The sequence below is a fragment of the Mesoplodon mirus genome (genome assembly GCF_964341445.2).
Source record: "Mesoplodon mirus genome assembly, contig: SUPER_7_unloc_1, whole genome shotgun sequence".
Classification (NCBI taxonomy): Eukaryota; Metazoa; Chordata; class Mammalia; order Artiodactyla; family Ziphiidae; genus Mesoplodon; species Mesoplodon mirus.
Window position 1 is genome coordinate 6,522,446 of NW_028295815.1, and position 72,089 is coordinate 6,594,534.

The following is a 72,089-nucleotide window of genomic DNA, read 5'->3' on the forward strand; positions in this document are numbered from 1 at the left end:
TACTCCTGGCCTGTACGCTGGCACTGAGCCGTGCGTCAGCACTTAGCCAGTACCTCCCACGTTTCCATACCCTCACCTGTGCCCTAAGCCTTGCCGTTCCCTAACCCTAACCCTAACCCGGAACGGAAAACCACCACCATCCCTAAACATTTCCCTACTGGGTAGCCTACTCCTCGCCCGTACACTCGCACTGACCCGTGCGTCAGCATGGAGTTTGACCCTCCCACGTTTCCGTACCCTCACCTGGGCCCTAAGCCTTGCCATTCCCTAACACTAACCCTAGCCCGGAACGGAAACCCACCACCAGCCCTACACCTTACCCTATGCCGTAGCCTACACCTGTCCCATACGCGGGCACTGACCTGTGCTTCAGCACGTAGCCTGACCCTCCCACGTTTGCGGACCCTCACCTGTGCCCTAAGCCTTGCCGTTCCCTAACCCTAACCCTAGCCCGGAACGGAAACCCACCACCAGCCCTACACATTTCCCAACGCCGTAGCCTATTCCTGGCTCGTACGCAGGCACTCACCGTTTCATCAGCACGTAGCCTGACCCTCCCACGTTTCTGTACCCTCACCTGTGCCCTAAGCCTTGCCGTTCACTAACCCTAACCCTAGCCCTGAACGGAAACACACCACCAGCCCTACACCTTACGCCAAAGCCGTAGCCTACTCCTGGCCGGTACGCTGGCACTGACACGTGCGTCAGCACGTAGCCTGACCCTCACACGTTTCCGTACACTCACCTGTGCCCTAATCCTTGCCGTTTCCTAACCCTAACCCTAGCCGGGAACAGAAACCCACCACCAGCCCTACACTCTACCCTACGCCATAGCCAATGCCTGACCCGTACGCTGGCACTTAGCCATGCGTCAGCACGTAGCCTGACCTTCCCACGTTTCCGTACCATCACCTGTGCCCTAAGACTTGCCGTTCCCTCACCCTAACCCTAGCCCGGAACAGAAAACCATCAGCAGCCCTACACCTTACCCTACGCCGTAGCCTACTCCTGGCATGTACGCTGGCACTGACATGTGCGTCAGCACGTAGCCTGATCCTCACACGTTTCCGTACCCTCACCTGTGCCCTAAGCCTTGCCGTTCCCTAACCCTAACCCTAGTCCGGAACGGAAACCCACCACAAGCCCTACAGCTTACCCCCAAGCCATAGCCTATTCCTGGCCCGTACGCTGGCACTGACCCGTGCGTCAGCATGTAGCCTGACCCTCCCACGTTTCCGTACCCTCACCTGTGCCCTAAGCTTTGCCATTCCCTAACCCTAACCCTAGCCCGGAACGGAAACCCACCACCAGCCCTAAACGTAACCCCCAAGCCGTAGCTTACTCCTGGCCAGTACGCTGGCACTGACCCGTGCATCATCACGTAGCCTGACCCTCCCACGTTTCCGTACCCTCACCTGTGCCCTAAGCCTTGCCGTTCCCTAACCCTAACCGTAGACCGGAAGGGAAACCCACCACCAGCCCTACACCTTACCCTATGCTGTAGCCTACACCTGGCCCATATGCGGGCACTGACGCGTGCGTCAGCACGTAGCCTGACCCTCCCACGTTTCCGTACCCTCACCTGTGCCCTAAGCATTGCCGTTCTCTAACCCTAACCCTAACCCGGAACGGAAACCCACCACCATCCCTAAACCTTTCCCTACTGGGTAGCCTACTCCTCGCCCGTACGCTAGCACTGACCCGTGCGTCAGAATGGAGTTTGACCCTCCCACGTTTCCGTACCCTCACCTGGGCCCTAAGACATGCCATTCCCTAACACTAACCCTAGCCCGGAACGGAAACCCACCACCAGCCCTACACCTTACCCTATGCCGTAGCCTACACCTGGCCCATACGCGGGCACTGACCTGTGCTTCAGCACGTAGCCAGACCCTCCCACGTTTGCAGACCCTCACCTGTGCCCTAAGACTTGCCGTTCCCTAACCCTAACCCTAGCCCGGAACGGAAACCCACCACCAGCCCTACCCCTTTCCCAACGCCGTAGCCTATTCCTGGCTCGTACGCCGGCACTCACCATTTCATCAGCACGTAGCATGACCCTCCCACGTTTCTGTACCCTCACCTGTGCCCTAAGCTTTGCCGTACACTAACCCTAACCCTAGCCCGGAGCGGAAACCCACCACCAGCCCTACACCATACGCTACACCGTAGCGTACTCCTGGCCCGTACGCTGGCACTGAGCCGTGCGTCAGCAGGTAGCCAGACCCTCTCTCGTTTCTGTACCCTCACATGTGCCCTAAGCCTTGACGTTCCCTATCCCTAAACCCAGCCCGGAACGCAAACCCACCACCAGCCCTACACCTTTCCCTATGCCGTAGCCTACTCCTGGCCCGTACGCTGGCACTGACCCATGCGTCATCACGTAGCCTGACCCTCCCACTTTTCCGTACCATCACCTGTGCCCTAAGCCTTGCCGTTCCCTTACCCTAACCCTAGCTCGGAACGGAAACCCACCTCCAGCCCTACACCTTTCCCTACGCCGTAACGTATTCTTGGCTCATACGCAGGCACTGACCCTTTCATCAGCAAGTAGACTGACCCTCCCACGTTTCCGTACCCTCACCTGTGCCCTAAGCCTTGCCGTTCACTAACCCTAACACTAGCCCGGAACGGAAACCCACCACCAGCCCTACACCTTACTCTATGCCGTAGCCTACACCTGGCCCGTACGCGGGCACTGACCTGTGCTTCAGCACGTAGCCTGACCCTCCCATGTTACCGTATGCTCACCGGTGCCCTAAGCCTTGCCGTTCCCTAACCCTAACCCTAGCCCGGCACGGAATCCCACCACCAGCCCTACACCTTATCGTATGCCGTAGCCTAGTCCTGGCCCGTACGCTGGCACTGACCCGTGTGTCAGCATGTAGCCTGACCCTCCCACGTTTCCGTAACCTCACCTGTGCCCTAATCCTTGCCGTTCCCTAACCCGAAACCTAGCCCGGAACAGAAACCCACCACCAGCCCTACACCTTACCCCAAGCCGTAGCCTATTCCTGGCCCGTACGCAGGCACTGACCCTTTCATCAGCACGTAGCCTGACCCTCCCACGTTTCCGTACCCTCATCTGTGCCCTAAGCCTTGCCGTTCCCTAACCCTAACCCTAGCCCGGAACGGAAACCCACCACCAGCCCTAAACCTTAACCTCCGCCGTAGCCTACTCCTGGCCTGTACGTTGGCACTGACCCTTGCGTCAGCATGTAGCCTGACCCTCCCACGTTTCCGTACCCTCCTCTGTGCCCTAAGCCTTGCCGTTCCGTAACCCTAACCCTAGCCCGGAACGGAAACCCACCAGCAGCCCTACACCTTACCCCCAAGCCGTAGCCTAATCCTGGCACGTTCGGTGGCACTAACCCTAGCATCAGCAAGTAGCCTGACCCTCCCAAGTTTCTGTACCCTCACCCGTGCCCTAAGCCTTGCCGTTCCGTAACACTAACCCTAGCCCAGAACGGAAACCCACCACCAGCCCTACACCTTACCACCAAGCCGTAGCCTACTCCTGGCCCGTACGCTGGCACTGACCCGTGCGTCAGCACGTAGCCATACCCTCCCAAGTTTCCGTACCCTCACATATGCCCAAAGCCTTGCCGTTCCCTAACCCTAACTGTAGCCCGGAACGAAAACCCACCACCAGCCCTACACCTTACACTACGCCATAGCCTAAACCTGGCCCGTACGCTGGCACTGACCCGTGCGTCAGCACGTAGCCTGACCCTCCCACGTTTCCGTACCATCACCTGTGCGCTAAGCCTTGCCGTTCCCTTACCCTAACCCTAACCCGGTATGGAAACCCACCACCATCCCTAAACCTTTCCCTAATGGGTAGCCTACTCCTTGCCCGTACGCTCGCACTGACCCGTGCGTCAGCATGTAGTTTGACACTCCCACGTTTCCGTACCCTCACCTGGGCCCTAAACCTTGCCATTCCCTAATACTAACCTTACCCCGGAATGGAAACCCATCACCAGCCCTACACCTTACCCTATGCCGTAGCCTACACCTGGCCCATACGCGGGCACTGACCTGTGCTTCAGCACGTAGCCTGACCCTCCCACGTTTGCGGACCCTCACCTGTTCCCTAAGACTTGCAGTTCCCTAACCCTAACCCTAGCCCGGAACGGAAACCCACCACCAGCCGTACACCTTTCCCTACGCCGTAGCCTATTCCTGGCTCGTACGCAGGCACTGACACTTTCATCAGCACTTAGCCTGACCCTCCCACGTTTCTGTACCTTCACCTGTGCCCTAAGCCTTGCCGTTCACTAACCCTAACCCTAGCCCGGAACGGAAACACACCACCAGCCCTACAACTTACCCCCAAGCCGTAGCCTACTCCTGGCCGGTACGCTGGCACTGACACGTGCGTCAGCACGTAGCCTGACCCTCACACTTTTCCGTACCCTCACCTGTGCCCTAAGCCTTGCCGTGTCCTAACCCTAACCCTAGCCCGGAACAGAAACCCACCACCAGCCCTACACTCTACCCTACGCCATAGCTTATTGCTGGCCCGTACGCTGGCACTGAGCCGTGCGTCAGCAAGTAGCCTGACCCTCCCACGTTTCCGTACCCTCACCTGTGCCCTAAGCCTTGACGTTCCCTAACCCTAACCCTAGCCCGAAACAGAAAACCACCACAAGCCCTAGAAATTACCACCACGCCGTAGCCTACTCCTGGCCCATAGGCTGGCACTGACCCGTGCGTCAGCACGTAGCCTGTCCCTCCCACGTTTCCGTAACCTCACCTGTGCCCTAAGCCTTGCCGTTTCCTAACCTTAACCCTAGCCCGGAAAGAAAACCCACCACCAGCCCTACACCTTACCCTATGCCGTAGCCTACACCTGGCCCATACACGGGCACTGACCTGTGCTTCAGCACGTAGCCTGACCCTCCCATGTTACCTTAACCTCACCTGTGCCCTAAGCCTTGCCGTTCCCTAACCCTAACCCTAGCCAGGAAATGAAACCCACCACCAGCCCTAAAACGTACCCACAAGCCGTAGCCTACTCCTGGCCCGTACGCTGGCAGTGACCCATGCGTCAGCACGTAGCCTGACCTTCCCACTTTTCTGTACCATCACCTGTGCCCTAAGCCTTGCCGTTCCCTCACCCTCACCCTAGCCCGGAACGGAAACCCACCACCAGCCCTACACCTTAACCTACGCCGTAGCCTAGTCCTGGCCTGTACGGTGGCACTGACATGTGCGTCAGCATGTAGCCTGACCCTCACACGTTTCCGTACCCTCACCTGTGCCCTAAGCCTTGCCGTTCCCTAACCCTAACCCTAGTCCAGAACGGAAACCCACAACAAGCCCTACAGCTTACCCCCAAGCCATAGCCTATTCCTGGCCCGTACGCTGGCACTGACCCGTGCGTCAGCATGTAGCCTGACCCTCCCACGTTTCCGTACCCTCACCTGTGCCCTAAGCTTTGCCGTTCCCTAACCCTAACCCTAGCCCGGAACGGAAACCCACCACCAGCCCTAAACGTAACCCCCAAGCCGTAGCTTACTCCTGGCCAGTACGCTGGCACTGACCCGTGCATCATCACGTAGCCTGACCCTCCCACGTTTCCGTACCCTCACCTGTGCCCTAAGCCTTGCCGTTCCCTAACCCTAACTGTAGACCGGAAGGGAAACCCACCACCAGCCCTACAACTTACCCCCAAGTCGTAGCCTCCTTCTGGCCCGTACGCTGGCAAAGACCCGTGCGTCAGCACGAAGCCTGACCCTCCCCCGTTTGTGGACCCTCACCTGTGCCCTAAGCCTTGCCGTTCCCTAACCCTAACCCTAGCCCGGAACGGAAACCCACCTCCAGCCCTACACCTTTCCCTACGCCGTAACGTATTCTTGGCTCATACGCAGGCACTGACCTTTTCATCAGCAAGTAGACTGACCCTCCCACGTTTCCGTACCCTCACCTGTGCCCTAAGCCTTGCCGTTCACTAACCCTAACACTAGCCCGGAACGGAAACCCACCACCAGCCCTACACCTTACTCTATGCCGTAGCCTACACCTGGCCCGTACGCGGGCACTGACCTGTGCTTCAGCACGTAGCCTGACCCTCCCATGTTACCGTATGCTCACCTGTGCCCTAAGCCTTGCCGTTCCCTAACCCTAACCCTAGCCCGGCACGGAATCCCACCACCAGCCCTACACCTTATCGTATGCCGTAGCCTAGTCCTGGCCCGTACGCTGGCACTGACCCGTGTGTCAGCATGTACCCAGACCCTCCCACGTTTCCGTAACCTCACCTGTGCCCTAATCCTTGCCGTTCCCTAACCCGAAACCTAGCCCGGAACAGAAACCCACCACCAGCCCTACACCTTACCCCAAGCCGTAGCCTATTCCTGGCCCGTACGCAGGCACTGACCCTTTCATCAGCACGTAGCCTGACCCTCCCACGTTTCCGTACCCTCATCTGTGCCCTAAGCCTTGCCGTTCCCTAACCCTAACCCTAGCCCGGAACGGAAACCCACCACCAGCCCTAAACCTTAACCTCCGCCGTAGCCTACTCCTGGCCTGTACGTTGGCACTGACCCTTGCGTCAGCATGTAGCCTGACCCTCCCACGTTTCCGTACCCTCCTCTGTGCCCTAAGCCTTGCCGTTCCGTAACCCTAACCCTAGCCCGGAACGGAAACCCACCACCAGCCCTACACCTTACCCCCAAGCCGTAGCCTAATCCTGGCACGTTCGGTGGCACTAACCCTAGCATCAGCAAGTAGCCTGACCCTCCCAAGTTTCTGTACCCTCACCCGTGCCCTAAGCCTTGCCGTTCCGTAACACTAACCCTAGCCCAGAACGGAAACCCACCACCAGCCCTACACCTTACCACCAAGCCGTAGCCTACTCCTGGCCCGTACGCTGGCACTGACCCGTGCGTCAGCACGTAGCCATACCCTCCCAAGTTTCCGTACCCTCACATGTGCCCAAAGCCTTGCCGTTCCCTATCCCTAACTGTAGCCCGGAACGAAAATCCACCACCAGCCCTACACCTTACACTACGCCATAGCCTAAACCTGGCCCGTACGCTGGCACTGACCCGTGCGTCAGCACGTAGCCTGACCCTCCCAGGTTTCCGTACCATCACCTGTGCGCTAAGCCTTGCCGTTCCCTAACCCTAACCCTAACCCGGTACGGAAACCCACCACCATCCCTAAACCTTTCCCTACTGGGTAGCCTACTCCTCGCCCGTACGCTCGCACTGACCCGTGCGTCAGCATGTAGTTTGACCCTCCCACGTTTCCGTACCCTCACCTGGGCCCTAATCCTTGCCATTCCCTAATACTAACCTTACCCCGGAACGGAAACCCATCACCAGCCCTACACCTTACCCTATGCCGTAGCCTACACCTTCCCCATACGCGGGCACTGACCTGTGCTTCAGCACGTAGCCTGACCCTCCCACGTTTGCGGACCCTCACCTGTTCCCTAAGACTTGCCGTTCCCTAACCCTAACCCTAGCCCGGAACGGAAACCCACCACCAGCCCTACACCTAACCCCCAACCCGTGGCCTACTACTGGCCGGTACGCTGGCACTGACCCGTGCGTCAGAACGTAGCCTGACCCTCCCACGTTTCCGTACCCTCACCTGTGCCCAAAGCCTTGCCGTTCCGTAACCTTAACCCTAGCCCGGAACGGAAACCCACCACAAGCCCTAGACCTTACCCTACGACATAGCCTACTCCTGGCCTGTACGCTGGCACTGGCCCATCCGTCAGCACGTAGCCTGACGCTCCCACGTTTCCGTACCATCACCTGTGCCCTAAGACTTGCCGTTCCCTAACCCTAACCCTAGCCCGGAACGGAAACCCACCACCAGCCCTACACCTAACCCCGAAGCCGTAGCCTACTCCTGGCCAGTACGCTGGCACTGACCCGTGCGTCAGCACGTAACCTGACCCTTGCACGTTTCTGTACCCTCACCTGTGCCCTAAGCCTTGCCGTTCCCTAACCCTAACCCTAGCCCGTAAAGGAAAGCCACCACCAGCCCTACACCTTACCCTACGCCGTAGCCTACTCCTGGGCTGTACGCTGGCACTGATCCTTGCGTCAGCACGTAGCGAGACCCTCCCACTTTTCCGTACCCTCACCTGAGGACTAAGCCTTGCCGTTCCGTAACCCTAACCCTAGCCCGGAACGGAAACCCACCACCAGCCCTACACTTTACCCTACGCTGTAGCCTACTCCTGGCCCGTACGCTGGCACTGACCCGTGTGTCAGCATGTAGCCTGACCTTCCCACATTTCCGTACCCACACCTGTGCCCTAAGCCTTGCCGTTCCCTAACCCTAACCCTAGTACGGAACGGAAACCCACCAGCAGCCCTACACCTAACCCCCAACCCGTGGCCTACTCCTGGCCGGTACGCTGGCACTGACCCGTGCGTCAGCACGTAGCCTGACCCTCCCACGTTTCCGTATCCTCACCTGTGCCCTAAGCCTTGCCTTTCACTAACCCTAACCATAGCCCGGAACGGAAACCCACCACCAACCCTACACCTTACCCTACGCCGTAGCCTATTCCTGGCCCGTACGCTGGCACTGACCCGTGTGTCAGCACGTAGCATGACCTTCCCACATTTCCGTACCCTCACCTGTGCCCTAAGCCTTGCCGTTCCCTAACCCTAACCCTAGTACGGAACGGAAACCCACCAGCAGCCCTACACCTAACACCCAAGCCATAGCCTAATGCTGGCCTGTACGCTGGCACTGACCCATGCGTCAGCACGTAGCCTGACCCTCCCACGTTTCCGTAACCTCACCTGTGCCCTAAGCCTTTCCGTTCCCTATCCCTAACCCTAGCCCAGAAAGGAAACCCACCACCAGCCATACACCTTTCTCTACGACGTAGCCTACTCCTGGCCCATACGCTAGCATTGACACGTGCATTAGCACGTAGCCTGAACCTCCAACTTTTCTGTACCCTCACCTGAGCCCTAAGCCTTGCCGTTCCCTAACACTAAGCCTAGCCCGGAACGGAAACCCACCACCAACCCTAGACCTTACCCTACCCCGTAGCCTACTCCTTGCCCGTATGCTGGCACTGACCCGTGCGTCAGCACGTAGCCTGACCCTCCCACATTTCCGTTCCCTCACCTATGCCCTAAGCCTTGCCGTTCCCTAACCCTAACCGTACCCCACAATGAAAACCCACCAACAGCCCTACACGTTACCCTACACCGTAGCCTACTCCTGGCCCGTACGCTGGCACTGACCCATGCATCAGTACGTAGACTGACCCTCCCACGTTTCCGTACCCTCACCTGTGCCCTAAGCCTTGACGTTCCCTAACCCTAACCCTAGCCCGGAACGGAAACCCACCACCATCCCTAGACATTACCCTATGCCGTAGCCTACTCCTGGCCTGTACGTTGGCACTGACCCGTGCGTCAACACGTAGCCAGACCCTCCCACGTTTCCCTAACCTCACCTGTGCCCTAAGCCTTGCCGTTCCCTCACCCTAACCCTATTCCGAAAAGGAAACACACCACCAGCCCTAAACATAACGCCCAAACCATAGCCTACTCCTGGCCCGTACGCTGGCACTGACCCGTGCGTCAGCACGTAGCCTGACCCTCCCACGTTTGCGGACCCTCACCTGTGCCCTAAGCCTTGCCATTACCTAACCCTAACCCTAGCCCGGAAAGGAAACCCACCACAAGCCCTACACCGTTCCCTACGCTGTAGCCTATTCCTGGCTCGTACGCAGGCACTGACACTTTCATCAGCACGTAGCCTGACCCTCCCACGTTTCCGTACCCTCACCTGTGCCCTAAGCCTTGCCGTTCCCTAACCCTAACCCTAGCCCGGAACAGAAACCCACCACGAGCCCTAAACCTTACCCACAAGCCGTAGCCTACTCCTGGCCCATACACTGGCACTGACCCGTGCGTCAGCACGTAGCCTGACCCTCCCACTTTTATGTACCCTTACCTGAGCCCTAAGCCTTGCCGTTCCCTAACCCTAACCCTAACCCGGAACGGAATCCCACCACCAGCCCTACACCTTACCATATGCCGTAGCCTACTCCTGCCCGGTACGCTGCCACTGAGCGGTGCATCAGCACGTAGCCTGACCCTCCCACGTTTCCGTACCCTCAGCTGTGCCCTACGCCTTGCCGTTCCCTAACCCTATCCCTAGCCCGGAACGGAAACCCACCACCAGCCCTACTCCTTAGCCTATGCCGTAGCCTTCTCCTTGCCTGTACCCTGGCACTGACCCGTGCGTCAGCACGTAGCCAGACCCTCCCACGTTTCCGTACCATCACCTGTGCCCTAAGCCTTGCCGTTCCCTAACCCTAACCATAGCCCGGAACGAAAACCCACCACCAGGCCTACACCTTTCCCTACGCTGTAGCCTACTCCTGGCCTGTACGCTGGCACTGAGCCGTGCGTCAGCACGTAGCCAGAACCTCCCACGTTTCCATACCCTCACCTGTGCCCTAAGCCTTGCCGTTCCCTAACCCTAACCCTAACCCGGAACGGAAAACCACCACCATCCCTAAACCTTTCCCTACTGGGTAGCCTACTCCTCGCCCGTACGCTCGCACTGACCCGTGCGTCAGCATGGAATTTGACCCTCCCACGTTTCCGTACCCTCACCTGTGCCCTAAGCCTTGCCATTCCCTAACACTAACCCTAGCCCGGAACGGAAACCCACCACCAGCCCTACACCTTACCCTATGCCGTAGCCTACACCTGGCCCATACGCGGGCACTGACCTGTGCTTCAGCACGTAGCCTGACCCTCCCACGTTTGCTGACCCTCACCTGTGCCCTAAGCCTTGCCGTTCCCTAACCCTAACCCTAGCCCGGAACGGAAACCCACCACCAGCCCTACACATTTCACAACGCCGTAGCCTATTCCTGGCTCATACGCAGGCACTCACCGTTTCATCAGCACGTAGCCTGACCCTCCCACGTTTCTGTACCCTCACCTGTGCCCTAAGCCTTGCCGTTCACTAACCCTAACCCTAGCCCTGAACGGAAACACACCACCAGCCCTACACCTTACGCCAAAGCCGTAGCCTACTCCTGGCCGGTACGCTGGCACTGACACATGCGTCAGCACGTAGCCTGACCCTCACACGTTTCCGTACCCTCACCTGTGCCCTAATCCTTGCCGTTTCCTAACCCTAAACCTAGCTGGGAACAGAAACCCACCACCAGCCCTACACTCTACCCTACGCCATAGCCAATTCCTGGCCCGTACGCTGGCACTTAGCCATGCGTCAGCACATAGCCTGACCTTCCCACGTTTCCGTACCATCACCTGTGCCCTAAGCCTTGACGTTCCCTAACCCTAACCCTAGCCCGGAACAGAAAACCATCAGCAGCCCTACACCTTACCCTACGCCGTAGCCTACTCCTGGCATGTACGCTGGCACTGACATGTGCGTCAGCATGTAGCCTGACCCTCACACGTTTCCGTACCCTCACCTGTGCCCTAAGCCTTGCCGTTCCCTAACCCTAACCCTAGTCCAGAACGGAAACCCACAACAAGCCCTACAGCTTACCCCCAAGCCATAGCCTATTCCTGGCCCGTACGCTGGCACTGACCCGTGCGTCAGCATGTAGCCTGACCCTCCCACGTTTCCGTACCCTCACCTGTGCCCTAAGCTTTGCCGTTCCCTAACCCTAACCCTAGCCCGGAACGGAAACCCACCACCAGCCCTAAACGTAACCCCGAAGCCGTAGCTTACTCCTGGCCAGTACGCTGGCACTGACCCGTGCATCATCACGTAGCCTGACCCTCCCACGTTTCCGTACCCTCACCTGTGCCCTAAGCCTTGCCGTTCCCTAACCCTAACCGTAGACCGGAAGGGAAACCCACCACCAGCCCTACAACTTACCCCCAAGTCGTAGCCTCCTTCTGGCCCGTACGCTGGCAAAGACCCGTGCGTCAGCACGAAGCCTGACCCTCCCCCGTTTGTGGACCCTCACCTGTGCCCTAAGCCTTGCTGTTCCCTAACCCTAACCCTAGCCCGGAACGGAAACCCACCTCCAGCCCTACACCTTTCCCTACGCCGTAACGTATTCTTGGCTCATACGCAGGCACTGACCTTTTCATCAGCAAGTAGACTGACCCTCCCACGTTTCCGTACCCTCACCTCTGCCCTAAGCCTTGCCGTTCACTAACCCTAACACTAGCCCGGAACGGAAACCCACCACCAGCCCTACACCTTACTCTATGCCGTAGCCTACACCTGGCCCGTACGCGGGCACTGACCTGTGCTTCAGCACGTAGCCTGACCCTCCCATGTTACCGTATGCTCACCTGTGCCCTAAGCCTTGCCGTTCCCTAACCCTAACCCTAGCCCGGCACGGAATCCCACCACCAGCCCTACACCTTATCGTATGCCGTAGCCTAGTCCTGGCCCGTACGCTGGCACTGACCCGTGTGTCAGCATGTACCCAGACCCTCCCACGTTTCCATAACCTCACCTGTGCCCTAATCCTTGCCGTTCCCTAACCCGAAACCTAGCCCGGAACAGAAACCCACCACCAGCCCTACACCTTACCCCAAGCCGTAGCCTATTCCTGGCCCGTACGCAGGCACTGACCCTTTCATCAGCACGTAGCCTGACCCTCCCACGTTTCCGTACCCTCATCTGTGCCCTAAGCCTTGCCGTTCCCTAACCCTAACCCTAGCCCGGAACGGAAACCCACCACCAGCCCTAAACCTTAACCTACGCCGTAGCCTACTCCTGGCCTGTACGTTGGCACTGACCCTTGCGTCAGCATGTAGCCTGACCCTCCCACGTTTCCGTACCCTCCTCTGTGCCCTAAGCCTTGCCGTTCTGTAACCCTAACCCTAGCCCGGAACGGAAACCCACCACCAGCCCTACACCTTACCCCCAAGCCGTAGCCTAATCCTGGCACGTTCGGTGGCACTAACCCTAGCATCAGCAAGTAGCCTGACCCTCCCAAGTTTCTGTACCCTCACCCGTGCCCTAAGCCTTGCCGTTCCATAACACTAACCCTAGCCCAGAACGGAAACCCACCACCAGCCCTACACCTTACCACCAAGCCGTAGCCTACTCCTGGCCCGTACGCTGGCACTGACCCGTGCGTCAGCACGTAGCCATACCCTCCCAAGTTTCCGTACCCTCACATGTGCCCAAAGCCTTGCCGTTCCCTATCCCTAACTGTAGCCCGGAACGAAAATCCACCACCAGCCCTACACCTTACACTACGCCATAGCCTAAACCTGGCCCGTACGCTGGCACTGACCCGTGCGTCAGCACGTAGCCTGACCCTCCCAGGTTTCCGTACCATCACCTGTGCGCTAAGCCTTGCCGTTCCCTAACCCTAACCCTAACCCGGTACGGAAACCCACCACCATCCCTAAACCTTTCCCTACTGGGTAGCCTACTCCTCGCCCGTACGCTCGCACTGACCCGTGCGTCAGCATGTAGTTTGACCCTCCCACGTTTCCGTACCCTCACCTGGGCCCTAATCCTTGCCATTCCCTAATACTAACCTTACCCCGGAACGGAAACCCATCACCAGCCCTACACCTTACCCTATGCCGTAGCCTACACCTTCCCCATACGCGGGCACTGACCTGTGCTTCAGCACGTAGCCTGACCCTCCCACGTTTGCGGACCCTCACCTGTTCCCTAAGACTTGCCGTTCCCTAACCCTAACCCTAGCCCGGAACGGAAACCCACCACCAGCCCTACACCTAACCCCCAACCCGTGGCCTACTACTGGCCGGTACGCTGGCACTGACCCGTGCGTCAGAACGTAGCCTGACCCTCCCACGTTTCCGTACCCTCACCTGTGCCCAAAGCCTTGCCGTTCCGTAACCTTAACCCTAGCCCGGAACGGAAACCCACCACCAGCCCTAGACCTTACCCTACGACATAGCCTACTCCTGGCCTGTACGCTGGCACTGGCCCATCCGTCAGCACGTAGCCTGACGCTCCCACGTTTCCGTACCATCACCTGTGCCCTAAGACTTGCCGTTCCCTAACCCTAACCCTAGCCCGGAACGGAAACCCACCACCAGCCCTACACCTAACCCCGAAGCCGTAGCCTACTCCTGGCCAGTACGCTGGCACTGACCCGTGCGTCAGCACGTAACCTGACCCTTGCACGTTTCTGTACCCTCACCTGTGCCCTGAGCCTTGCCGTTCCCTAACCCTAACCCTAGCCCGTAAAGGAAAGCCACCACCAGCCCTACACCTTACCCTACGCCGTAGCCTACTCCTGGGCTGTACGCTGGCACTGATCCTTGCGTCAGCACGTAGCGAGACCCTCCCACTTTTCCGTACCCTCACCTGAGGACTAAGCCTTGCCGTTCCGTAACCCTAACCCTAGCCCGGAACGGAAACCCACCACCAGCCCTACACTTTACCCTACGCTGTAGCCTACTCCTGGCCCGTACGCTGGCACTGACCCGTGTGTCAGCATGTAGCCTGACCTTCCCACATTTCCGTACCCACACCTGTGCCCTAAGCCTTGCCGTTCCCTAACCCTAACCCTAGTACGGAACGGAAACCCACCAGCAGCCCTACACCTAACCCCCAACCCGTGGCCTACTCCTGGCCGGTACGCTGGCACTGACCCGTGCGTCAGCACGTAGCCTGACCCTCCCACGTTTCCGTATCCTCACCTGTGCCCTAAGCCTTGCCTTTCACTAACCCTAACCATAGCCCGGAACGGAAACCCACCACCAACCCTACACCTTACCCTACGCCGTAGCCTATTCCTGGCCCGTACGCTGGCACTGACCCGTGTGTCAGCACGTAGCCTGACCTTCCCACATTTCCGTACCCTCACCTGTTCCCTAAGCCTTGCCGTTCCCTAACCCTAACCCTAGTACGGAACGGAAACCCACCAGCAGCCCTACACCTAACACCCAAGCCATAGCCTAATGCTGGCCTGTACGCTGGCACTGACCCATGCGTCAGCACATAGCCTGACCCTCCCACGTTTCCGTAACCTCACCTGTGCCCTAAGCCTTTCCGTTCCCTATCCCTAACCCTAGCCCAGAAAGGAAACCCACCACCAGCCATACACCTTTCTCTACGACGTAGCCTACTCCTGGCCCATACGCTAGCATTGACACGTGCATTAGCACGTAGCCTGAACCTCCAACTTTTCTGTACCCTCACCTGAGCCCTAAGCCTTGCCGTTCCCTAACACTAAGCCTAGCCCGGAACGGAAACCCACCACCAACCCTAGACCTTACCCTACCCCGTAGCCTACTCCTTGCCCGTATGCTGGCACTGACCCGTGCGTCAGCACGTAGCCTGACCCTCCCACATTTCCGTTCCCTCACCTATGCCCTAAGCCTTGCCGTTCCCTAACCCTAACCGTACCCCACAATGAAAACCCACCAACAGCCCTACACGTTACCCTACACCGTAGCCTACTCCTGGCCCGTACGCTGGCACTGACCCATGCATCAGTACGTAGACTGACCCTCCCACGTTTCCGTACCCTCACCTGTGCCCTAAGCCTTGACGTTCCCTAACCCTAACCCTAGCCCGGAACGGAAACCCACCACCATCCCTAGACATTACCCTATGCCGTAGCCTACTCCTGGCCTGTACGTTGGCACTGACCCGTGCGTCAACACGTAGCCAGACCCTCCCACGTTTCCCTAACCTCACCTGTGCCCTAAGCCTTGCCGTTCCCTCACCCTAACCCTATTCCGAAAAGGAAACACACCACCAGCCCTAAACATAACGCCCAAACCATAGCCTACTCCTGGCCCGTACGCTGGCACTGACCCGTGCGTCAGCACGTAGCCTGACCCTCCCACGTTTGCGGACCCTCACCTGTGCCCTAAGCCTTGCCATTACCTAACCCTAACCCTAGCCCGGAAAGGAAACCCACCACAAGCCCTACACCGTTCCCTACGCTGTAGCCTATTCCTGGCTCGTACGCAGGCACTGACACTTTCATCAGCACGTAGCCTGACCCTCCCACGTTTCCGTACCCTCACCTGTGCCCTAAGCCTTGCCGTTCCCTAACCCTAACCCTAGCCCGGAACAGAAACCCACCACGAGCCCTAAACCTTACCCACAAGCCGTAGCCTACTCCTGGCCCATACACTGGCACTGACCCGTGCGTCAGCACGTAGCCTGACCCTCCCACTTTTATGTACCCTTACCTGAGCCCTAAGCCTTGCCGTTCCCTAACCCTAACCCTAACCCGGAACGGAATCCCACCACCAGCCCTACACCTTACCATATGCCGTAGCCTACTCCTGCCCGGTACGCTGCCACTGAGCGGTGCATCAGCACGTAGCCTGACCCTCCCACGTTTCCGTACCCTCAGCTGTGCCCTACGCCTTGCCGTTCCCTAACCCTATCCCTAGCCCGGAACGGAAACCCACCACCAGCCCTACAACTTACTCCCAAGCCGTAGCCTACTCCTGGCCTGTACAGTGGCACTGACCCTTGCGTCAGCATGTAGCCTGACCCTCCCACGTTTCCGTACCCTCACATGTGCCCTAAGCCTTGACGTTCCCTAACCCTAACCCTAGCCCGGAACGCAAACCCACCACCAGCCCTACACATTTCCCTATGCCGTAGCCTACTCCTGGCCCGTACGCTGGCACTGAACCGTGCGTCATCACGTAGACTGACCCTCCCACTTTTCCGTACCCTCACCAGTGCCCTAAGCCTTGCCGTTCCCTTACCCTAGCCCTAGCCCGGAACGGAAACCCACCACCAGCCCTACTCCTTAGCCTATGCCGTAGCCTTCTCCTTGCCTGTACCCTGGCACTGACCCGTGCGTCAGCACGTATCCAGACCCTCCCACGTTTCCGTACCATCACCTGTGCCCTAAGCCTTGCCGTTCCCTAACCCTAACCATAGCCCGGAACGAAAACCCACCACCAGGCCTACACCTTTCCCTACGCTGTAGCCTACTCCTGGCCTGTACGCTGGCACTGAGCCGTGCGTCAGCACTTAGCCAGTACCTCCCACGTTTCCATACCCTCACCTGTGCCCTAAGCCTTGCCGTTCCCTAACCCTAACCCTAACCCGGAACGGAAAACCACCACCATCCCTAAACATTTCCCTACTGGGTAGCCTACTCCTCGCCCGTACACTCGCACTGACCCGTGCGTCAGCATGGAGTTTGACCCTCCCACGTTTCCGTACCCTCACCTGGGCCCTAAGCCTTGCCATTCCCTAACACTAACCCTAGCCCGGAACGGAAACCCACCACCAGCCCTACACCTTACCCTATGCCGTAGCCTACACCTGTCCCATACGCGGGCACTGACCTGTGCTTCAGCACGTAGCCTGACCCTCCCACGTTTGCGGACCCTCACCTGTGCCCTAAGCCTTGCCGTTCCCTAACCCTAACCCTAGCCCGGAACGGAAACCCACCACCAGCCCTACACATTTCCCAACGCCGTAGCCTATTCCTGGCTCGTACGCAGGCACTCACCGTTTCATCAGCACGTAGCCTGACCCTCCCACGTTTCTGTACCCTCACCTGTGCCCTAAGCCTTGCCGTTCACTAACCCTAACCCTAGCCCTGAACGGAAACACACCACCAGCCCTACACCTTACGCCAAAGCCGTAGCCTACTCCTGGCCGGTACGCTGGCACTGACACGTGCGTCAGCACGTAGCCTGACCCTCACACGTTTCCGTACACTCACCTGTGCCCTAATCCTTGCCGTTTCCTAACCCTAACCCTAGCCGGGAACAGAAACCCACCACCAGCCCTACACTCTACCCTACGCCATAGCCAATGCCTGACCCGTACGCTGGCACTTAGCCATGCGTCAGCACGTAGCCTGACCTTCCCACGTTTCCGTACCATCACCTGTGCCCTAAGACTTGCCGTTCCCTCACCCTAACCCTAGCCCGGAACAGAAAACCATCAGCAGCCCTACACCTTACCCTACGCCGTAGCCTACTCCTGGCATGTACGCTGGCACTGACATGTGCGTCAGCACGTAGCCTGATCCTCACACGTTTCCGTACCCTCACCTGTGCCCTAAGCCTTGCCGTTCCCTAACCCTAACCCTAGTCCGGAACGGAAACCCACCACAAGCCCTACAGCTTACCCCCAAGCCATAGCCTATTCCTGGCCCGTACGCTGGCACTGACCCGTGCGTCAGCATGTAGCCTGACCCTCCCACGTTTCCGTACCCTCACCTGTGCCCTAAGCTTTGCCATTCCCTAACCCTAACCCTAGCCCGGAACGGAAACCCACCACCAGCCCTAAACGTAACCCCCAAGCCGTAGCTTACTCCTGGCCAGTACGCTGGCACTGACCCGTGCATCATCACGTAGCCTGACCCTCCCACGTTTCCGTACCCTCACCTGTGCCCTAAGCCTTGCCGTTCCCTAACCCTAACCGTAGACCGGAAGGGAAACCCACCACCAGCCCTACACCTTACCCTATGCTGTAGCCTACACCTGGCCCATATGCGGGCACTGACGCGTGCGTCAGCACGTAGCCTGACCCTCCCACGTTTCCGTACCCTCACCTGTGCCCTAAGCATTGCCGTTCTCTAACCCTAACCCTAACCCGGAACGGAAACCCACCACCATCCCTAAACCTTTCCCTACTGGGTAGCCTACTCCTCGCCCGTACGCTAGCACTGACCCGTGCGTCAGAATGGAGTTTGACCCTCCCACGTTTCCGTACCCTCACCTGGGCCCTAAGACATGCCATTCCCTAACACTAACCCTAGCCCGGAACGGAAACCCACCACCAGCCCTACACCTTACCCTATGCCGTAGCCTACACCTGGCCCATACGCGGGCACTGACCTGTGCTTCAGCACGTAGCCAGACCCTCCCACGTTTGCAGACCCTCACCTGTGCCCTAAGACTTGCCGTTCCCTAACCCTAACCCTAGCCCGGAACGGAAACCCACCACCAGCCCTACCCCTTTCCCAACGCCGTAGCCTATTCCTGGCTCGTACGCCGGCACTCACCATTTCATCAGCACGTAGCATGACCCTCCCACGTTTCTGTACCCTCACCTGTGCCCTAAGCTTTGCCGTACACTAACCCTAACCCTAGCCCGGAGCGGAAACCCACCACCAGCCCTACACCATACGCTACACCGTAGCGTACTCCTGGCCCGTACGCTGGCACTGAGCCGTGCGTCAGCAGGTAGCCAGACCCTCTCTCGTTTCTGTACCCTCACATGTGCCCTAAGCCTTGACGTTCCCTATCCCTAAACCCAGCCCGGAACGCAAACCCACCACCAGCCCTACACCTTTCCCTATGCCGTAGCCTACTCCTGGCCCGTACGCTGGCACTGACCCATGCGTCATCACGTAGCCTGACCCTCCCACTTTTCCGTACCATCACCTGTGCCCTAAGCCTTGCCGTTCCCTTACCCTAACCCTAGCACGGAACGGAAACCCACCTCCAGCCCTACACCTTTCCCTACGCCGTAACGTATTCTTGGCTCATACGCAGGCACTGACCCTTTCATCAGCAAGTAGACTGACCCTCCCACGTTTCCGTACCCTCACCTGTGCCCTAAGCCTTGCCGTTCACTAACCCTAACACTAGCCCGGAACGGAAACCCACCACCAGCCCTACACCTTACTCTATGCCGTAGCCTACACCTGGCCCGTACGCGGGCACTGACCTGTGCTTCAGCACGTAGCCTGACCCTCCCATGTTACCGTATGCTCACCGGTGCCCTAAGCCTTGCCGTTCCCTAACCCTAACCCTAGCCCGGCACGGAATCCCACCACCAGCCCTACACCTTATCGTATGCCGTAGCCTAGTCCTGGCCCGTACGCTGGCACTGACCCGTGTGTCAGCATGTAGCCTGACCCTCCCACGTTTCCGTAACCTCACCTGTGCCCTAATCCTTGCCGTTCCCTAACCCGAAACCTAGCCCGGAACAGAAACCCACCACCAGCCCTACACCTTACCCCAAGCCGTAGCCTATTCCTGGCCCGTACGCAGGCACTGACCCTTTCATCAGCACGTAGCCTGACCCTCCCACGTTTCCGTACCCTCATCTGTGCCCTAAGCCTTGCCGTTCCCTAACCCTAACCCTAGCCCGGAACGGAAACCCACCACCAGCCCTAAACCTTAACCTCCGCCGTAGCCTACTCCTGGCCTGTACGTTGGCACTGACCCTTGCGTCAGCATGTAGCCTGACCCTCCCACGTTTCCGTACCCTCCTCTGTGCCCTAAGCCTTGCCGTTCCGTAACCCTAACCCTAGCCCGGAACGGAAACCCACCAGCAGCCCTACAACTTACCCCCAAGCCGTAGCCTAATCCTGGCACGTTCGGTGGCACTAACCCTAGCATCAGCAAGTAGCCTGACCCTCCCAAGTTTCTGTACCCTCACCCGTGCCCTAAGCCTTGCCGTTCCGTAACACTAACCCTAGCCCAGAACGGAAACCCACCACCAGCCCTACACCTTACCACCAAGCCGTAGCCTACTCCTGGCCCGTACGCTGGCACTGACCCGTGCGTCAGCACGTAGCCATACCCTCCCAAGTTTCCGTACCCTCACATATGCCCAAAGCCTTGCCGTTCCCTAACCCTAACTGTAGCCCGGAACGAAAACCCACCACCAGCCCTACACCTTACACTACGCCATAGCCTAAACCTGGCCCGTACGCTGGCACTGACCCGTGCGTCAGCACGTAGCCTGACCCTCCCACGTTTCCGTACCATCACCTGTGCGCTAAGCCTTGCCGTTCCCTTACCCTAACCCTAACCCGGTATGGAAACCCACCACCATCCCTAAACCTTTCCCTAATGGGTAGCCTACTCCTTGCCCGTACGCTCGCACTGACCCGTGCGTCAGCATGTAGTTTGACACTCCCACGTTTCCGTACCCTCACCTGGGCCCTAAACCTTGCCATTCCCTAATACTAACCTTACCCCGGAATGGAAACCCATCACCAGCCCTACACCTTACCCTATGCCGTAGCCTACACCTGGCCCATACGCGGGCACTGACCTGTGCTTCAGCACGTAGCCTGACCCTCCCACGTTTGCGGACCCTCACCTGTTCCCTAAGACTTGCAGTTCCCTAACCCTAACCCTAGCCCGGAACGGAAACCCACCACCAGCCGTACACCTTTCCCTACGCCGTAGCCTATTCCTGGCTCGTACGCAGGCACTGACACTTTCATCAGCACTTAGCCTGACCCTCCCACGTTTCTGTACCTTCACCTGTGCCCTAAGCCTTGCCGTTCACTAACCCTAACCCTAGCCCGGAACGGAAACACACCACCAGCCCTACAACTTACCCCCAAGCCGTAGCCTACTCCTGGCCGGTACGCTGGCACTGACACGTGCGTCAGCACGTAGCCTGACCCTCACACTTTTCCGTACCCTCACCTGTGCCCTAAGCCTTGCCGTGTCCTAACCCTAACCCTAGCCCGGAACAGAAACCCACCACCAGCCCTACACTCTACCCTACGCCATAGCTTATTGCTGGCCCGTACGCTGGCACTGAGCCGTGCGTCAGCAAGTAGCCTGACCCTCCCACGTTTCCGTACCCTCACCTGTGCCCTAAGCCTTGACGTTCCCTAACCCTAACCCTAGCCCGAAACAGAAAACCACCACAAGCCCTAGAAATTACCACCACGCCGTAGCCTACTCCTGGCCCATAGGCTGGCACTGACCCGTGCGTCAGCACGTAGCCTGTCCCTCCCACGTTTCCGTAACCTCACCTGTGCCCTAAGCCTTGCCGTTTCCTAACCTTAACCCTAGCCCGGAAAGAAAACCCACCACCAGCCCTACACCTTACCCTATGCCGTAGCCTACACCTGGCCCATACACGGGCACTGACCTGTGCTTCAGCACGTAGCCTGACCCTCCCATGTTACCTTAACCTCACCTGTGCCCTAAGCCTTGCCGTTCCCTAACCCTAACCCTAGCCAGGAAATGAAACCCACCACCAGCCCTAAAACGTACCCACAAGCCGTAGCCTACTCCTGGCCCGTACGCTGGCAGTGACCCATGCGTCAGCACGTAGCCTGACCTTCCCACTTTTCTGTACCATCACCTGTGCCCTAAGCCTTGCCGTTCCCTCACCCTCACCCTAGCCCGGAACGGAAACCCACCACCAGCCCTACACCTTAACCTACGCCGTAGCCTAGTCCTGGCCTGTACGGTGGCACTGAACCTTGCGTCAGCATGTAGCCTGACCCTCCCACGTTTCCGTACCCTCACCTGTGCCCTAAGCCTTGCCGTTCCGTAACCCTAACCCTAGCCCGGAACGGAAACCCACCATCAGCCCTACAACTTACCCCCAAGCCGTAGCCTACGCCTGGCCCGTTCGGTGGCACTAACATTAGCATCAGCAAGTAGCCTGACACTCCCACGTTTCTGTACCCTCACCCGTGCCCTAAGCCTTGCCGTTCCGTAACCCTAAACCTAGTCCGGAACGGAAACCCACCACCAGCCCTACAACTTACCCCCAAGCCGTAGCCTACGCCTGGCCCGTTCGGTGGCACTAACATTAGCATCAGCAAGTAGCCTGACCCTCCCACGTTTCTGTACCCTCACCCGTGCCCTAAGCCTTGCCGTTCCGTAACCCTAACCCTAGCCCGGAACGGAAAGCCACCACCAGCCCTAAAACTTAGCCACAAGCCGTAGCCTACTCCTGGCCCGTACGCTGGCACTGACCCGTGCATCAGCACGTAGCCTGACCCTCCCACTTTTCCGTACCCTCCCCTGTGCCCTAAGCCTTGCCGTTCCCTAACCCTAACCCTAGCCCGGAACGGAAACCCACCACCAGCCCTACACCATACGCTACACCGTAGCCTACTCCTGGCCCGTACCCTGGCACTGACCCGTGCGTCAGCATGTAGCCTGACCCTCTCACGTTTCCGTACCCTCACATGTGTCCTAAGCCTTGACATTCCCTATCCCTAAACCCAGCCCAGAACGCAAACCCACCACCAGCCCTACACCTTTCCCTACGCCGTAGCCTACCCCTGGCACGTACGCTGGCACTGACACGTGCGTCAGCATGTAGCCTGAACCTCCCACGTTTCCGTACCCTCACCTGTGCCCTAAGCCTTGCCATTCCCTAACCCTAACCCTAGCCCGGAACGGAAACCCACCACCAGCCCTACACCTAACCCCCAAGCCGTAGGCTACTCCTGGCCAGTACGCTGGCACTGACCCGTGCATCATCACATACCCTGACCCTCCCACGTTTCCGTACCCTCACCTGGGCCCTAAGCCTTGCCGTTCCCTAACCCTAACCCTAGCCCGGAACCGAAACCCACCACCAGCCCTACACCTTAACCCCAAGCCGTAGCCTACTCCTGGCCCGTACGTTGGCACTGACCCGTGCGTCAGCACGTAGCCTGACCCTCCCACGTTTGCGGACCCTCACCTGTGCCCTAAGCCTTACCGTTCCCTAACCCTAACCCTAGCCCGGAACGGAAACCCACCACAAGCCCTACAGCTTTCCCTACGCCGTAGCCTATTCCTGGCTCGTACGCAGGCACTGACACTTTCATCAGCACGTAGCCTGACCATCCCACGTTTCCGTACCGTCAGCTGTGCCCTAAGCATTGCCGTTCACTAACCCTAACCCTAGCCCGGAACGGAAACCCACCACCAGCCCTACAACTTACCCTAAAGCCGTAGCCTACTCCTGGCCGGTACGCCGGCACTGACACGTGCGTCAGCACGTAGCCTGACCCTCACACGTTTCCGTACCCTCACCTGTGCCCTAAGCCTTGACGTTCCCTAACCCTAACCCTAGCCCGGAACAGAAACCCACCAACAGCCCTACAACTTACCACAATGCCGTAGCCTACTCCTGGCCCATATGCTGGCACTGACCCGTGCGTCAGCACGTAGCCTGACCCTCCCACGTTTCCGTAACCTCACATGTGCCCTAAGCCTTGCCATTCCCTAACCCTAACCCTAGCCCGGAACGGAAAACCACCACCAGCCCTACACCTTACTCTATGCCGTAGACTACACCTGGCCCGTACGCGGGCACTGACCTGTGCTTCAGCACGTAGCCTGACCCTCCAATGTTACTGTACCCTCACGTGTGCCCTAAGCCTTGCCGTTCCCTAAACCTAACCCGAGCCCGGCACGGAATCCCACCACCAGCCCTACACCTTATCGTATGCCGTAGCCTAGTCCTGGCCCGTACGCTGGCACTGACCCGTGCGTCAGCATGGAGCCTGACCCTCCCACGTTTCCGTACCCTCACCTGTGCCCTAAGCCTTGCCGTTCCCTAACCCTAACCCTAGCCCGGAACGGAAACCCACCACAATCCCTACACCTTACCATAAGCCGTAGCCTACTCCTGGCCCGTACGCTGGCACTGACCCGTGAGTCAGCACGTAGACTGACCCTCCCACGTTTCCGTACCCTCACCTGTGCCCTAAGACTTGCCGTTCCCTCACCCTAACCCTAGCCAAGAACGGAAACCCACCAGCATCCCTAAACCTTACCCTACACCATAGCCTACTCCTGGCCCGTACGCTGGCACTGACCCGTGCGTCAGCACGTAGCCTGACCCTCACACGTTTCCGTACCCTCACCTGTGCCCTAAGCCTTGTCGTTCCCTAACCCTAACCCTAGTCCGGAACGGAAACCCACCACCAGCCCTACAGCTTACCCCCAATCCATAGCCTATTCCTGGCCCGTACGCTGGCACTGACCCATGCTTCAGCATGTAGCCTGTCCCTCCCACGTTTCCGTACCCTCACCTGTGCCCTAAGCCTTGCCGTTCCCTAACCCTAACCCTAGCCCGGAACGGAAAACCACCACCAGCCCTACACCTTATCGTATGCCGTAGCCTAGTCCTGGCCCGTATGCTGGCACTGACCCGTGCGTCAGCATGTAGCCTGACCCTCCCACGTTTCCATAACCTCACCTGTGCCCTAAGCCTTGCCGTTCCCTAACCCTAACCCTAGCCCGGAACAGAAAACCACCACCAGCCCTATACCTTTCCCTATGCGGTAGCTTATTCCTGGCCCGTACACAGGCACTGACCCTTTCATCAGCACGTAGCCTGACCCTCCCACGTTTCCGTACCCTCACCTGTGCCCTAAGCCTTGCCGTTCCCTACACCTAACACTAGCCCGGCACGGAAACCCACCACCAGCCCTACACTTTACCCTACGCCGTAGCCTACTCCTGGCCCGAACCTGGCAATGACACGTGCGTGAGCACGTAGCCTGACCTTCCCACGTTTCCATAACCTCACCTGTGCCCTAAGACTTGCCGTTCCCTAACCCTTACCCTAGCCCGGAACGGAAACCCACCATCAGCCCTATAACTTACCCACAAGCCGTAGCCTACTCCTGGCCCGTACTCTGGCACTGACCCGTGCGTCAGCACGTAGCCTGACCCTCCCACTTTTCTGTACCCTTACCTGAGCCCTAAGCCTTGCCGTTCCCTATCCCTAACCCTAGCCCGGAACGGAATCCCACCACCAGCCCTACACTTTAGCATATGCCGTAGCCTACTCCTGCCCGGTACGCTGCCACTGAGCCATGCATCAGCACGTAGCCTGACACTCCCACGTTTCCGTACCCTCACCTGTGCCCTAAGCCTTGCCATTCCCTAACCCAAACCGTAGCCCGGAACGGAAACCCACCACCAGCCCTACACCTTACCCCCAAGCCGTAGCCTACTCCTGGCCCGTACGCTGGCACAGACCCGTGCGTCAGCACGAAGCCTGACACTCCCACGTTTGTGGACCCTCACCTGTGCTCTAAGCCTTGCCGTTCCCTAACCCTAACCCTAGGCCGGAACAGAAACCCACCACCAGCCCTACAACTTACCCCAAAGCCGTAGCCTATTCCTGGACCTTATGCTGGCACTAACCCGTGCGTCAGCATGTAGCCTGACCCTCCCACGTTTGCGGACCATCACCTGTGCCCTAAGCCTTGCCATTCCCTAACTCTAACCCTAGCCCGGAACGGAAACCCACCACCAGCCCTACACCTTTCCCTACGCCGTAGCCTATTCCTGGCCCATACGCAGGCACTGACCCGTTCATCAGCACGTAGCCTGACCCTCCCACGTTTCCGTACCCTCACCTGTGCCCTAAGCCTTGCCGTTCCCTAACCCTAACCCTAGCCCGGAACGGAAACCCACCACCAGCCCTACACCTTACCCTATGCTGTAGCCTACACCTGGCCCATATGCGGGCACTGACGCGTGCGTCAGCACGTAGCCTGACCCTCCCACGTTTCCGTACCCTCACCTGTGCCCTAAGCATTGCCGTTCTCTAACCCTAACCCTAACCCGAAACGGAAACCCACCACCATCCCTAAACCTTTCCCTACTGGGTAGCCTACTCCTCGCCGGTACGCTAGCACTGACCCGTGCGTCAGAATGGAGTTTGACCCTCCCACGTTTCTGTACCCTCACCTGGGCCCAAAGACATGCCATTCCCTAACACTAACCCTAGCCCGGAACGGAAACCCACCACCAGCCCTACACCTTACCCTATGCCGTAGCCTACACCTGGCCCATACGCGGGCACTGACCTGTGCTTCAGCACGTAGCCAGACCCTCCCACGTTTGCAGACCCTCACCTGTGCCCTAAGACTTGCCGTTCCCTAACCCTAACCCTAGCCCGGAACGGAAATCCACCACCAGCCCTAAAACTTCGCCACAAGCCGTAGCCTACTCCTGGCCCTTACGCTGGCACTGACCCGTGCATCAGCACGTAGCCTGACCCTCCCACTTTTCAGTACCCTCACCTGTGCCCTAAGCCTTGCCGTTCCCTAACCCTAACCCTAGCCCGGAACGGAAACCCACCTCCAGCCCTACACCATACGCTACACCGTAGCCTACTCCTGGCCCGTACGCTGGCCCTGACCCGTGCGTCAGCAGGTAGCCAGACCCTCTCACGTTTATGTACCCTCACCTGTGCCCTAAGCTTTGCCCTTCCCTAACCCTAGCCCGGAACGGAAACCCACCACCAGCCCTAAACGTAACCCCCAAGCCGTAGCTTACTCCTGGCCAGTACGCTGGCACTGACCCGTGCATCATCACGTAGCCTGACCCTCCCACGTTTCCGTACCCTCACCTGTGCCCTAAGCCTTGCCGTTCCCTAACCCTAACCGTAGCCCGGAAGGGAAACCCTCCACCAGCCCTACAACTTACCCCCAAGTCGTAGCCTCCTTCTGGCCCGTACGCTGGCACAGACCCGTGCGTCAGCACGAAGCCTGACCCTCCCCCGTTTGTGGACCCTCACCTGTGCCCTAAGCCTTGCCGTTCCCTAACACTAACCCTAGCCCGGAACGGAAACCCACCTCCAGCCCTACACCTTTCCCTACGCCGTAACGTATTCTTGGCTCATACGCAGGCACTGACCCTTTCATCAGCAAGTAGACTGACCCTCCCACGTTTCCGTACCCTCACTTGTGCCCTAAGCCTTGCCGTTCACTAACCCTAACCCTAGCCCGGAATGGAAACCCACCAACAGCCCTACACCTTACTCTATGCCGTAGCCTACACCTGGCCCATAGGCGGGCACTGACCTGTGCTTCAGCACGTAGCCTGACCCTCCCATGTTACCGTATTCTCACCTGTGCCCTAAGCCTTGCCTTTCCCTAACCCTAACCCTAGCCCGGCACGGAATCCCACCACCAGCCCTACACATTATCGTATGCCGTAGCCTAGTCCTGGCCCGTACGCTGGCACTGACCCGTGTGTCAGCATGTAGCCTGACCCTCCCACGTTTCCGTAACCTCACCTGTTCCCTAATCCTTGCCGTTCCCTAACCCGAAACCTAGCCCGGAACAGAAACCCACCACCAGCCCTACACCTTACCCCAATCCGTAGCCTATTCCTGGCCCGTACACAGGCACTGACCCTTTCATCAGCACGTAGCCTGACCCTCCCACGTTTCCGTACCCTCATCTGTGCCCTAAGCCTTGCCGTTCCCTAACCCTAAACCTAGCCCGGAACGGAAACCCACCACCAGACCTACACCTTACCCCCAAGCCGTAGCCTAATCCTGGCCCGTTCGGTGGTACTAACCCTAGCATCAGCAAGTAGCCTGACCCTCCCAAGTTTCTGTACACTCACCCGTGCCCTAAGCCTTGCCGTTCCGTAACACTAACCCTAGCCCTGAAAGGAAACCCACCACCAGCCCTACACCTTACCCCCAAGCCGTAGCCTACTCCTGGCCCGTACGCTGGCACTGACCCGTGCGTCAGCACGTAGCCATACCCTCCCAAGTTTCCATACCCTCACATGTGCCCAAAGCCTTGCCGTTCCCTAACCCTAACTCTAGCCCGGAACGAAAACCCACCACCAGCCCTACAGCTTACACTACGCCGCAGCCTAAACCTGGCCCGTACGCTGGCACTGACCCGTGCGTCAGCACGTAGCCTGACCCTCCCACGTTTCCGTACCATCACCTGTGCGCTAAGCCTTGCCGTTCCCTAACCCTAACCCTAACCTGGTACGGAAACCCACCACCATCCCTAAACCTTTCCCTACTGGGTAGCCTACTCCTCGCCCGTACTCTCGCACTGACCCGTGCGTCAGCATGTAGTTTGACCCTCCCACGTTTCCATACCCTCACCTGGGCCCTAAACCTTGCCATTCCCTAACACTAACCTTACCCCGGAACGGAAACCCATCACCAGCCCTACACCTTACCCTATGCCGTAGCCTACACCTGGCCCATACGCGGGCACTGACCTGTGCTTCAGCACGTAGCCTGACCCTCCCACGTTTGCGGACCCTCACCTGTGCCCTAAGACTTGCCGTTCCCTAACCCTAACCCTAGCCCGGAACGGAAAACCGCCACCAGCCCTACACCTTTCCCTATGCCGTAGCCTATTCCTGGCTCGTACGCAGGCACTGACACTTTCATCAGCACTTAGCCTGACCCTCCCACGTTTCTGTACCCTCACCTGTGCCCTAAGCCTTGCCGTTCCCTAACCCTAACCCTAGCGCAGAACGGAAACACACCACCCGCCCTACAACTTACCCCCAAGCCGTAGCCTACTCCTGGCCGGTACGCTGGCACTGACACGTGCGTCAGCGCTTAGCCTGACCCTCACACGTTTCCGTACCCTCACCTGTGCCCTAAGCCTTGCCGTTTCCTAACCCTAACCCTAGCCCGGAACAGAAACCCACCACCAGCCCTACACTCTACCCTACGCCATAGCTTATTCCTGGCCCGTACGCTGGCACTGAGCCGTGCGTCAGCACGTAGCCTGACCCTCCCACGTTTCCATACGCTCACCTGTGCCCTAAGCCTTGACGTTCCCTAACCCTAAACCTAGCCCGAAACAGAAAACCACCACAAGCCCTACAAATTACCACCACGCCGTAGCCTACTCCTGGCCCATAGGCTAGCACTGACCCGTGCGTCAGCACGTAGCCTGTCCCTCCCACGTTTCCGTAACTTCACCTGTGCCCTAAGCCTTGCCGTTTCCTAACCTTAACCCTAGCCCTGAAAGAAAACCCACCACCAGCCCTAAACCTTACCCTATGCCGTAGCCTACACCTGGCCCGTACACGGGCACTGACCTGTGCTTCAGCACGTAGCCTGACCCTCCCATGTTACCGTAACCTCACCTGTGCCCTAAGCCTTGCCGTTCCATAACCCTAACGCTAGCCCAGAACGGAAAGCCACCACCAGCCCTAAAACTTAGCCACAAGCCGTAGCCTACTCCTGGCCCGTACGCTGGCACTGACCCGTGCATCAGCACGTAGCCTGACCCTCCCACTTTTCCGTACGCTCACCTGTGCCCTAAGCCTTGCCGTTCCCTAACCCTAACCCTAGCCCGGAACGGAAACCCACCACCAGCCCTACACCATACGCTACACCGTAGCCTACTCCTAGCCCGTACGCTGGCACTGACACGTGCGTCAGCATGTAGCCTGACTCTCTCACGTTTCCGTACCCTCACATGTGCCCTAAGCCTTGACGTTCCCTATCCCTAAACCCAGCCCGGAACGCAAACCCACCACCAGCCCTACACCTTTCCCTACGCCGTAGCCTACTCCTGGCCCGTACGCTGGCACTGACCCGTGCGTCATCACGTAGCCTGACCCTCCCACTTTTCCGTACACTCACCTGTGCCCTAAGCCTTGCCGTTCCCTTACCCTAACCCTAGCCCGGAACAGAAACCCACCACCCGCCCTACACCTTACCCTATGCCGTAGCCTACTCCTTGCCCATACCCTGGCACTGACCCGTGCTTCAGCACGTAGCCATACCCTCCCACGTTTCCGTACCCTCACATGGGCCCTAAGCGTTGCCGTTCCCTAACCCTAACCCTAGCCCGGAACGGAAACCCCCCACCAGCCCTAAAACTTACCCACAAGCCGTAGACTACTCCTGGCCCGTACGCTGGCACTGACCAGTGCGTCAGCACGTAGCCTGACCCTCCCACGTTTCTCTACCCTCACATGTGCACTAAGCCTTGCCGTTCCCTAACCCTAACCCTAGCCCGGAACCGAAACCCACCACCAGCCCTACACCTTAACCCCAAGCCGTAGCCTACTCCTGGCCCGTACGTTGGCACTGACCCATGCGTCAGCACGTAGCCTGACACTCCCACGTTTGCGGACCCTCACCTGTGCCCTAAGCCTTGCCGTTCCCTAACCCTAACCCTAGCCCGGAACGGAAACCCACCACAAGCCCTACACCTTTCCCTACGCCGTAGCCTATACCTGGCTCGTACGCAGGCACTGACCCTTTCATCAGCACGTAGCCTGACCATCCCACGTTTCCGTACCCTCAGCTGTGCCCTAAGCCTTGCCGTTCACTAACTCTAACCCTAGCCCGTAACGGAAACCCACCACCAGCCCTACAACTTACCCCAAAGCCGTAGCCTACTCCTGGCCAGTACGCTGGCACTGACACGTGCGTCAGCACGTAGCCTGACCCTCACACGTTTCCGTACCCTCACCTGTGCCCTAAGCCTTTCCGTTCCCTAACCCTAACCTTAGCCTGGAACAGAAACCCACCACCAGCCCTACACTCTACCCTACGCCATAGCCTATTCCTGGCCCGTACGCTGGCACTGACCCGTGCGTCAGCACGTAGCCTGACCCTCCCACGTTTCCGTACCCTCACCTATGCCCTAAGCCTTGACGTTCCCTAACCCTAACCTTAGCCCGGAACAGAAACCCACCAACAGCCCTATAACTTACCACAATGCCGTAGCCTACTCCTGGCCCATATGCTGGCACTGACCCATGCGTCAGCACGTAGCCTGACCCTCCCATGTTTCCGTAACCTCACATGTGCCCTAAGCCTTGCCATTCCCTAACCCTAACCCTAGCCCGGAACGGAAACCCACAACCAGCCCTAAACCTTACTCTATGCCGTAGACTACACCTGGCCCGTACGCGGGCACTGACCTGTGCTTCAGCACGTAGCCTGACCCTCCAATGTTACTGTACCCTCACGTGTGCCCTAAGCCTTGCCGTTCCCTAACCCTAACTCGAGCCCTGCACGGAATCCCACCACCAGCCCTACACCTTATCGTATGCCGTAGCCTAGTCCTGGCCCGTACGCTGGCACTGACCCATGCGTCAGCACGTAGCCTGACCCTCACACGTTTCCGTACCCTCTACTGTGCCCTAAGCCTTGCCGTTCCCTAACCCTATCCCTAGTCCGGAACGGAAACCCACCACCAGCCCTACAGCTTACCCTATGCGGTAGCTTATTCATGGCCCGTACACAGGCACTGACCCTTTCATCAGCACGTAGCCTGACCCTCCCACGTTTCCGTACCCTCACCTGTGCCCTAAGCCTTGCCGTTCCCTACACCTAACACTAGCCCGGCACGGAAACCCACCACCAGCCCTACACTTTACCCTACGTCGTAGCCTACTCCTGGCCCGAACCTGGCAATGACACGTGCGTGAGCACGTAGCCTGACCCTCCCACGTTTCCGTACCCTCACCTGTGCCCTAAGCCTTGCCTTTCCCTAACCCAAACCGTAGCCCAGAACGGAAACCCACCACCAGCCCTACACCTTACCCCCAAGCCGTAGCCTACTCCTGGCCCGTACGCTGGCACAGACCCGTGCGTCAGCACGAAGCCTGACCCTCCCACGTTTGTGGACCCTCACCTGTGCTCTAAGCCTTGCCGTTCCCTAACCCTAACCCTAGGCCGGAACGGAAACCCACCACCAGCCCTACAACTTACCCCAAAGCCGTAGCCTATTCCTGGACCTTATGCTGGCACTAACCCGTGCCTCAGCATGTAGCCTGACCCTCCCACGTTTGTGGACCATCACCTGTGCCCTAAGCCTTGCCATTCCCTAACCCTAACCCTAGCCCGGAACGGAAACCCACCACCAGCCCTACACCTTTCCCTACGCCGTAGCCTATTCCTGGCCCGTACGCAGGCACTGACCCATTCATCAGCACGTAGCCTGAACCTCCCACGTTTCCGTACCCTCACCTGTGCCCTAAGCCTTGCCGTTCCCTAACCCTAACCCTAGCCCGGAACGGAAACCCACCACCAGCCCTACACCTTACCCTATGCTGTAGCCTACACCTGGCCCATATGCGGGCACTGACGCGTGTGTCAGCACGTAGCCTGACCCTCCCACGTTTCCGTACCCTCACCTGTGCCCTAAGCATTGCCGTTCTCTAACCCTAACCCTAACCCGGAACGGAAACCCACCACCATCCCTAAACCTTTCCCTACTGGGTAGCCTACTCCTCGCCCGTACGCTAGCACTGACCCGTGCGTCAGAATGGAGTTTCACACTCCCACGTTTCCGTACCCTCACCTGGGCCCTATGACATGCCATTCCCTAACACTAACCCTAGCCCGGAACGGCAACCCACCACCAGCCCTACACCTTACCCTATGCCGTAGCCTACACCTGGCCCATACGCGGGCACTGACCTGTGCTTCAGCACGTAGCCAGACCCTCCCACGTTTGCAGACCCTCACCTGTGCCCTAAGACTTGCCGTTCCCTAACCCTAACCCTAGCCCGGAACGGAAACCCACCACCAGCCCTACACCTTTCCCAACGCCGTAGCCTATTCCTGGCTCGTACGCCGGCACTCACCATTTCATCAGCACGTAGCCTGACCCTCCCACGTTTCTGTACCCTCACCTGTGCCCTAAGCTTTGCCGTACACTAACCCTAACCCTAGCCCGGAACAGAAACCCACCACCAGCCCTACAGTCTACCCTAAGCCATAGCCTATTCCTGGCCCGTACGCTGGCACTGAGCCGTGCGTCAGCACGTAGCCTGACTTTCCCACGTTTCCGTACCATCACCTGTGCCCTAAGCCTTGACGTTCCCTCACCCTCACCGTAGCCAGGAACAGAAACCCAACACCAGCCCTACACCTTACCCTATGCCGTAGCCTACTCCTTGCCCGTACCCTGGCACTGACCTGTGCTTCAGCACGTAGCCATACCCTCCCACGTTTCCGTACCCTCACATGTGCCCTAAGCCTTGCCGTTCCCTAACCCTAACCCTAGCCCGGAACGGAAACCCACCACCAGCCCTAAAACTTACCCACAAGCCGTAGACTACTCCTGGCCCGTACGCTGGCACTGACCCGTGCGTCAGCACGTAGCCTGACCCTCCCACGTTTCTGTACCATCACCTGTGCCCTAAGCCTTGCCGTTCCCTCACCCTCACCCTAGCCATGAACAGAAACCCACCAGCAGCCCTACACCATACCCTAAGCCGTAGCCTACCCCTGGCACGTACGCTGGCACTGACACGTGCGTCAGCATGTAGCCTGAACCTCACACGTTTCCGTACCCTCACCTGGGCCCTAAGCCTTGCCATTCCCTAACCCTAACCCTAGTCCGGAACGGAAACCCACCACCAGCCCTACAGCTTACCCCCAAGCCATAGCCTATTCCTGGCCCATACGCTGGCACTGACCCGTGCGTCAGCATGTAGCCTGACTCTCCCACGTTTCCGTACCCTCACCTGTGCCCTAAGCCTTGCCGTTCCCTAACCCTAACCCTACCCCGGAACGGAAACCCACCACCAGCCCTACACCTAACCCCCAAGCCGTAGGCTACTCCTGGCCAGTACACTGGCACTGACCCGTGCATCATCACGTACCCTGACCCTCCCACGTTTCCGTACCCTCACCTGGGCCCTAAGCCTTGCCGTTCCCTAACCCTAACCCTAGCCCGGAACCGAAACCCACCACCAGCCCTACACCTTAACCCCAAGCCGTAGCCTACTCCTGGCCCGTACGTTGGCACTCACCCGTGCGTCAGCACGTAGCCTGACCCTCCCACGTTTGCGGACCCTCACCTGTGCCCTAAGCCTTGCCGTTCCCTAACCCTAACCCTAGCCCGGAACGGAAACCCACCACAAGCCCTACACCTTTCCCTACGCCGTAGCCTATTCCTGGCTCGTACGCAGGCACTGACCCTTTCATCAGCACGTAGCCAGACCATCCCACGTTTCCGTACCCTCAGCTGTGCCCTAAGCCTTGCCGTTCACTAACCCTAACCCTAGCCCGGAACGGAAACCCACCACCAGCCCTACAACTTACCCCAAAGCCGTAGCCTACTCCTGGCCGGTATGCTGGCGCTGACACGTGCGTCAGCACGTAGCCTGACCCTCCCACGTTTCCGTACCCTCACCTGTGCCCTAAGCCTTGCCGTTCCCTAACCCTAACCTTAGCCCGGAACAGAAACCCACCACCAGCCCTACACTCTACCCTACGCCATAGCCTATTCCTGGCCCGTACGCTGGCACTGACCCGTGCGTCAGCACGTAGCCTGACACTCCCACGTTTCCGTACCCTCACCTGTGCCCTAAGCCTTGCCGTTCCCTAACCCTAACCCTAGCCCGGAACGGAAACCCACCACCAGACCTACACCTTATTATATGCCGTAGACTACACCTGGCCCGTACGCGGGCACTGACCTGTGCTTCAGCACGTAGCCTGACCCTCCAATGTTACTGTACCCTCACGTGTGCCCTAAGCCTTGCCGTTCCCTAACCCTAACCCGAGCCCTGCACGGAATCCCACCACCAGCCCTACACCTTATCGTATGCCGTAGCCTAGTCCTGGCCCGTACGCTGGCACTGACCCGTGCGTCAGCATGGAGCCTGACCCTCCCACGTTTCCTTACCCTCACCTGTGCCCTAAGCCTTGCCGTTCCCTAACCCTAACCCTAGCCCGGAACGGAAACCCACCACAATCCCTACACCTTACCATAAGCCGTAGCCTACTCCTGGCCCGTACGCTGGCACTGACCCGTGAGTCAGCACGTAGACTGACCCTCCCACGTTTCCGTACACTCACCTGTGCCCTAAGACTTGCCGTTCCCTCACCCTAACCCTAGCCAAGAACGGAAACCCACCAGCATCCCTAAACCTTACCCTACACCATAGCCTACTCCTGGCCCGTACGCTGGCACTGACCCGTGCGTCAGCACGTAGCCTGAGCCTCACACGTTTCCGTACCCTCACCTGTGCCCTAAGCCTTGTCGTTCCCTAACCCTAACCCTAGTCCGGAACGGAAACCCACCACCAGCCCTACAGCTTACCCCCAATCCATAGCCTATTCCTGGCCCGTACGCTGGCACTGACCCATGCTTCAGCATGTAGCCTGTCCCTCCCACGTTTCCGTACCCTCACCTGTGCCTGTGCCCTAAGCCTTGCCGTTCCCTAACCCTAACCCTAGCCCGGAACGGAAAACCACCACCAGCCCTACACCTTATCGTATGCCGTAGCCTAGTCCTGGCCCGTATGCTGGCACTGACCCGTGCGTCAGCATGTAGCCTGACCCTCCCACGTTTCCATAACCTCACCTGTGCCCTAAGCCTTGCCGTTCCCTAACCCTAACCCTAGCCCGGAACAGAAAACCACCACCAGCCCTATACCTTTCCCTATGCGGTAGCTTATTCCTGGCCCGTACACAGGCACTGACCCTTTCATCAGCACGTAGCCTGACCCTCCCACGTTTCCGTACCCTCACCTGTGCCCTAAGCCTTGCCGTTCCCTACACCTAACACTAGCCCGGCACGGAAACCCACCACCAGCCCTACACTTTACCCTACGCCATAGCCTACTCCTGGCCCGAACCTGGCAATGACACGTGCGTGAGCACGTAGCCTGACCCTCCCACGTTTCCATACCCTCACCTGTGCCCTAAGACTTGCCGTTCCCTAACCCTTACCCTAGCCCGGAACGGAAACCCACCATCAGCCCTATACCTTACCCACAAGCCGTAGCCTACTCCTGGCCCGTACACTGGCACTGACCCGTGCGTCAGCACGTAGCCCACTTTTCTGTACCCTTACCTGAGCCCAAAGCCTTGCCGTTCCCTATCCCTAACCCTAGCCCAGAACGGAATCCCACCACCAGCCCTACACTTTAGCATATGCCGTAGCCTACTCCTGCCCGGTACGCTGCCACTGAGCCGTGCATCAGCACGTAGCCTGACCCTCCCACGTTTCCGTACCCTCACCTGTGCCCTAAGCCTTGCCGTTCCCTAACCCAAACCGTAGCCCGGAACGGAAACCCACCACCAGCCCTACACCTTACCCCCAAGCCGTAGCCTACTCCTGGCCCGTACGCTGGCACAGACCCGTGCGTCAGCACGAAGCCGGACCCTCCCACGTTTGTGGACCCTCACCTGTGCTCTAAGCCTTGCCGTTCCCTAACCCTAACCCTAGGCCGGAACGGAAACCCACAACCAGCCCTACAACTTACCCCAAAGCCGTAGCCTATTCCTGGACCTTATGCTGGCACTAACCCGTGCGTCAGCACGTAGCCTGACCCTCCCACGTTTGCGGACCATCACGTGTGCCCTAAGCCTTGCCATTCCCTAACACTAACCCTAGCCTGGAACGGAAACCCACCCCCAGCCCTACACCTTTCCCTACGCCGTAGCCTATTCCTGGCCCGTACGCAGGCACTGACCCTTTCATCAGCACGTAGCCTGACCCTCCCACGTTTCCGTACCCTCACCTGTGCCCTAAGCCTTGCCGTTCCCTAACCCTAACCCTAGCCCGGAACGGAAACCCACCACCAGCCCTACACCTTACCCTATGCTGTAGCCTACACCTGGCCCATATGCGGGCACTGACGCGTGCGTCAACACGTAGCCTGACCCTCCCACGTTTCCGTACCCTCACCTGTGCCCTAAGCATTGCCGTTCTCTAACCCTAACCCTAACCCGGAACGGAAACCCACCACCATCCCTAAACCTTTCCCTACTGGGTAGCCTATTCCTCGCCCGTACGCTAGCACTGACCCGTGCGTCAGAATGGAGTTTGACCCTCCCACGTTTCCGTACCCTCACCTGGGCCCTAAGACATGCCATTCCCTAACACTAACCCTAGCCCGGAACGGAAAGCCACCACCAGCCCTACACCTTACCCCCAAGTCGTAGCCTACACCTGGCCGGTACGTTGGCACTGACACATGCGTCAGCACTTAGCCTGACCCTCACACGTTTCCGTACCCTCATCTGTGCCCTAAGACTTGCCGTTTCCTAACCCGAACCCTAGCCCGGAACAGAAACCCACCACCAGCCCTACAGTCTACCCTAAGCCATAGCCTATTCCTGGCCCGTACGCTGGCACTGAGCCGTGCGTCAGCAGGTAGCCTGACTTTCCCAAGTTTCCGTACCATCACCTGTGCCCTAAGCCTTGCCGTTCCCTCACCCTCACCGTAGCCAGGAACAGAAACCCATCAGCAGCCCTACACCTTACCCTACGCCGTAGCCTACTCCTGGCACGTACGCTGGCACTGACACGTGCCTCAGCACGTAGCCTGACCCTCACACGTTTCCGTACCCTCACCTGTGCCCTAAGCCTTTCCGTTCCCTAACCCTAACCCTAGCCCGGAACGGAAACCCACCACCAGCCCTACAGCTTACCCCCAAGCCATAGCCTATTCCTAGCCCGTACGCTGGCACTGACCCGTGCGTCAGCATGTAGCCTGACCCTCCCACGTTTCCGTACCCTCACCTGTGCCCTAAGCCTTGCCGTTCCCTAACCCTAACCCTAGCGCGGAACGGAAACCCACCACCAGCCCTACACCTAACCCCCAAGCCGTAGCTTATTCCTGGCCAGTACGCTGGCACTGACCCGTGCCTCATCACGTAGCCTGACCCTCCCACGTTTCCGTACCCTCACCTGTGAGCTAAGCCTTGCCGTTCCCTAACCCTAACGGTAGCCCTGAAGGGAAACCCACCACAAGCCCTACAACTTACCCCCAAGCCATAGCCTACTCCTGGCCCGTACGCTGGCACAGACCCGTGCGTCAGCACGAAGCCTGACCCTCCCACGTTTGTGGACCCTCACCTGTGCCCTAAGCCTTGCCGTTCGCTAACCCTAACCCTAGCCCGGAACGGAAACCCACCACCAGCTCTACACCTTATCGTATGCCGTAGCCTAGTCCTGGCCCATACGCTGGCACTGACCCGTGCGTCAGCATGTAGTCTGACCCTCCCACGTTTCCGTACCCTCATCTATGACCTAAACCTTGCCGTTCCCTAACCCTAACCGTAGCCCGGAACAGAAACCCACCACCAGTCCTACACATTAACCTACGCCGTAGCCTTGTCCTGGCCTGTACGGTGGCACAGACACTTGCGTCAGCATGTAGCCTGACCCTCCCATGTTTCCGTACCCTCACCTGTGCCCTAAGCCTTGCCGTTCCGTAACCCTAACCCTAGCCCGGAATGGAAACCCACCACCAGCCCTACAACTTACCCCCAAGCCGTAGCCTACACCTGGACCGTTCGGTGGCACTAACCCTAGCATCAGCAAGTAGCCTGACACTCCCACGTTTCTGTACCCTCACCCGTGCCCTAAGCCTTGCCGTTCCATAACCCTAACCCTAGCCCGGAATGGAAACCCACCACCAGCCCTACAACTTACCCCCAAGCCGTAGCCTACTCCTGGCCCATATGCTGGCACTGACCCGTGCGTCAGCACGTAGCCTGACCCTCCCACGTTTCCGTACCCTCACCTGTGCCCTAAGACTTGCCGTTCCCTAACCCTAACCCTAGCCCGGAACGGAAAGACACCACCAGCCCTAAAACTTAGCCACAAGCCGTAGCCTACTCCTGGCCCGTATGCTGGCACTGACACGTGCATCAGCACGTAGCCTGACCCTCCCACTTTCCCGTACCCTCACCTGTGCCCTAAGCCTTGCCGTTCCCTAACCCTAACCCTAGCCCGGAACGGAAACCCACCACCAGCCCTACACCATACGCTACACCGTAGCCTACTCCTGGCCCGTACGCTGGCACTGACCCGTGCGTCAGCATGTAGCCTGACCCTCTCACGTTTCCGTGCCCTCACATGTGCCCTAAGCCTTGACGTTCCCTATCCCTAAACCCAGCCCGGAACGCAAACCCACCACCAGCCCTACACCTTTCCCTACGCCGTAGCCTACTCCTGGCCCATACGCTGGCACTGACCCATGCGTCATCACGTAGCCTGACCCTCCCACTTTTCCGTACCCTCACCTGTGCCGTAAGCCTTGCCGTTCCCTTACCCTAACACTAGCCCGGAACGGAAACCCACCACCCGCCCTACACCTTACCCTATGCCGTAGCCTACTCCTTGCCCGTACCCTGGCACTGACCCGTGCTTCAGCACGTAGCCATACCCTCCCACGTTTCCGTACCCTCACATGTGCCCTAAGCCTTGCCGTTCCCTAACCCTAACCCTAGCCGGGAACGGAAACCCACCACAGCCCTAAAACTTACCCACAAGCCGTAGACTACTCCTGGCCCGTACGATGGCACTGACCCGTGCGTCAGCACGTAGCCTGACCCTCCCACGTTTCCGTACCCTCAGCTGTGCCCTAAGCCTTGCCGTTCACTAACCCTAACCCTAGCCCGGAACGGAAACCCACCACCAGCCCTACAACTTACCCCAAAGCCGTAGCCTACTCCTGGCCGGTACGCTGGCACTGACCCGTGCGTCATCACGTAGCCTGACCCTCCCACATTTCCGTACCCTCACCTGTGCCCTAAGCTTTGCCGTTCCCTAACCCTAACTGTAGCCCGGAACAGAAACCCACCACCAGCCCTATACCTTTCCCTACGCCGTAGCATATTCCTGACCCGTACACAGGCACTGACCCTTTCATCAGCACGGAGCCTGACCCTCCCACGTTTCCGTACCCTCACCTGTGCCCTAAGCCTTGCCGTTCCCTAACCCTTACCCTAGCACAGAACAGAAACCCACCACGAGCCCTAAACCTTACCCACAAGCCGTAGCCTACTCCAGGCCCATACACTGGCACTGACCCGTGCGTCAGCACGTAGCCTGACCCTCCCACTTTTATGTACCCTTACCTGGGCCCTAAGCCTTGCCGTTCCCTAACCCTAACCCTAGCCCGGAACAGAATCCCACCACCAGCCCTACACCTTACCATATGCCGTAGCCTACTCCTGCCCGGTACGCTGCCACTGAGCCGTGCATCAGCACGTAGCCTGACCCTCCCACGTTTCCGTACCCTCAGCTGTGCCCTACGCCTTGCCGTTCCCTAACCCTATCCCTAGCCCGGAACGGAAACCCACCACCAGCCCTACAACTTACCCCCAAGCCGTAGCCTACTCCTGGCCCGTACGCTGGCACTGACCCGTGCCTCAGCACGTAGCCATACCCTCCCAAGTTTCCGTACCCTCACATGTGCCCAAAGCCTTGCCGTTCCCTAACCCTAACTCTAGCCCGGAACGAAAACCCACCACCAGCCCTACACCTTACACTACGCCGTAGCCTAAACCTGGCCCGTACGCTGGCACTGACCCGTGCGTCAGCACGTAGCCGGACCCTCCCACGTTTCCGTACCATCACCTGTGCACTAAGCCTTGCCGTTCCCTAACCCTAACCCTAGCCCTAAACAGAAAACCACCACAAGCCCTCCAAATTACCACCACGCCGTAGCCTACTCCTGGCCCATAGGCTGGCACTGACCCGTGCGTCAGCACGTAGCCTGTCCCTCCCACGTTTCCGTAACCTCACCTGTGCCCTAAGCTTCCCGTTTCCTAACCTTATCCCTAGCCCGGAAAGAAAACCCACCACCAACCCTACAACTTAACCCCAAGCCGTAGCCTACTCCTGGCCCGTTCGGTGGCACTAACCCTAGCATCAGCAAGTAGCCTGACACTCCCACGTTTCTGTACCCTCACCCATGCCCTAAGCATTGCCGTTCCATATCCCTAACCCTAGCCCGGAATGGAAACCCACCACCAGCCCTACAACTTTCCCCCAAGCCGTAGCCTACTCCTGGCCCATATGCTGGCACTGACCCGTGCGTCAGCACGTAGCGTGACCCTCCCACGTTTCCGTACCCTCACCTGTGCCCTAAGACTTGACGTTCCCTAACCATAACCCTAGCCCGGAATGGAAACCCACCACCAGTCCTACACCTTACCCTATGCTGTAGCCTACACCTGGCCCGTATGCGGGCACTGACCCGTTCGTCAGCACGTAGCCTGACCCTCCCACGTTTCCGTACCCTCACCTGTGCCCTAAGACTTGCCGTTCCCTAACCCTAACCCTAGCCCGGAACGGAAAGACACCACCAGCCCTAAAACTTACCCACAAGCCGTAGCCTACTCCTGGCCCATACGCTGGCACTGACCCGTGCATCAGCACGTAGCCTGACCCTCCCACTTTTCCGTACCCTCACCTGTGCCCTAAGCCATGCCGTTCCCTAACCCTAACCCTAGCCCGAAACGGAAACCCACCACCAGCCCTACACCATACGCTACACCGTAGCCTACTCCTGGCCCGTACGCTGGCACTGACCCGTGCGTCAGCATGTAGCCTGACCCTCTCACGTTTCCGTACCCTCACATGTGCCCTAAGCCTTGACGTTCCCTATCCCTAAACCCAGCCCGGAACGCAAACCCACCACCAGCCCTACACCTTTCCCTACGCCGTAGCCTACTCCTGGCCCGTACGATGGCACTGACCCGTGCGTCATCACGTAGCCTGACCCTCCCACTTTTCCGTTCCCTCACCTGTGCCGTAAGCCTTGCCGTTCCCTTACGCTAACCCTAGCCCAGAACGGAAACCCACCAAACGCCCTACACCTTACCCTATGCCGTAGCCTACTCCTTGCCCGTACCCTGGCACTGACCCGTGCTTCAGCACGTAGCCATACCCTCCGACGTTTCCGTACCCTCACATGTGCCCTAAGCCTTGCCGTTCCCTAACCCTAACCCTAGCCGGGAACGGAAACCCACCACCAGCCCTAAAACTTACGCACAAGCCGTAGACTACGCCTGGCCCGTACGCTGGCACTGACCCGTGCGTCAGCACGTAGCCTGACCGTCCCACGTTTCTCTACCATCACCTGTGCCCTAAGCCTTGCCGTTCCCTCACCCTCAATCTAGCCATGAACAGAAACCCACCAGCAGCCCTAAACCTTACCCTACGCCGTAGCCTACCCCTGGCACGTACGCTGGCACTGACACGTGTGTCAGCATGTAGCCTGAACCTCACACGTTTCCGTACCCTCACCTGTGCCCTAAGCCTTGCCATTCCCTAACCCTAACCCTAGTCCGGAACCGAAACCCACCACCAGCCCTAGAGCTTACCCCCAAGCCATAGACTATTCCTGGCCCATACGCTGGCACTGACCCGTGCGTCAGCATGTAGCCTGACTCTCCCACGTTTCCGTACCCTCACCTGTGCCCTAAGCCTTGCCGTTCCCGAACCCTAACCCTAGCCCAGAACGGAAACCCACCACCAGCCCTACACCTAACACCCAAGCCGTAGGCTACTCCTGGCCAGTACGCTGGCATTGACCCGTGCATCATCACGTACCCTGACACTCCCACGTTTCCGTACCCTCACCTGGGCCCTAAGCCTTGCCGTTCCCTAACCCTAACCCTAGCCCGGAACGGAAACCCACCACCAGCCCTACAACTTAACCCCAAGCCGTAGCCTACTCCTGGCCCGTACGTTGGCACTGACCCGTGCGTCAGCACGTAGCCTGACCCTCCCTCGTTTGCGGACCCTCACCTGTGCCCTAAGCCTTGCCGTTCCCTAACCCTAACCCTAGCCCGGAACGGAAACCCACCACAAGCCCTACACCGTTCCCTACGCTGTAGCCTATTCCTGGCTCGTACGCAGGCACTGACCCTTTCATCAGCATGTAGCCTGACCATCCCACGTTTCCGTACCCTCACCTGTGCCCTAAGCCTTGCCGTTCACTAACCCTAACACTAGCCCGGAACAGAAACCCACCACCAGCCCTACACTTTACCCCAAAGCCGTAGCCTACTCCTGGCCAGTACGCTGGCACTGACACGTGCGTCAGCACGTAGCCTGACCCTCACACGTTTCCGTACCCTCACCTGTGCCCTAAGCCTTGCCGTTCCCTAACCCTAACCTTAGCCCCGAACAGAAACCCACCACCAGCCCTACACTCTACCCTACGCCATAGCCTATTCCTGGCCCGTACGCTGGCACTGACCCGTGCGTCAGCACGTAGCCTGACCCTCCCACGTTTCCGTACCCTCACCTGTGCCCTAAGCCTTGACGTACCCTAACCCTAACCCTAGCCCGGAACAGAAACCCACCAACAGCCCTACAACTTACCACAATGCCGTAGCCTACTCCTGGCCCATATGCTGGCATTGACCCATGCGTCAGCACGTAGCCTGACCCTTCCACGTTTTCGTAACCTCACATGTGCCCAAAGCCTTGCCATTCCCTAACCCTAACCCTAGCCCGGAACGGAAACCCACCACCAGCCCTACACCTTACTCTATGCCGTAGACTACACCTGGCCCGTACGCGGGCACTGACCTGTGCTTCAGCACGTAGCCTGACCCTCCAATGTTACTGTACCCTCACGTGTGCCCTAAGCCTTGCCGTTCCCTAACCCTAACCTGAGCCCGGCACGGAATCCCACCACCAGCCCTACACCTTATCGTATGCCATAGCCTAGTCCTGGCCCTTACGCTGGCACTGACCCGTGCGTCAGCATGTAGCCTGACCCTCCCACGTTTCCGTACCCTCACCTGTGCCCTAAGCCTTGCCGTTCCCTAACCCTAACCCTAGCCCGGAATGGAAACCCACCACAATCCCTACACCTTACCATACGCCGTAGCCTACTCCTGGCCCGTACGCTGGCACTGACCCATGAGTCAGCACGTAGACTGACCCTCCCACGTTTCCGTACCCTCACCTGTGCCCTAAGACTTGCCGTTCCCTCACCCTAACCCTAGCCAAGAACGGAAACCCAGCAGCATCCCTAAACCTTACCCTACACCATAGCCTACTCCTGGCCCGTACGCTGGCACTGACCCGTGCGTCAGCACGTAGCCTGACCCTCACACGTTTCCTTACCCTCACCTGTGCCCTAAGCCTTATCATTCCCTAACCCTAACCCTAGTCCGGAATGGAAACCCACCACCAGCCCTACAGCTTACCCCCAATCCATAGCCTATTCCTGGCCCGTACGCTGGCACTGACCCGTGCTTCAGCATGTAGCCTGTCCCTCCCACGTTTCCGTACCCTCACCTGTGCCCTAAGCCTTGCCGTTCCCTAACCCTAACCCTAGCCCGGAACGGAAAACCACCACCATCCCTACACCTTATCGTATGCCGTAGCCTAGTCCTGGCCCGTATGCTGGCACTGACCCGTGCGTCAGCATGTAGCCTGACCCTCCCACGTTTCCTTAACCTCACCTGTGCCCTAAGCCTTGCCGTTCCCTAACCCTAACCCTACCCCGGAACAGAAACCCACCACCATCCCTATACTTTTCCCTACGCCACAGCATATTCCTGGCCCGTACACAGGCACTGACAATTTCATCAGCACGTAGCCTGACCCTCCCACGTTTCCGCACCCTCACCTGTGCCCTAAGACTTGCCGTTCCCTAACCCTTACACTAGCCCGGAACGGAAACCCACCACGAGCCCTAAATCTTACCCACAAGCCGTAGCCTACTCCTGGCCCATACACTGGCACTGACCCGTGCGTCAGCACGTAGCCTGACCCTCCCACTTTTCTGTACCCTTACCTGAACCCTAAGCCTTGCCATTCCCTAACCCTAACCCTAGCCCAGAACGGAAACCCACCACCAGCCCTACAACTTACCCCCAAGCCGTAGCCTACTCCTGACCTTACGGTGGCACTGACCCTTGCGTCAGCATGTAGCCTGACCCTCCCACGTTTCCGTACCCTCACATGTGCCATAAGCCTTGCCGTTCCATAACCCTAACCCGAGCCCGGAAGGGAAACCCACCACCAGCCCTACAACTTACCCCCAATCCGTAGCCTACACCTGGCCCGTTCGGTGGCACTAACCCGAGCATCAGCAAGTAGCCTGAAACTCCCACGTTTCTGTACCGTCACCCGTGCCCTAAGCCTTGCCATTCCGTAACCCTAACCCTAGCCCGGAACGGAAACCCACCACCAGCCCTACACCTTACCCTATGCTGTAGCCTACACCTGGCCCATATGCGGGCAATGACGCGTGTGTCAGCACGTAGCCTGACCCTCCCACGTTTCCGTACCCTCACCTGTGCCCTAAGCCTTGCCGTTCTCTAACCATAACTCTAGCCCGAAATGGAAAGACACCACCAGCCCTAAAACTTAGCCACAAGACTTCGCCTACTCCTGGCCTGTACGCTGGCACTGACCCGTGCGTCAGCACGTAGCCTGACACTCCCACGTTTCCGTACTGTCACCTGAGCCCTAAGCCTTGCCGTTCCCTACCACTAACCCTAGCCCAGAACGGAAACCCACCACAAGCCCTACACCATACCCTACACCGTAGCCTACTCCTGGCCCGTACGCTGGCACTGAACCATGCGTCAGCATGTAGCCTGACCCTCTCACGTTTCCGTACCCTCACCTGTGCCCTAAGCCTTGACGTTCCCTAACCCTAACCCTAGCCCGGAACGCAAACCCACCACCAGCCCTAAACGTAACCCCCAAGCCGTAGCTTACTCCTGGCCAGTTCGCTGGCACTGACACGTGCATCATCACGTAGCCTGACCCTCATACGTTTCCGTACCCTCACATGTGCCCTAAGCCTTGCCATTCCCTAACCCTAACCGTAGCCCGGAACGGAAACCCACCACCAGCCCTACACCTTACCCCCAAGCCGTAGCCTACACCTGGCCCGTACGCTGGCACAGACCCGTGCGTCAGCACGAAGCCTGACCCTCGCACGTTTGTGGACCCTCACCTGTGCCCTAAGCCTTGCCGTTCCCTAACCCTAACCCTAGCCCGGAACGGAAACCCACCACCAGCCCTACACCTTTCCCTACGCCGTAACATATTCTTGGGTCATACGCAGGCACTGACACTTTCATCAGCAAGTAGACTGACCCTCCCACGTTTCCGTACCCTCACCTGTGCCCTAAGCCTTGCCGTTCATTAACCCTAACCCTAGTCCGGAACGGAAACCCACCACCAGCCCTACACCTTACTCTATGCCGTAGCCTACACCTGGCCCGTACGCGGGCACTGACCTGTGCTTCAGCACGTAGCCTGACCCTCCCATGTTACCGTATGCTCACCTGTGCCCTAAGCCTTGCCGTTCCCTAACCCTAACCCTAGACCGGCATGGAATCCCACCACCAGCCGTACACATTATCGTATGCCGTAGCCTAGTCCTGGCCCGTACGCTGGCACTGACCCGTGTGTCAGCATGTAGCCTGACCCTCCCACCTTTCCGTAACCTCACCTGTGCCCTAATCCTTGCCGTTCCCTAACCCGAACCCTAGCCAGGAACAGAAACCCACCACCAACCCTACACCTTACCCCAAGCCGTAGCCTATTACTGGCCCGTACGCAGGCACTGACCCTTTCATCAGCACGTAGCCTGACCCTCCCACGTTTCCGTACCCTCATCTGTGCCCTAAGCCTTGCCGTTCCCTAACCCTAACCCTAGCCCGGAACGGAAACCCACCACCAGCCCTAAACCTTAACCTCCACCGTAGCCTACTCCTGGCCTGTACGTTGGCACTGACCCTTGCGTCAGCACGTAGCCTGACCCTCCCACGTTTCCGTACCCTCATCTGTGCCCTAAGCCTTGCTGTTCCATAACCCTAACCCTAGCCCGGAACGGAAACCCACCACCAGCCCTACAACTTACCCCCAATCCGTAGCCTAATCCTGGCCCGTTCGGTGGCACTAACCCTAGCATCAGCAAGTAGCCTAACCCTCCCATGTTTCTGTACCCTCACCCGTGCCCTAAGCCTTGCCGTTCCGTAACACTAACCCTAGCCCGGAACAGAAACCCACCACCCGCCCTACACTTTACCCTATGCCGTAGCCTACTCCTTGCCCGTACCCTGGCACTGACACGTGCTTCAGCACGTAGCCATACCCTCCCACATTTCCGTACCCTCACCTGTGCCCAAAGCCTTGCCGTTCCCTAACCCTAACTGTAGCCCGGAACGAAAACCCACCACCAGCCCTACACCTTACACTACGCCGTAGCATAAACCTGGCCCGTACGCTGGCACTGACCCGTGCGTCAGCACGTAGCCTGAACCACCCACGTTTCCGTACCATCACCTGTGCCCTAAGCCTTGCCGTTCCCTAACCCTAACCCTAACCCGGTACGGAAAACCACCACCATCGCTAAACCTTTCCCTACTGGGTAGCCTACACCTCGCCCGTACGCTCGCACTGACCCGTGCGTCAGCATGTAGTTTGACCCTCCCACGTTTCCGTACCCTCACCTGGGCCCTAAACATTGCCATTCCCTAACACTAACCTTAGCCCGGAACGGAAACCCATCACCAGCCCTACACCTTACCCTATGCCGTAGCCTACACCTGGCCCATACGCGGGCACTGACCTGTGCTTCAGCACGTAGCCTGACCCTCCCACGTTTGCGGACCCTCACCTGTGCCCTATGACTTGCCTTTCCCTAACTCTAACCCTAGCCCGGAACGGAAACCCACCACCAGCCCTACACCTTTCCCTACGCCGTAGCCTATTCCTGGCTCGTACGCAGGCACTGACACTTTCATCAGCACTTAGCCTGACCCTCCCACGTTTCTGTACCCTCACCTGTGCCCTAAGGCTTGCCGTTCACTAACCCTAACCCTAGCCCGGAACGGAAACCCACCACCAGCCCTACAACTAACCCCCAAGCCGTAGCCTACTCCTGGCCGGTACGCTGGCACTGACACGTGCGTCAGCACGTAGCCTGACCCTCACACGTTTCCGTACCCTCACCTGTGCCCTACGACTTGCCTTTCCCTAACTCTAACCCTAGCCCGGAACGGAAACCCACCACCAGCCCTACACCTTTCCCTACGCCGTAGCCTATTCCTGGCTCGTACGCAGGCACTGACACTTTCATCAGCACTTAGCCTGACCCTCCCACGTTTCTGTACCCTCACCTGTGCCCTAAGCCTTGCCGTTCACTAACCCTAACCCTAGCCCGGAACGGAAACCCACCACCAGCCCTACAACTAACCCCCAAGCCGTAGCCTACTCCTGGCCGGTACGCTGGCACTGACACGTGCGTCAGCACGTAGCCTGACCCTCACACGTTTCCGTACCCTCACCTGTGCCCTAAGCCTTGCCGTTTCCTAACCCTAACCGTAGCCCAGAACAGAAACCCACCACCAGCCCTACACTCTACCCTACGCCATAGCTTATTCCTGGCCCGTACGCTGGCACTGAGCCGTGCGTCAGCACGTAGCCTGACCCTCCCACGTTGACGTACCCTCACCTGTGCCCTAAGCCTTGACGTTCCCTAACCCTAACCCTAGCCCGAAACAGAAAACCACCACCAGCCCTACAAATTACCACCACGCCGTAGCCTACTCCTGGCCCATACGCTGGCACTGACCCGTGCGTCAACACGTAGCGTGACCCTCCCACGTTTCCGTACCCTCACCTGTGCCCTAAGCCTTGCCGTTCCCTAACCCTAACCCTAGCCCGGAACGGAAACACACCACCAGCCCTAAAACTTACCCTCAAGCCGTAGACTACTCCTGGCCCATACGCTGGCACTGACACGTGCGTCAGCATGTAGCCTGTCTCTCCCACGTTTCCGTACCCTCACGTGTGCCCTAAGCCTTGCTGTTCCCTAACCCTAACCCGAGCCCGGCACGGAATCCCACCACCAGCCCTACACCTTATCGTATGCCGTAGCCTAGTCCTGGCCCTTACGCTGGCACTGACCCGTGCGTCAGCATGTAGCCTGACCCTCCCAGGTTTCCGTACCCTCACCTGTGCCCTAAGCCTTGCCGTTCCCTAACCCTAACCCTAGCCCGGAACGGAAACCCACCACAATCCCTACACCTTACCATACGCCGTAGCCTACTCCTGGCCCGTACGCTGGCACTGACCCATGAGTCAGCACGTAGACTGACCCTCCCACGTTTCCGTACCCTCACCTGTGCCCTAAGACTTGCCGTTCCCTCACCCTAACCCTAGCCAAGAACGGAAAACTACCAGCATCCCTAAACCTTACCCTACACCATAGCCTACTCCTGGCCCGTACGCTGGTACTGACCCGTGCTTCAGCATGTAGCCTGTCCCTCCCACGTTTCCGTACCCTCACTTGTGCGCTAAGCCTTGCCGTTCCCTAACCCTAACCCTAGCCCGGAACGGAAAACCACCACCAGCCTTACACCTTATCGTATGCCGTAGCCTAGTCCTGGCCCGTATGCTGGCACTGACCCATGCGTCAGCATGTAGCCTGACCCTCCCACGTTTCCTTAACCTCACTTGTGCCCTAAGCCTTGCCGTTCCCTAACCCTAACACTAGCCCGGAACAGAAACCCAACACCAGCCCTATACATTTCCCTACACCGTAGCATATTCCTGGCCCATACACAGGCACTGACCCTTTCATCAGCACGTAGCCTGACCCTCCCATGTTTCCGTACACTCACCTGTGCCCTAAGCCTTGCCGTTCCCTAACCCTTACCCTAGCCCGGAACGGAATCCCACCACCAGCCCTACACCTTATCATATGCCGTAGCCTACTCCTGCCCGGTACGCTGCCACTGAGCCGTGCATCAGCACGTAGCCTGACCCGCCCACGTTTCTGTACCCTCAGCTGTGCCCTACGCCTTGCCGTTCCCTAACCCTATCCCTAGCCCGGAACGGAAACCCACCACCAGCCCTACAACTTACCCCCAAGCCGTAGACTACTCCTGGCCTGTACGGTGGCACAGACCCTTGTGCCAGCATGTAGCCTGACCCTCCCCCGTTTCCGTACCGTCACGTGTGCCATAAGCCTTGCCGTTCCATAACCCTAACCCGAGCCCGGAACGGAAACCCACCACCAGCCCTACACCTTACCCCCAAGCCGTAGCCTACACCTGGCCCGTTCGGTGGCACTAACCCGAGCATCAGCAAGTAGCCTGAACCTCCCAGGTTTCTGTACCCTCACCCGTGCCCTAAGCCTTGCCATTCCGTAACCCTAACCCTAGCCCGGAACGGATACCCACCACCAGCCCTACACCTAACCCACAAGCCGTAGGCTACTCCTGGCCCATATGCTGGCACTGACCCGTGCGTCAGCACGTAGCGTGACCCTCACACGTTTCCGTACCGTCACCTGTGCCCTAAGCCTTGCCGTTCCCTAACCCTAACCTTAGCCCGGAACAGAAACCCACCACCAGCCCTACACTGTACCCTAGGCCACAGCCTATTCCTGGCCCGTACGCTGGCACTGACCCGTGCGTCAGCACGTAGCCTGACCCTCCCACGTTTCCGTAACCTCACCTGTGCCCTAAGCCTTGACGTTCCCTAACCCTAACCCTAGCCCGGATCAGAAACCCAGCAACAGCCCTACAACTTACCAGAATGCCGTAGCCTACTCCTGGCCCATACCCTGGCACTCACCCGTGCGTCAGCACGTAGCCTGACCCTCCCACGTTTCCGTAACCTCACATGTGCCCTAAGCCTTGCCATTCCCTAACCCTAACCCTAGCCCGGAACGGAAAACCACCACGAGCCCTACACCTTACTCTATGCCGTAGACTACACCTGGCCCGTACGCGGGCACTGACCTGTGCTTCAGCACGTAGCCTGACCCTCCAATGTTACTGTACCCTCACGTGTGCCCTAAGCCTTGCCGTTCCCTAACCCTAACCCGAGCCCGGCACGGAATCCCACCACCAGCCCTACACCTTATCGTATGCCGTAGCCTAGTCCTGGCCCTTACGCTGGCACTGACCCGTGCGTCAGCATGTAGCCTGACCCTCCCACGTTTCCGTACCCTCACCTGTGCCCTAAGCCTTGCCGTTCCCTAACCCTAACCCTAGCCCGGAACGGAAACCCACCACAATCCCTACACCTTACCATACGCCGTAGCCTACTCCTGGCCCGTACGCGGGCACTGACCCATGAGTCAGCACGTAGACTGACCCTCCCACGTTTCCGTACCCTCACCTGTGCCCTAAGACTTGCCGTTCCCACACCCTAACCCTAGCCAAGAACGGAAAACTACCAGCATCCCTAAACCTTACCCTACACCATAGCCTACTCCTGGCCCGTACGCTGGCACTGACCCGTGCGTCAGCACGTAGCCTGACCCTCACACGTTTCCGTACCCTCACCTGTGCCCTAAGCCTTGTCGTTCCCTAACCCTAACCCTAGTCCGGAACGGAAACCCACCACCAGCCCTACAGCTTACCCCCAATCCATAGCCTATTCCTGGCCCATACGCTGGCACTGACCCGTGCTTCAGCATGTAGCCTGTCCCTCCCACGTTTCCGTACCCTCACCTGTGCCCTAAGCTGTGCCGTTCCCTAACCCTAACCCTAGCCCGGAACGGAAAACCACCACCAGCCTTACACCTTATCGTATGCCGTAGCCTAGTCCTGGCCTGTATGCTGGCACTGACCCATGCGTCAGCATGTAGCCTGACCCTCCCACGTTTCCTTAACCTCACCTGTGCCCTAAGCCTTGCCATTCCCTAACCCTAACAGTAGCCCGGAACAGAAACCCACCACCAGCCCTATACCTTTCCCTACACCGTAGCATATTCCTGGCCCATACACAGGCACTGACCCTTTCATCAACACGTAGCCTTACCCTCCCATGTTTCCGTACACTCACCTGTGCCCTAAGCCTTGCCGTTCCCTAACCCTAACCCTAGCCCGGAACGGAAACCCACCACCAGCCCTACACCTTACCCTATGCTGTAGCCTACACCTAGCCCATATGCGGGCACTGACACGTGCGTCAGCACGTAGCCTGAACCTCCCACGTTTCCGTACCCTCACCTGTGCCATAAGCCTTGCCGTTCTCTAACCCTAACTCTAGCCCGAAACGGAAAGACACCACAAGCCCTAAAACTTAGCCACAAGCCTTAGCCTACTCCTGGCCTGTACGCTGGCACTGACCCGTGCGTCAGCACGTAGCCTGACCCTCCCACGTTTCCGTACCGTCACCTGTGCCCTAAGCCTTGCCGTTCCCTAACACTAACCCTAGCCCGGAACGGAAACCCACCACCAGCCCTACACCATACCCTACACCGTAGCCTACTCCTGGCCCGTACGCTGGCACTGAACCTTGCGTCAGCATGTAGCCTGACCCTCTCACGTTTCCGTATCCTCACCTGTGCCCTAAGCCTTGACGTTCCCTAACCCTAACCCTAGCCCGGATCAGAAACCCACCAACAGCCCTACAACTTACCACAATGCCTTAGCCTACTCCTGGCCCATAGGCTGGCACTCACCCGTGCGTCAGCACGTAGCCTGAACCTCCCACGTTTCCGTAACCTCACATGTGCCCTAAGCCTTGCCATTCCCTAACCCTAACCCTAGCCCGGAACGGAAAACCACCACGAGCCCTACACCTTACTCTATGCCGTAGACTACACCTGGCCCGTACGCGGGCACTGACCTGTGCTTCAGCACGTAGCCTGACCCTCCAATGTTACTGTACCCTCACGTGTGCCCTAAGCCTTGCCGTTCCCTAACCCTAACCCGAGCCCGGCACGGAATCCCACCACCAGCCCTACACCTTATCGTATGCCGTAGCCTAGTCCTGGCCCTTACGCTGGCACTGACCCGTGCGTCAGCATGTAGCCTGACCCTCCCACGTTTCCGTACCCTCACCTGTGCCCTAAGCCTTGCCGTTCCCTAACCCTATCCCTAGCCCGGAACGGAAACCCACCACAATCCCTACACCTTACCATACGCCGTAGCCTACTCCTGGCCCGTACGCGGGCACTGACCCATGCGTCAGCATGTAGCCTGTCCCTCCCACGTTTCCGTACCCTCACCTGTGCCCTAAGCCTTGCCGTTCCCTAACCCTAACCCTAGCCCGGAACGGAAAACCACCACCAGCCTTACACCTTATCGTATGCCGTAGCCTAGTCCTGGCCCGTATGCTGGCACTGACCCATGCGTCAGCATGTAGCCTGACCCTCCCACGTTTCCTTAACCTCACCTGTGCCCTAAGCCTTGCCATTCCCTAACCCTAACAGTAGCCCGGAACAGAAACCCACCACCAGCCCTATACCTTTCCCTACACCGTAGCATATTCCTGGCCCATACACAGGCACTGACCCTTTCATCAGCACGTAGCCTGACCCTCCCATGTTTCCGTACACTCACCTGTGCCCTAAGCCTTGCCGTTCCCTAAACCTTACCCTAGCCCGGAACGGAAACCCACAACCAGCCCTAAAACTTACCCACAAGCCGTAGCCCACTCCTGGCCCGTACACTGGCACTGACCCGTGCGTCAGCACGTAGCCTGACCCTCCCACTTTTCTGTACCCTTACCTGAGCCCTAAGCCTTGCCGTTCCCTAACCCTAACCCTAACCCGGAACGGAATCCCACCACCAGCCCTACACCTTACCATATGCCGTAGCCTACTCCTGCCCGGTACGCTGCCACTGAGCCGTGCATCAGCACGTAGCCTGACCCGCCCACGTTTCCGTACCCTCAGCTGTGCCCTACGCCTTGCCGTTCCCTAACCCTATCCCTAGCCCGGAACGGAAACCCACCACCAGCCCTACAACTTACCCCCAATCCGTAGCCTACTCCTGGCCTGTACGGTGGCACTGACCCTTGCGTCAGCATGTAGCCTGACCCTCCCCCGTTTCCGTACCCTCACATGTGCCATAAGCCTTGCCGTTCCATAACCCTAACCCGAGCCCGGAACGGAAACCCACCACCAGCCCTACACCTTACCCCCAAGCCGTAGCCTACACCTGGCCCGTTCGGTGGCACTAACCCGAGCATCAGCAAGTAGCCTGAACCTCCCACGTTTCTGTACCCTCACACGTGCCCTAAGCCTTGCCATTCCGTAACCCTAACCCTAGCCCAGAACGGATACCCACCACCAGCCCTACACCTTACCCACAAGCCGTTGCCTACTCCTGGCCCATATGCTGGCACTGACCCGTGCGTCAGCACGTAGCGTGACCCTCGCACGTTTCCGTACCCTCACCTGTGCCCTAAGCCTTGCCGTTCCCTAACCCTAACCCTAGCCCGGAACGGAAACCCACCACCAGCCCTACACCTTACCCTATGCTGTAGCCTACACCTAGCCCATATGCGGGCACTGACACGTGCGTCAGCACGTAGCCTGAACCTCCCACGTTTCCGTACCCTCACCTGTGCCATAAGCCTTGCCGTTCTCTAACCCTAACTCTAGCCCGAAACGGAAAGACACCACAAGCCCTAAAACTTAGCCACAAGCCTTAGCCTACTCCTGGCCTGTACGCTGGCACTGACCCGTGCGTCAGCACGTAGCCTGACCCTCCCACGTTTCCGTACCGTCACCTGTGCCCTAAGCCTTGCCGTTCCCTAACACTAACCCTAGCCCGGAACGGAAACCCACCACCAGCCCTACACCATACCCTACACCGTAGCCTACTCCTGGCCCGTACGCTGGCACTGAACCTTGCGTCAGCATGTAGCCTGACCCTCTCACGTTTCCGTACCCTCACCTGTGCCCTAAGCCTTGACGTTCCCTAACCCTAACCCTAGCCCAGAACGCAAACCCACCACCAGCCCTACACCTTTCCCTATGCCGTAGCCTACTCCTGGCCCGTACGCTGGCACTGAACCATGCGTCATCACGTAGCCTGACCCTCCCACTTTTCCGTACCCTCACCAGTGCCCTAAGCCTTGCCGTTCCCTTAACCTAGCCCTAGCCCGGAACGGAAAACCACCACCAGCCCTACACCTTAGCCTATGCCGTAGCCTACTCCTTGCCTGTACCCTGGTACTGACCCGTGCGTCAGCACGTAGCCAGACCCTCCCACGTTTCCGTACCATCACCTGTGCCCTAAGCCTTGCCGTTCCCTTACCCTAACCATAGCCCGGAACGAAAACCCACCACCTGGCCTACACCTTTCCCTACTCTGTAGCCTACTCCTGGCCCGTACGCTGGCACTGACCCATGCGTCAGCACGTAGCCTGACCCTCCCACGTTTCCGTACCCTCACCTGTGCCCTAAGCCTTGCCGTTCCCTAACCCTAACCCTAACCCGGAACGGAAACCCACCACCATCCCTAAACCTTTCCCTACTGGGTAGCCTACTCCTCGCCCGTACGCTCGCACTGACCCATGCGTCAGCATGGAGTTTGACCCTCCCACGTTTCCGTACCCTCACCTGGGCCCTAAGCCTTGCCATTCCCTAACACTAACCCTAGCTCGGAACGGAAACCCACCACCAGCCCTACACCTTACCCTATGCCGTAGCCTACACCTGGCCCATACGCGGGCACTGACCTGTGCTTCAGCACGTAGCCTGACCCTCCCACGTTTGCGGACCCTCACCTGTGCCCTAAGTCTTGCCGTTCCCTAACCCTAACCCTAGCCCGGAACGGAAACCCACCACCAGCCCTACACCTTTCCCAACGCCGTAGCCTATTCCTGGCTCGTACGCAAGCACTCACCGTTTCATCAGCACGTAGCCTGACCCTCCCACGTTTCTGTACCCTCACCTGTGCCCTAAGCCTTGCCGTTCACTAACCCTAACCCTAGCCCGGAACGGAAACACACCACCAGCCCTACACCTTACCGTATGCCGTAGCCTACTCCTGGCCAGTACGCTGGCACTGACACACGCGTCAGCATGTAGCCTGACACTCCCCCCTTTCCGTACCCTCACCTGTGCCCTAAGCCTTGCTGTTCCCTAACCCTAACCCTAGCCTGGAACGGAAACCCACCACTAGCCCTACACCTTACCCTACGCCGTAGCCTACTTCTGGCCCGTACACTGGCACTGACCCGTGAGTCAGCACGTAGCCTGACCATCACCCGTTTCCGTTCCCTCATCTGTGCCCTATGACTTGCAGTACCCTCACCCTAACTCTAGCCAGGAAAGGAAACCCACCACCAGCCCTACACCTTACCCTACGCTGTAGCCTACTGCTGTCCCGTACGCTGGCACTGACCCGTGCGTCAGCACGTAGCCTGATCCTCACACGTTTCCGTACCCTCTACTGTGCCCTAAGCCTTGCCGTTCCCTAACCGTAACCCTAGCCCGGAACGGAAACCCACCACCAGCCCTACAGCTTACCCCCAAGCCATAGCCTACTCCTGGCCAGTACGCTGGCACTGACTCGTGCGTCAGTATGTAGCCTGACCGTCCCACGTTTCCGTACCCTCACCTGTGCCCTAAGCCTTGCCGTTCCCTAACCGTAACCCTAGCCCGGAACGGAAACCCACCACCAGCCCTACAGCTTACCCCCAAGCCATAGCCTACTCCTGGCCAGTACGCTGGCACTGACTCGTGCGTCAGTATGTAGCCTGACCGTCCCACGTTTCCGTACCCTCACCTGTGCCCTAAGCCTTTCCGTTCCCTAACCCTAACCCTAGCACGTAACGGTAACCCACTACCAGCCCTACAACTAACCCCCAAGCCGTAGCCTAATCCTGGCCGGTACGCTGGCACTGACCGGTGCGTCAGCAGGTAGCCTGACCCTCCCAAGTTTCCGTACCCTCACATGTGCCCTAAGCCTTGCCGTTCCCTAACCCTAAACCTAGCCCGAACCTAAACCCACCAACAGACCTACAACTTAACCCCAAGCCGTAGCCTAATCCTGGCCCGTATGCTGGCACTGACCCGAGCGTCAGCACGTAGCCTGACCCTCCCACGTTTACGTACACACACCTGTGCCCTACACCTTGCCGTTCCCTAACCGTAACAATAGCCCCGAACGGAAACCCACCACCAGCCCTACACGTTACCCCCAAGCCATAGCCTATTCCGGGCCCGTACGCTGGCACTGACCCATGCGTCAGCACGTATACTGACCCTCCCCCGTTTCCGTACCCTCACGTGTGCCATAAGCCTTGCCGTTCCATAACCCTAACCCGAGCCCGGAACGGAAACCCACCACCAGCCCTACACTTTACCCCCAAGCCGTAGCCTACACCTGGCCCGTTCGGTGGCACTAACCCGAGCATCAGCAAGTAGCCTGAACCTCCCACGTTTCTGTACCCTCACCCGTGCCCTAAGCCTTGCCATTCCGTAACCCTAACCCTAGCCCGGAACGGATACCCACCACCAGCCCTACACCTAACCCACAAGCCGTTGCCTACTCCTGGCCCATATGCTGGCACTGACCCGTGCGTCAGCACGTAGCGTGACCCTCACACGTTTCCGTACCGTCACCTGTGCCCTAAGCCTTGCCGTTCCCTAACCCTAACCTTAGCCCGGAACAGAAACCCACCACCAGCCCTACACTGTACCCTACGCCATAGCCTATTCCTGGCCCGTACGCTGGCACTGACCCGTGCGTCAGCACGTAGCCTGACCCTCCCATGTTTCCGTACCCTCACCTGTGCCCTAAGCCTTGACGTTCCCTAACCCTAACCCTAGCCCGGATCAGAAACCCAGCAACAGCCCTACAACTTACCAGAATGCCGTAGCCTACTCCTGGCCCATACCCTGGCACTCACCCGTGCATCAGCACGTAGCCTGACCCTCCCACGTTTCCGTACCCTCACCTGTGCCCTAAGCCTTGCCGTTCCATTACCCTAACCATAGCCAGGAACGAAAACCCACCACCTGGCCTACACCTTTCCCTACTCTGTAGCCTACTCCTGGCCCGTACGCTGGCACTGACCCATGCGTCAGCACGTAGCCTGACCCTCCCACGTTTCCGTACCCTCACCTGTGCCCTAAGCCTTGCCGTTCCCTAACCCTAACCCTAACCCTGAACGGAAACCCACCACCATCCCTAAACCTTTCCCTACTGGGTAGCCTACTCCTCGCCCGTACGCTCGCACTGACCCATGCGTCAGCATGGAGTTTGACCCTCCCACGTTTCCGTACCCTCACCTGGGCCCTAAGCCTTGCCATTCCCTAACACTAACCCTAGCTCGGAACGGAAACCCACCACCAGCCCTACACCTTACCCTATGCCGTAGCCTACACCTGGCCCATACGCGGGCACTGACCTGTGCTTCAGCACGTAGCCTGACCCTCCCACGTTTGCGGACCCTCACCTGTGCCCTAAGTCTTGCCGTTCCCTAACCCTAACCCTAGCCCGGAACGGAAACCCACCACCAGCCCTACACCTTTCCCAAAGCCGTAGCCTATTCCTGGCTCGTACGCAAGCACTCACCGTTTCATCAGCACGTAGCCTGAACCTCCCACGTTTCTGTACCCTCACCTGTGCCCTAAGCCTTGCCGTTCACTAACCCTAACCCTAGCCCGGAACGGAAACACACCACCAGCCCTACACCTTACCGTATGCCGTAGCCTACTCCTGGCCCGTACGCTGGCACTGACACACGCGTCAGCATGTAGCCTGACACTCCCCCCTTTCCGTACCCTCACCTGTGCCCTAAGCCTTGCTGTTCCCTAACCCTAACCCTAGCCTGGAACGGAAACCCACCACTAGCCCTACACCTTACCCTACGCCGTAGCCTACTTCTGGCCCGTACACTGGCACTGACCCGTGAGTCAGCACGTAGCCTGACCATCACCCGTTTCCGTTCCCTCATCTGTGCCCTATGACTTGCAGTACCCTCACCCTAACTCTAGCCAGGAAAGGAAACCCACCACCAGCCCTACACCTTACCCTACGCTGTAGCCTACTGCTGTCCCGTACGCTGGCACTGACCCGTGCGTCAGCACGTAGCCTGATCCTCACACGTTTCCGTACCCTCTACTGTGCCCTAAGCCTTGCCGTTCCCTAACCGTAACCCTAGCCCGGAACGGAAACCCACCACCAGCCCTACAGCTTACCCCCAAGCCATAGCCTACTCCTGGCCAGTACGCTGGCACTGACTCGTGCGTCAGTATGTAGCCTGACCGTCCCACGTTTCCGTACCCTCACCTGTGCCCTAAGCCTTTCCGTTCCCTAACCCTAACCCTAGCACGTAACGGTAACCCACTACCAGCCCTACAACTAACCCCCAAGCCGTAGCCTAATCCTGGCCGGTACGCTGGCACTGACCGGTGCGTCAGCAGGTAGCCTGACCCTCCCAAGTTTCCGTACCCTCACCAGTGCCCTAAGCCTTGCCGTTCCCTATCACTAACCCTAGCTCGGAACGGAAACCCACCACTAGCCCTACACCTAACCCACAAGCCGTAGCCTACTCCTGGCTGGTACGCTGGCACTGACCGGTGCGTCAGCACGTAGGCTGACCCTCCCACGTTTCTGTACCCTCACATGTGCCCTAAGCCTTGCCGTTCCCTAACCCTAAACCTAGCCCGAACCTAAACCCACCAACAGACCTACAACTTAACCCCAAGCCGTAGCCTAATCCTGGCCCGTATGCTGGCACTGACCCGAGCGTCAGCACGTAGCCTGACCCTCCCACGTTTACGTACACACACCTGTGCCCTACACCTTGCCGTTCCCTAACCGTAACAATAGCCCCGAACGGAAACCCACCACCAGCCCTACACGTTACCCCCAAGCCGTAGCCTATTCCGGGCCCGTACGCTGGCACTGACCCGTGCGTCAGCACGTATACTGACCCTCCCACGTTTCCGTACCCTCACCTGTGCCCTAAGCCTTGCCGTTCCCTAACCCTAAACCTAGCCCGGAACGGAAACCCACCAGCAGCCCTACAACTTAACCACAAGCCGAAGCCTACTCCTGGTCCGTACGCTGGCACTGACCCTTGCATCAGCACGTAGCCTGACCCTCCCACGTTTCCATACCCTCACCTGTGCCCTAAGCCTTGCCGTTCCCTAACCCTAACCCTAGCCCTGAATGGAAAACCACCACAAGCACTACACCATACCCTAGGCCGTAGCCTACTCCTTGCCCGTACTCTGGCACTGACCCGTGAGTCAGCACGTAGCCTGACCCTCACACGTTTCCGTACCCTCACCTGTGCCCTAAGCCTTGCCGTTCCCTAACACTAACCCTAGCCTGGAATGGAAACACACCAGCAGCCCTACACCTAACCCCCAAGCCGTAGCCTACTCCTGGCGGTACGCTGGCACTGACCCGTGTGTCAGCACGTAGCCTGACCCTCCCACGTTTCCTTACCCTCACCTGTGCCCTAAGCCTTGACGTTCCCTAACCCTAACCCTAGCCCGGATCAGAAACCCAGCAACAGCCCTACAACTTACCAGAATGCCGTAGCCTACTCTTGGCCCATACCCTGGCACTCACCCGTGCATCAGCACGTAGCCTGACCCTCCCACGTTTCCGTAACCTCACATGTGCCCTAAGCCTTGCCATTCCCTAACCCTAACCCTAGCCCGGAACGGAAAACCACCACCAGCCCTACACCTTACTCTATGCCGTAGACTACACCTGGCCCGTACGCGGGCACTGACCTGTGCTTCAGCACGTAGCCTGACCCTCCAATGTTACTGTACCCTCACGTGTGCCCTAAGCCTTGCCGTTCCCTAACCCTAACCCGAGCCCGGCACGGAATCCCACCACCAGCCCTACACCTTATCGTATGCCGTAGCCTAGTCCTGGCCCTTACGCTGGCACTGACCCGTGCGTCAGCATGTAGCCTGACCCTCCCACGTTTCCGTACCCTCACCTGTGCCCTAAGCCTTGCCGTTCCCTAACCCTAACCCTAGCCCGGAACGGAAACCCACCACAATCCCTACACCTTACCATACGCCGTAGCCTACTCCTGGCCCGTACGCGGGCACTGACCCATGAGTCAGCACGTAGACTGACCCTCCCACGTTTCCGTACCCTCACCTGTGCCCTAAGACTTGCCGTTCCCACACCCTAACCCTAGCCAAGAACGGAAAACTACCAGCATCCCTAAACCTTACCCTACACCATAGCCTACTCCTGGCCCGTACGCTGGCACTGACCCGTGCGTCAGCACGTAGCCTGACCCTCACACGTTTCCGTACCCTCACCTGTGCCCTAAGCCTTGTCGTTCCCTAACCCTAACCCTAGTCCGGAACGGAAACCCACCACCAGCCCTACAGCTTACCCCCAATCCATAGCCTATTCCTGGCCCATACGCTGGCACTGACCCATGCTTCAGCATGTAGCCTGTCCCTCCCACGTTTCCGTACCCTCACCTGTGCCCTAAGCTGTGCCGTTCCCTAACCCTAACCCTAGCCCGGAACGGAAAACCACCACCAGCCTTACACCTTATCGTATGCCGTAGCCTAGTCCTGGCCTGTATGCTGGCACTGACCCATGCGTCAGCATGTAGCCTGACCCTCCCACGTTTCCTTAACCTCACCTGTGCCCTAAGCCTTGCCATTCCCTAACCCTAACAGTAGCCCGGAACAGAAACCCACCACCAGGCCTATACCTTTCCCTACACCGTAGCATATTCCTGGCCCATACACAGGCACTGACCCTTTCATCAACACGTAGCCTGACCCTCCCATGTTTCCGTACACTCACCTGTGCCCTAAGCCTTGCCGTTCCCTAACCCTAACCCTAGCCCGGAACGGAAACCCACCACCAGCCCTACACCTTACCCTATGCTGTAGCCTACACCTAGCCCATATGCGGGCACTGACACGTGCGTCAGCACGTAGCCTGAACCTCCCACGTTTCCGTACCCTCACCTGTGCCATAAGCCTTGCCGTTCTCTAACCCTAACTCTAGCCCGAAACGGAAAGACACCACAAGCCCTAAAACTTAGCCACAAGCCTTAGCCTACTCCTGGCCTGTACGCTGGCACTGACCCGTGCGTCAGCACGTAGCCTGACCCTCCCACGTTTCCGTACCGTCACCTGTGCCCTAAGCCTTGCCGTTCCCTAACACTAACCCTAGCCCGGAACGGAAACCCACCACCAGCCCTACACCATACCCTACACCGTAGCCTACTCCTGGCCCGTACGCTGGCACTGAACCTTGCGTCAGCATGTAGCCTGACCCTCTCACGTTTCCGTACCCTCACCTGTGCCCTAAGCCTTGACGTTCCCTAACCCTAACCCTAGCCCGGATCAGAAACCCACCAACAGCCCTACAACTTACCACAATGCCTTAGCCTACTCCTGGCCCATAGGCTGGCACTCACCCGTGCGTCAGCACGTAGCCTGAACCTCCCACGTTTCCGTAACCTCACATGTGCCCTAAGCCTTGCCATTCCCTAACCCTAACCCTAGCCCGGAACGGAAAACCACCACGAGCCCTACACCTTACTCTATGCCGTAGACTACACCTGGCCCGTACGCGGGCACTGACCTGTGCTTCAGCACGTAGCCTGACCCTCCAATGTTACTGTACCCTCACGTGTGCCCTAAGCCTTGCCGTTCCCTAACCCTAACCCGAGCCCGGCACGGAATCCCACCACCAGCCCTACACCTTATCGTATGCCGTAGCCTAGTCCTGGCCCTTACGCTGGCACTGACCCGTGCGTCAGCATGTAGCCTGACCCTCCCACGTTTCCGTACCCTCACCTGTGCCCTAAGCCTTGCCGTTCCCTAACCCTATCCCTAGCCCGGAACGGAAACCCACCACAATCCCTACACCTTACCATACGCCGTAGCCTACTCCTGGCCCGTACGCGGGCACTGACCCATGCGTCAGCATGTAGCCTGTCCCTCCCACGTTTCCGTACCCTCACCTGTGCCCTAAGCCTTGCCGTTCCCTAACCCTAACCCTAGCCCGGAACGGAAAACCACCACCAGCCTTACACCTTATCGTATGCCGTAGCCTAGTCCTGGCCCGTATGCTGGCACTGACCCATGCGTCAGCATGTAGCCTGACCCTCCCACGTTTCCTTAACCTCACCTGTGCCCTAAGCCTTGCCGTTCCCTAACCCTAACAGTAGCCCGGAACAGAAACCCACCACCAGCCCTATACCTTTCCCTACACCGTAGCATATTCCTGGCCCATACACAGGCACTGACCCTTTCATCAGCACGTAGCCTGACCCTCCCATGTTTCCGTACACTCACCTGTGCCCTAAGCCTTGCCGTTCCCTAAACCTTACCCTAGCCCGGAACGGAAACCCACAACCAGCCCTAAAACTTACCCACAAGCCGTAGCCCACTCCTGGCCCGTACACTGGCACTGACCCGTGCGTCAGCACGTAGCCTGACCCTCCCACTTTTCTGTACCCTTACCTGAGCCCTAAGCCTTGCCGTTCCCTAACCCTAACCCTAACCCGGAACGGAATCCCACCACCAGCCCTTCACCTTACCATATGCCGTAGCCTACTCCTGCCCGGTACGCTGCCACTGAGCCGTGCATCAGCACGTAGCCTGACCCGCCCACGTTTCCGTACCCTCAGCTGTGCCCTACGCCTTGCCGTTCCCTAACCCTATCCCTAGCCCGGAACGGAAACCCACCACCAGCCCTACAACTTACCCCCAAGCCGTAGCCTACTCCTGGCCTGTACGGTGGCACTGACCCTTGCGTCAGCATGTAGCCTGACCCTCCCCCGTTTCCGTACCCTCACATGTGCCATAAGCCTTGCCGTTCCATAACCCTAACCCGAGCCCGGAACGGAAACCCACCACCAGCCCTACACCTTACCCCCAAGCCGTAGCCTACACCTGGCCCGTTCGGTGGCACTAACCCGAGCATCAGCAAGTAGCCTGAACCTCCCACGTTTCTGTACCCTCACCCGTGCCCTAAGCCTTGCCATTCCGTAACCCTAACCCTAGCCCAGAACGGATACCCACCACCAGCCCTACACCTTACCCACAAGCCGTTGCCTACTCCTGGCCCATATGCTGGCACTGACCCGTGCGTCAGCACGTAGCGTGACCCTCGCACGTTTCCGTACCCTCACCTGTGCCCTAAGCCTTGCCGTTCCCTAACCCTAACCCTAGCCCGGAACGGAAACCCACCACCAGCCCTACACATTACCCTATGCTGTAGCCTACACCTAGCCCATATGCGGGCACTGACACGTGCGTCAGCACGTAGCCTGAACCTCCCACGTTTCCGTACCCTCACCTGTGCCATAAGCCTTGCCGTTCTCTAACCCTAACTCTAGCCCGAAACGGAAAGACACCACAAGCCCTAAAACTTAGCCACAAGCCTTAGCCTACTCCTGGCCTGTACGCTGGCACTGACCCGTGCGTCAGCACGTAGCCTGACCCTGCCACGTTTCCGTACCGTCACCTGTGCCCTAAGCCTTGCCGTTCCCTAACACTAACCCTAGCCCAGAAAGGAAACCCACCACCAGCCCTACACCATACCCTACACCGTAGCCTACTCCTGGCCCGTACGCTGGCACTGAACCTTGCGTCAGCATGTAGCCTGACCCTCTCACGTTTCCGTACCCTCACCTGTGCCCTAAGCCTTGACGTTCCCTAACCCTAACCCTAGCCCGGAACGCAAACCCACCACCAGCCCTACACCTTTCCCTATGCCGTAGCCTACTCCTGGCCCGTACGCTGGCACTGAACCATGCGTCATCACGTAGCCTGACCCTCCCACTTTTCCGTACCCTCACCAGTGCCCTAAGCCTTGCCGTTCCCTTAACCTAGCCCTAGCCCGGAACGGAAAACCACCACCAGCCCTACACCTTAGCCTATGCCGTAGCCTACTCCTTGCCTGTACCCTGGTACTGACCCGTGCGTCAGCACGTAGCCAGACCCTCCCACGTTTCCGTACCATCACCTGTGCCCTAAGCCTTGCCGTTCCCTTACCCTAACCATAGCCCGGAACGAAAACCCACCACCTGGCCTACACCTTTCCCTACTCTGTAGCCTACTCCTGGCCCGTACGCTGGCACTGACCCATGCGTCAGCACGTAGCCTGACCCTCCCACGTTTCCGTACCCTCACCTGTGCCCTAAGCCTTGCCGTTCCCTAACCCTAACCCTAACCCGGAACGGAAACCCACCACCATCCCTAAACCTTTCCCTACTGGGTAGCCTACTCCTCGCCCGTACGCTCGCACTGACCCATGCGTCAGCATGGAGTTTGACCCTCCCACGTTTCCGTACCCTCACCTGGGCCCTAAGCCTTGCCATTCCCTAACACTAACCCTAGCTCGGAACGGAAACCCACCACCAGCCCTACACCTTACCCTATGCCGTAGCCTACACCTGGCCCATACGCGGGCACTGACCTGTGCTTCAGCACGTAGCCTGACCCTCCCACGTTTGCGGACCCTCACCTGTGCCCTAAGTCTTGCCGTTCCCTAACCCTAACCCTAGCCCGGAACGGAAACCCACCACCAGCCCTACACCTTTCCCAAAGCCGTAGCCTATTCCTGGCTCGTACGCAAGCACTCACCGTTTCATCAGCACGTAGCCTGACCCTCCCACGTTTCTGTACCCTCACCTGTGCCCTAAGCCTTGCCGTTCACTAACCCTAACCCTAGCCCGGAACGGAAACACACCACCAGCCCTACACCTTACCGTATGCCGTAGCCTACTCCTGGCCAGTACGCTGGCACTGACACACGCGTCAGCATGTAGCCTGACACTCCCCCCTTTCCGTACCCTCACCTGTGCCCTAAGCCTTGCTGTTCCCTAACCCTAACCCTAGCCTGGAACGGAAACCCACCACTAGCCCTACACCTTACCCTACGCCGTAGCCTACTTCTGGCCCGTACACTGGCACTGACCCGTGAGTCAGCACGTAGCCTGACCATCACCCGTTTCCGTTCCCTCATCTGTGCCCTATGACTTGCAGTACCCTCACCCTAACTCTAGCCAGGAAAGGAAACCCACCACCAGCCCTACACCTTACCCTACGCTGTAGCCTACTGCTGTCCCGTACGCTGGCACTGACCCGTGCGTCAGCACGTAGCCTGATCCTCACACGTTTCCGTACCCTCTACTGTGCCCTAAGCCTTGCCGTTCCCTAACCGTAACCCTAGCCCGGAACGGAAACCCACCACCAGCCCTACAGCTTACCCCCAAGCCATAGCCTACTCCTGGCCAGTACGCTGGCACTGACTCGTGCGTCAGTATGTAGCCTGACCGTCCCACGTTTCCGTACCCTCACCTGTGCCCTAAGCCTTTCCGTTCCCTAACCCTAACCCTAGCACGTAACGGTAACCCACTACCAGCCCTACAACTAACCCCCAAGCCGTAGCCTAATCCTGGCCGGTACGCTGGCACTGACCGGTGCGTCAGCAGGTAGCCTGACCCTCCCAAGTTTCCGTACCCTCACCAGTGCCCTAAGCCTTGCCGTTCCCTATCACTAACCCTAGCTCGGAACGGAAACCCACCACTAGCCCTACACCTAACCCACAAGCCGTAGCCTACTCCTGGCTGGTACGCTGGCACTGACCGGTGCGTCAGCACGTAGGCTGACCCTCCCACGTTTCTGTACCCTCACATGTGCCCTAAGCCTTGCCGTTCCCTAACCCTAAACCTAGCCCGAACCTAAACCCACCAACAGACCTACAACTTAACCCCAAGCCGTAGCCTAATCCTGGCCCGTATGCTGGCACTGACCCGAGCGTCAGCACGTAGCCTGACCCTCCCACGTTTCCGTACACACACCTGTGCCCTACACCTTGCCGTTCCCTAACCGTAACAATAGCCCCGAACGGAAACCCACCACCAGCCCTACACGTTACCCCCAAGCCGTAGCCTATTCCGGGCCCGTACGCTGGCACTGACCCGTGCGTCAGCACGTATACTGACCCTCCCACGTTTCCGTACCCTCACCTGTGCCCTAAGCCTTGCCGTTCCCTAACCCTAAACCTAGCCCGGAACGGAAACCCACCAGCAGCCCTACAACTTAACCACAAGCCGAAGCCTACTCCTGGTCCGTACGCTGGCACTGACCCTTGCATCAGCACGTAGCATGACCCTCCCACGTTTCCATACCCTCACCTGTGCCCTAAGCCTTGCCGTTCCCTAACCCTAACCCTAGCCCTGAATGGAAAACCACCACAAGCACTACACCATACCCTAGGCCGTAGCCTACTCCTTGCCCGTACTCTGGCACTGACCCGTGAGTCAGCACGTAGCCTAACCCTCACACGTTTCCGTACCCTCACCTGGGCCCTAAGCCTTGCCGTTCCCTAACACTAACCCTAGCCTGGAATGGAAACACACCAGCAGCCCTACACCTAACCCCCAAGCCGTAGCCTACTCCTGGCGGTACGCTGGCACTGACCCGTGTGTCAGCACGTAGCCTGACCCTCCCACGTTTCCGTACCCTCACCTGTGCCCTAAGCTTTGACGTTCCCTAACCCTAACCCTCGCCCGGAACGGAAACCCACCACCAGCCCTACAACATACACCCAAGCCGTAGCCTACTCCTGGCCCGTTCGCTGGCACTGACCCGTGCGTCAGCAAGTAGCCTGACCCTCCCACGTTTCCGTACCCGCACCTGTGCCCTAAGCCTTGCCGTTCCCTAACCCTAACCCTAGCCCGGAACGGAAACGCACCACCAGCCCTACACTTTACCCTATGCCGTAGCCTACTCCTGGCCCATACGCTGGCACTGACCCTTGCCTCAGCACATAGCCTGGCCATCCCACGTTTCCGTACCCTCACCTCTGGCCTAAGACTTGCCGTTCCCTAACCCTAACCCTAGCCCAGAACGGAAACCCACCAGCAGCCCTAAACCTTACCCTACGCCATAGCCTACTCCTGGCCCGTACCCTGGCACTGACCCATGAGTCAGCACGTAGCCTGACCGTCACACGTTTCCATACCATCACCTGTGCCCTAAGCCTTGCCGTTCCCTCAACCTAACCATAGCCAGGAACGGAAACCCACCACCAGCCCTACAGCTTACCCCCAAGCCATAGCCTACTCCTGGCAGGTACGCAGGCACTGACCCGTGCGTTAGCATGTAGCCTGACCGTCCCACGTTTCCGTACCCTCACCTGTGCCCTAAGCCTTGCCGTTCCCGAACCCTAACCCTAGCCCTGAACGGAAACCCATTACCAGCCCTACAACTAACCCCCTAGCCGTAGCCTACTCTAGGCCGGTACGCTGGCACTGACCCGTGCATCAGCACGTAGCCTGACCCTCCCACGTTTCCGTACCCTCACCTGTGCCCTAAGCCTTGCCGTTCCCTAACCCTAACCCTAGGCCGGAACCTAAACCCACCACCAGCCCTACACCTTAACCCCAAGCCGTAGCCTAATCCTGGCCCGTACGCTGGCACTGAACCGTGTGTCAGCACGTAGCCTGACCCTCCCTCGTTTCCGAACCCTCACAAGTGCCCTAAGCCTTGCCGTTCCCTATCCCTAACCCTAGCCCGGAACAGAAACCCACCACTAGCCATACACCTTACCCTACGACGAAGGCTACTACTGGCCTGTACGCTGGCACTGACCCTTGCATCAGCACATAGCCTGACCCTCCCACGTTTCCGTAACCTCACCTCTGCCCTAAGCCTTGCCTTTCCCTAACCCTAACCCTCGCCCGGAACGGAAACACACCACCAGGCCTACAACTTACACCCAAGCCGTAGCCTACTCCTGGCCCATACGCTGGCACTGACCCGTGTGTCAGCAAGTAGCCTGACCCTCCCACGTTTCCGTACCCTCACCTGTGCCCTAAGCCTTGCCGTTCCCTAACCCTAACCCTAGCCCGGAACGGAAACCCACCACCAGCCCTACACCTTACCCTACGCCGTATCCTACTACTGGCCCGTACGCTGGCACTGACCAGTGCGTCAGCACGCAGCCTGACCCTCACACTTTTCTGTACCCTCACCTGTGCACTGAGCCTTCTTGTTCCCTAACCCTAACCCTAGTCTGTAACGGAAACCCACCACCAGCCCTACAGCTTAACCCCAAGCCATAGCCTACTCCTGGCCGGTACGCTGGCACTGACCCGTGCGTCAGCATGTAGCCTCACCGTCCCAAGTTTCCGTACCCTCACCTGTGCCCTAAGCCTTGACGTTCCCTAACCCTAACCCTACCCCTGAACAGAAACACACCACCAGCCCTACAACTTACCCCCGAGCCGTAGCCTACTCCTGGCCCGTATGCTGGCACTGACCCGTGCATCAGCACGTAGCCTGACCCTCCCACGTTTCCGTACCCTCACCTGTGCCCTAAGACTTGCCGTTCCCTATCCCTAACCCTAGCCCGAAATGGAAACCCACCACAAGGCCTACACCTTACCCTACGCCGAAGCCTACTCCTGGCCCGTATGCTGGCACTGACCCTTTCATCAGCACGTAGCCTGACCCTGCCACGTTTCCGTAACCTCACCTGTGCCCTAAGCCTTGCCATTTCCTAACACTAACCCTAGCCCGAAACGAAAACCCACCACCAGCCCTACATCTTACCGTATGCCGTAGCCTACTCCTGGCTCGTACACTGGCACTGACACGTGCGTCAGCATGTAGCCTGAACCTCCCACGTTTCCCTACACTCACCTGTGCCCTAAGACTTGCCGTTCCCAAACCATTAACCCTAGCCCGGAACAGAAACCCACTGCCAGCCCTACACCTTACCCTACACCGTAGCCTACTCCTGGCCCGTACGCTGGCACTGACCCATGATTCAACACGTAGCCTGACAATCCCAAGTTTCCGTACCCTCACCTGTGCCCTAAGCCTTGCCGTTCCCTCACCCTAACCCTAGCCAGGAACGGAAACCCACCACCAGCTCTACAATTTACCCTACGCCGTAGCCTACTCCTCGCCCGTACGCTGGCACTGACCCGTGCGTCAGCACGTAGCCTGACCCTCACACGTTTCCGTACACTCACCTGTGCCCTAAGCCTTGCCGTTCCCTATCCCGAACCCTAGTCCGGAACGGAAACCCACCACCAGCACTAGAGCTTACCCCAAAGCCATAGCCTACTCCTGGGCGGTACGCTGGCACTGACCCGTGCGTCAGCATGTAGCCTGACCATCCCACGTTTCCGTACCCCCAACTGTGCCCTAAGCCTTGCCGTTCCCTAACCCTAAACCTAGTACAGAACGGAAACACACCAACAGCCCTACACCTAACCCCCAAGCCATAGCCTAATCCTGGCCCGTACGCTGGCACTGACCCGTGCGTCAGCACGTAGCCTGAACCTCCCAATTTTCCGTACCCTCACATGTGCCCAAAGCCTTGCCATGCCCTAACACTAACCCTAGACCGGAACGGAAACCCAGCACCAGCCCTACAACTAAACCCCAAGCCGTAGCCTACGCCTGGCCGGTACGCTGGCACTGACCCGTGCGTCAGCACGTAGCGTGTCCCTCCCACGTTTCCGTACCCTCACCTGTGCCCTATGCTTTGCCGTTCCCTAACCCTAACCGTAGCCCGGAACGGAAACCCACCACCAGCTCTACACCTTACCCTACGCCGTAGCCTACTCCTAGCCCGTACGCTGGCACTGACACGTGTGTCAGCACGTAGCCTGACCCTCCCACGTTTCCGTTCCCTCACCTGTGCCCTAAGCCTTGCGGTTCCCGAACCCTAACCCTAGCCCGGAACGGAAACCCACCACCAGCCCTATACCTTACCCTACGCCGTAGCCTACTCCTGGCCCGTACGCTTGCACTGACACGTGCGACAGCACGTACCCTGACCCTCCCAAGTTTCCGTACCCTCACCTGTGCCGTAAGTCTTGCAATTCCCTAACCCTAACCCTAGCCCGGAACAGAAAACCACCACCAGCCCTACACCATAACCTACGCCGTAGCCTACTCCTGGCCCGTACGCTGGCACTGACCCATGAATCAGCACGTAGCCTGACCCTCCCAAGTTTCCGTTCCCTCACCTGTGCCCGGAGCCTTGCAGTTCCCTCACACTAACCCTAGCACGGAACGGAAACCCACCACCATCCATACACATTACTCTACGCCGTAGCCTACTCCTGGCCCGTGACTGGCACTGACCTGTGCGTCAGCACATAGCCTGACCTTTCCACATTTCCGTACCCTCACCTGTGCCCTAAGCCTTGCCGTTCCCTAACCCTAAACCTAGTAAGGAAGGGAAACCCACCACAAGCCCTACACCTAAACTTCCCAAGCCATAGCCTACTCCTGGCCCGTACGCTGGCACTGACCCGTGTGTCAGCACGTAGCCTGACCCTCCCACGTTTCCGTACCCTCACATGTGCCCTAAGCCTTGCCGTTCCCTAACACTAACCCTAGCCCGGAACGGAAACCCACCATCAGCCCTACACCTAACCCCCAAGCCGTAGCCTACTCCTGGCCGGTATGCTGGCACTGACCCATGCGTCAGCACGTAGCCTGACCCTCCCACGTTTCCGAACACTCACTTGTGCCCTAAGCCTTGCCGTTCCCTAACCCTAACCCTAGCCCGGAACAGAAACACATCACCAGCCCTAGAACTTACACACAAGCTGTAGCCTACTCCTGGTGCATACGCTGGCACTGACCCGTGCGTCAGCACGTAGCCTGACCCTACCCAGTTTCCGTACCCTCACGTGTGCCCTAAGACTTGCCGTTCCCTAACCCTAAACCTAGCCCGGAACGGAAACCCACCACCAGCCCTACATCTTACCCCCAAGCCGTAGCCTACTCCTGATCCGTACGCTGGCACTGACCCATGAGTCAGCACGTAGCCTCACACTCCCACGTTTCCGTACCATTACCTGGGCCCTAAGCCTTTCAGTTCCCTCACCCTAACCCTAGCCCAGAACGGAAAACTACCACCAGCCCTACACCTTACCCTACGCCGTAGCATACTCCTGGCCCGTACGCTGGCACTGACCTGTGCGTCAGCACGTAGCCTGACCTTCCCACATTTCCGTACCCTCACCTGTGCCCTTAGTTTTGCCATTCCCTAACCCTAAACCTAGTTCGGAATGAAAACCCACCACCAGCCCTATACCTAACCCCCAAGCCATAGCCTACTCCAGGCCCGTACGCAGGCAATGACCCGTGTGTCAGCACGTAGCCTGACCCTTCCACGTTTCTGTACCCTCACCTGTGCCCTAAGCCTTGCTGTTCCTTAACCCTAACCCTAGCCTGGAACGGAAACCC